Here is a 72,089-nt window from a genome sequence, read left to right as displayed (position 1 = left end):
TTACAGATTTGAGTACATCGTTTTCAGAAGCCCGGAGGCTGAACAGAAGCTCATGAAAGCTAAACAGAAACCCATAAGGGTTGAACAGAAGCTCGTAAGAGCTGAACGAAAACCCATAAAGTTTAAATAGAAGCTCAAATGAGCTAAACGGAAACTCGTATGTGTTAAACAAAAGCTCAAAAAAGTTGAACGGAAACTCATATGAGTTAAACAGAAGCTCGTAAGAGCTAAACAGAAAGTAAAACACGAGAGTTCACAATAAATGTTGAACCTCAATTTACTTGGGTAATTTGCCGTCATTTTCCTCCAATGCCGTCAATTCACCAAATCACAAATGTACTTAAATCTCGCGTTCAATCCAAACTGAGTATTAATTTCGATAATATTTTTCCAACAATAATTCAATTCCAACAACAGAACATATATATATTACCAATCACTAATTAACATTCACTTTAATTAAAATTATACAATATACAGTTCATACGAACTTACCTAGTTAAATTGCAGAAATACCAATATTCAAGGGCATTTTGGAAATTTTTCATTTTCCTCAATTTTCCACTCAACCTTGATATAAATTAATAATTTCATACAATATATTAAATTAGACAATAAAAAAATTCATTTCATGCAATTTGGTCATTTTTACAAAATTACCCCTAAAGTTTTACTTTTATTCAATTTAGTCCCTGAGTCTAAAACATGCAAATTAACCAATTTTAATGCAAACCCATGCTAGATAAATATTCATGGCATTCAGTATAGCCCATTTTTATGCTTTTCTATCACTACTAAACTTAAAAATAACATAAAACCTTAACAACCATACCTTATTCTCTTGAAACCAAACTTTAACTTAACTTTCTCTCTCCTCCAGCTTCTATTTCTTGAATCTAACCTGATATTCTAGCTCCCCACAGTCTTCTTACTATCTTTCTCTCTTGGTAGTTATGAAAATTCTTTTGATTTCTAAGTGAAAATGGCAAATTTTTTGTGAAATGACCAAATTGTAAAGAAAATAAAATTTCTTTCTTTTTTTTCTTCTTCTCACATTAGTAGCATGGAAAGATGAAGATAATTCTTCATCTTTCATTCCTTATATACTAAACAAAAATAAACAAAATATAAATAAATGTCAAATCAACATATTAATAAACTAATATTTATTTATTTAATTATTCTAAAATATCACCAACATTATTATTACTCTTCAAAATTATCTTCCTTGCTAAATAATCATTTTGCCCCTTATGATCCTTCAAAATTCCTCCATTGATTTATCAATCATTTTAGTAAAATTATGATTTAACCCCTCATACTTTTTCCACTTATTCAATTTGGTCCAACTCATCCATTTTTCTTAGTTTCTAGATCCTTCCACCCTTAAAATATTTACACTATTGGTCCTTCAAATTTTTTATATTTACACTTTAACCCTTCAAATTTTAAGTATTTACTTTTGGACCACAAAACTTTTCTCACTTTTTCAATTTAGTCCTTTCTTGAATTAATATATCATAATATACTTCTCAAATAGATTTTTTTGAACTAACTCAAAATTTCCCTTTTTGTCACTTTATTCCTTTATTTTACTATATCAAGGACAATATCTCACTTTCTTACTATAACAACTTTTGGGGTATTACACTTTAAGTTGTTAATTACTTGAACTATCAACTTAGAATGGAAGTGCTTGACTACAGTGGCCACTACAGTTTGGCACTACGAAAACTGTGTAAACAAAATAACGAAAAACACCAAGGTTTATTTACATAGTTCAGTTTCCTTACGTTTGCAGAGCCTAACTCAGTAAGTAATTTCATTATCTTTAATTCATAATACAACAAGTGAATCACACCCTATCAATCCCCAAGTATAAAGATCTCATCTTTTTCCTAAAGAGTAGAACACTCAGCTCTAAATCCTCCCCATGAGAATTTAGACTGCAAACACTAAAAGTTTTCTCTTCAATTACACTTACACAATAAGCTCCATAATGAACTAATAAAGTGCTTTCAATATTCTCTCATACAAAACCTATACAAGCCTCGAAACATATATATTCGATTAAGCTTGCTAACATACTAGAGATTGAATACAAAGCAACTCCTTGAAATTAGCAGCTACAAAATAGCAAAGATAATATACTAATAAAGTCCAATAAAACACAATATGAAAGAGATTTAGTCTTCTAGCAAAACAACAACTCAATCTGAACAAGTCTCCATAATTCAAGGATTGTATAAATTCAATCCACTCTAATCCAATCCTTAAAGGTAACAAATTGGTTTTCATAAGTGGGCTTCCATATCTTCAAAATATCATCACAATTAATAGCCTAAATATTTTATTTCAATAAATTTTCAACACAAAATATGGCAAGTTTTGCTTCACTATCGTAGTGATGGATGATAGTGAACACTATTGAGTGTCACGTAGAATGTAGCTTCATAACTTGCCTCAATAGTTTTAGATCAAAAAAGCATTAATGTATTGATAATATTACTAATTTATTTTATTGTAAAGTTGAATGAATGAATGAAAGTTAAAAAAGGTATTTTTTCTGTACTCTTCATGTTCGTTTTATAATTCATGTTCAGCGTTTGTGGTAATCCCTCCCAATATTGTTGTCCTTGAGGTTTAAACATATATCTTATCACTGCACCCAAAACTTATTGGTAAAAAGATAACTAATTGCATTAGAAGTTAAAGAGATTAATAAACAAAAACCCATATTAATCGAATATAATGTAAGAGTGACAGAACAAGAACATTTAAATATTTTTATAATATTATTAATAATTATTTAAAATATGATTTTACTTTAATTGCTTTTAGGAAATAACATTTGTTTATTTGTCTTAATATAATTTTGTTTTAATTGTTTTTGGGAAGTTGAATTTATTTTTTAATTTTGCATCTTTTTGGAATACAATCCTATATATTCTCAAATTTTAATTAAGTTATAACTCTATGTTTTAAATTTAATTATGAGTTTTTATAAATAATTGTTTAAATTTGATTAAATAGTAATATTTTGGCATTAAAGTTAATGATTAATAATTAATTACAAATTATAATTTATCGACAAAACATTTAGGTAAATCACAAAAGAAATTAATTAATTAGTTTTTATCATATATTATTCCTATTATTTTATTTAAGAAATATTTTATATGTGGTATATAAACATGTTATTATAAGAAAGAAAAGGAATAAATATCGAAATTATACGTAAATTTTAGTCAAATGTGTAATATCATACATGGATTTTGATTTTGTGTAATTTTACACATAAAATTTTGATTTGATATGTTTACAAACCACTAACAACATTATCGACACAACATTATTTTATATTTATATACTACATACATAAACAATTATATTAATTCAATTTGAAAATAAATGGATGCATTTATTTCTTTAAATGAACCACAATCAAAATTTTATGTATATAATTACATGAAATTAAAATGTATATACCAATTTACAAATTAAATCAAAATTTACGTATAAATTTAATATTTTTTCCAAATTAAAACATCCAACATTAATGAATAAATACACATTTGCAACATGTGCATACTTTAAATATTATATGTATTTTAATATTTTACGATTACTTTAATTACAATTTAAATTCTTCTATAATAATAATTACTTATATTAATTACACAAAATAACAATATTTATTAAATAATAAAAAAAATTATACATATATATTCACACGTTACTCATAGTTAGAGGTATCCATGGGTCAGGCCGGGTTTGGTGTAATGACCCAAAATTTGTGAGCACCGGAAAAGTATGTTATCGAGCCTCCGTCTTAATAAACCGAGTTAGTAAATAATTATTAGGAGTAATTAAAATTATGAGTCTAATAGTGTGTTTAATTAGATTTTTTTATTTAGTGAATTTAGTCTAAGTAAGAATAATTAGGAAAAATGATTAAATAGAGTAAAGAGTAAAAGTTGAATTATAGATTAAAAGAAAAAGTAAAAAGGACCAAACTGGCAATTATAATAATTGGATAAATGAGGCGACAATTGATGATAAAAATTTAAGATTTTTATTGTTTTATTATATTAAATTATAATGTATACCATTATTTTATGGTTTCATATTAGATATTTATTATTAATGGATATAATATTAAATAAATTAAATAGATGACAAATGTATGGTAAAGATTAAAGACAAGTATAATAGTAATAATTATATAAGTACATTTGTAATAAAAATAAACATATGCTTAAATAATAAGTAAAAGATTTTTTTATATAATATATTACTATTATTATTAGTTAAAATAAAAAGGAATAAAGTAAAGTAAGTAAATAAAAGAAAAAGAAACAAAAGAAGAGCAGAGAACGAAACGAAAACAGGGGAAGAAAAAGGAAAGAAAGAAGAAATGGAAAATTAGGGTTTTAAAGTTAGAAATTTAATTGGTAAGTTTAATCAAGTCCTTTTCTTATAAATTTGATGTTTTTGGAATCCTAGAGTGAAATACTCTTGGATTTAAGTTGAAAATTTGAAAGTTAATAGATTTTTTGAGTAGGGTTTATGTTAAAAAAAATTATGGAATTGAGGGTTTATTTGATAGAAATTTTGATTGGAATTGAATAAAGGATTGAATTGTAAACTAAGCTATAAGTTTTGAGTTTTAGGGATTAAATTGAAATAAATTCGAAATTATGTAAATATGATAAAAATTAGATAGTTAAATGTGAGTTTGACAAGAAATTGAGTAGCAAAAGGGTATGAATTGAGAAAGAAAAATATATAGGTTTAGTTAGGATTCAAATTGGAATTAAAGTAAAAGTTAGATAAAAATTTCAGCAATTAAATTGTGTTGTGCTAATGATTGTGAAATTATTTTAATTGTTCGTAGCTAATATCGAGCCTGAAGCATCAGCCCAAAAAGAAAAAGAAAAGATTGTCGAGGATTAAATCCGAAGAGAATTTTGGTTTGTATCACTACAATTCAAACTTTATTATTATGTGTTTAATTTACTAATTTTGTATGGTAAGTATTTTAGGGTAAGTGTTTAGTAAAATGAAAATTTATGATTGGGTATTGAAATTGAGACTGATACTGAACTGAATATTGTTTCTGAGTACTGAATTGAATTGTGAAGTTACTAAATATTGTTATGTGTACTGCATTGAACTGTGAAATTACTAAAGTAATGAATTACTGCAATACTATGAAACTGATTGAAATAAGGAATTATAATTGATATTGAACTAAGATGGAAATTGTATTGAAAAGTGAATTAAATACCCTATTAACTGGTCGGGCTAGTCGGATATAGTTGGCATGCCCTAGGATATGGAAGAGTACGGGTTTTTGCCGGCTTATTGATCAGGCATTTATATGCCGACTACTGCTACTGTTACCGATTCGATACTCTGTGTGTTGAATACTATTACTGTTACTGCTACCATTACTGATTACTGTTTAGGTGCTGTGTACCATTAAGGTACAATGTGTAGTATTAGTGTGTTGGTTGGAATCCGTGTATCCGCCAAGTCCGAGTCAAGTTAATAAGGGCAAATGAAATAAATTTACTGATAAAACTAAGTTTAAATGATATGACATGTGAAAGGTGAGAATTAAAATAAAGAAATAAGAATGGTATATATATAATTAAATGATAATATAAAAGATTGAATTGTTCATTAAGTGATGATAATTGTAATGTAAAAGTATGTGTGTGATTTAATGTATTTAAATATAAATTGAATTATAATGATACCACTGAGTATATGCATACTCAGCGTACGGTTGTTTCCATGCGTAGGTTGTAAAAATCAAGTACTGAACCAGCATCCAAAGCCAGACCCGACTTCAGCAAACTTTTGGTGATATATTTTCTTTTGGTAATGTGGCGTGTACATAGGATGTATATAAATGTTATTATGTTTTGAATATAAATGGTTAAAAATGTTAGTAGTGCAAGTCTAAGAATTATAATGAAAGAAATTTATCTGTTTCAATTTAATTAGTACATTGATAAATTTAAATTGATATTATATTGAATTGGTTGAATTGGTTATGTTTGGAAATGGATACGGTTTTAATTGCAGGGGGTTTTATGTAAAAATAAGCAGAAATACTGTCGAAATTTTTAAAAAATAATTTACAAATTTTTTTTCGAAATACTCAAACAAGTTCCATTCTACTTTTAATACATGTTTTGGGCTTTGAGAGTCCATTATAGGAATTTAATTATTAAATTATACTATGAATGCTATTTTAATTATGAATTATTCGTAAGTTGTCTGATAGGTCCGGTAATGCCTTGTAACCTTGTTTCAGCGACGGTTTGGGGTTAGGGGGTGTTACATTTGGTCCCGGCCCAATCAACAATTTTTAGGTCTGTTTGCTAAGCTCAACCCAAAAAATGGGATTAAAATTTTGTCCAAACCCGATCTAGATAAAAATGCTGAATCTCGGGCCCAGTCCGCTCGTAGTAATTTTTATTTTGTTTTTTATATAATTTTTAAAAAAAATATAATAAATAAAAAATACTAAAAACATTAAAATAAATATTTCCAAAAAATTGAAAATAAAAGAAAAAGATAAGTATACGTAAATAACACTAAGATAGGTGCAATTTAACAAGCAAATGCCTCTAAAATAGTAATAAAATTAACAATAAAATAAGAGTTATACAATATCCAAATAATAACAACAAAATAGTAGCAACATAATTGTGAAATAGTAACAAAATAGTGAGAGAAAAGAGAAGAAAATAGCAGCAAAATTTAAAAAAAAACCGCAAGAAAACAAAAAAAAAATATTTTTTTATTTTGAATATTCGAGTCGAATTCAAGAAAAAAAATTTTAATCAAATAGCCCAGCTAAACCAAATAGTCCAACGCATGAACCGGTATAACTTTCAGTATCTAAAGAAAACCAGTCCAAGACTTGTGCCCCAAGTTTGAATGTTCAAAAAAATATATATTGAAAAGAAAATTCCAAACTGATACACAATATCCCATTATTTTCTTTTACTTTTTGGTACACATAATATTCCATTATTATTTGTTTCATACGATGATACCGTGTAAAACTAACTCTCTCTCTCCTATGGTTATTTACATAAAGTTAAATTTCTACTATTAGTCCCTATACTTTATGACATGAATGAATTTAGCCCCTATACTTTAATTTGGTCATTTGTAGTCACTATACTTTTTAAATTTTAAAATTTCATCATCATCAAATGATAACCGTTAAATTTACTAAGTCCAATACTGTTATCTCCAAAATCTAATACAACAAACATATTATTATTTATGTAATGCCATGTCAACTTGTCATTTCCATATATTACTTACTAAAAGTCTAGTTAATGGATTAACTATTGTCATTTGCGTCAAGATTGAAAATTCAAAATTCCAAAAATATAGGGACTTATAGTGATCCAATTGAAAAATCATGAACTAAATCTACCACTATATGTGTAGTACGAGACTAGTAATTGAATTTAATCAAACGAGTTTAGCTGCTACTATTTGGAACAGGACTAAAATTTCAAAATTTGAAAAGTACAAAGACTAAAATTGAATAAATAAAAAATAATAGGAACTAAAATTGATTAAATTAAAATACAGGGACTAAATTCATAACTTTCATAAAGCATAAGGAGTAATAACAAAATTTAACCTTTTACATAATAAAATTCTTCATTTATTTAACATTTGTGTTTCCCAAACTAAAACCTTTTCAAAGGACAAAATTTCTACTTGGCTTTGCTTTCTGCATGTTCCTGGCAACTTCCCTTTATGGCATAAGACAAAGGACCTGTTAAAGTGAAACTCTCAGTGTGAAATGGGTTTGATACCATTTTTATTAGCTTTTTCCAATTGAATTTTGACCCTCATTTTTATTTTTATTTTCTATTATAGTGAGAAAAACAAAAGTTGGAGAAGACATACGAGTATAAATAGCCGAACATCACCACCATCACCAATAATCATATTTGATTGAATTTAGAAGAAACTTATATATTTTTCAACATATTTGAAATGGAAGATGAAGTGGTTCTACTTGATTTTTGGCCAAGCTCTTTTGCAATGCGAGTTAAAATAGCCTTGGGTGAGAAAGGGATCAAATATAAGTGCAAGCAAGAGGATTTGTTTAACAAGAGCCCTCTACTCCTTGAAATGAACCCAATCCACAAAAAAATTCCTGTTCTCATTCATAATGGAAAACCCATCTCTGAATCCCTCATCATCCTCCAATACATCGACCAAGTTTGGAATCACAAATCCCCTTTGCTTCCTTCTGATCCTTACCAACGTTCACAAGCCTTGTTTTGGGCCGACTATATTGATAAAAAGGTGAGTGTTTGTTGTTTGTCAAGTTTTTTATTTTATGTTATTGTCCGTGCATATTATGGGTCTTTTATAAAAATATTACAATAAAATAAAATAAAATAATATCAAAATAATAATATTATTTTTTATTTACCAAAATAATACGAAAAAAGAAACATGACAACCTGGTGGAGGGCCTGCCACGGGCGGCACCGGACTGAAATGTAATGATCTAAAGTATTCAAGGACCTGATATGCAAATTTACCATTTTTAGCAAAGAAAGTGAAATGGTGCCGCTGACAGTGTGGCGGCACTAAACTTTAAACGTGACTAATTGCCTTCTAAGTCCTCCTTATTTATTATTTTCTTTTTATTCCCCTTCAACTCACTACATTATATTTAAACAAGCCCTCAACCTATTTTTGTAGTTAAATAAGCTCTTAATCTATGATTTTTACTCATAAAAGCTCTTTGTTTTATTATTAAAGTAAATATATTTTACATAAAGTAAAGCTATGTAAAAAAGTATAAACTAATTCGCATTTTATGTTTATGTGAATTTGATGAGAATAGTTTATTAAATAAAAAAATTTTAAATTTTCTTGAGAGTGCTTAAATACATTATATTCTTAACTACTCTTTTGAAATTTTTAATTAGTTTTTTAGATTTTATGTTGATGTTAAAGTGTATATAATTTTTATTGCATCAACAAAAAATTAAGATAAGAGCTTGAAATTCAAAATATATTTACTTTAATAATAAAATAAAGGGTTTTTATGAGTAAAAATCATAGATTTAGAGCTTATTTAAGTACAAAAATAGGTTGAGGGCTTGTTTAAATATAATATAGTGAGTTGAAGGGGAATAAAAAAAATAATAAATAAGGAGGGCTTAGAAGGCAATTAGCCACGTTTAAAGTTTAGTGCCACCACACAGGTGGCACCATTTCACTTTCTTTGCTTAAAATGGTAAATTTCATATCAGGTCCTTGAATACTTTAGATCGTTACATTTCAGTCCGGTGCCGCCTTTGGCAGGCCCTCCACCAGTCCGATGCCGCCTGTGGCAGGCCCTCCACCAGGCTGTCATGTTTTTTTTTGGTATTATTTTGGTAAATAAAAAAAATTAATATTATTTTGGTATTTTTTTTTATTTTTTGTAATATTTTTGTAAAAGACCCGCATATTATAGTAATCATTTTATATTTGGCTTTGTTGAGAGCGAGTATCTATTATAGAGTGTCTCATTCCCTCAACGATGAATGTATTGTTCTCCGGGTGCTTATGCTCGGTTTTAGCTTCTGGTTTTTGTCTCCCTACTCCGAAGAGAGCTTAGAGGGGTTCACGAAATTTTGACGGAGTGCCTAGGTTCACCAAGAAAATATTTTATGATTTTGATCTTGATGGTCCTAGGTACTCTTGCCAAAATTCTATAAACCCGTCTGAACTCTCATTAAAGTAGAAAACAAAAACTCAAGGCTAAAACCAAACATAAACATTCCAAAAACAATACACCCATCATTAAACAAGTGACACAACTTAAAGCATATACTTTCTTAATTGACTTCAAATGTTTAAACATAAATGTTGAATTCTTCCATGCATATAAAAATACTATAGATATATGGCATTGGGAGGAGAGTATGGATGGGAAAAGAAGACCAAGAGGAAGCAAAGGAAGAGTTAATGCAATGCTTAAAGACCTTGGAAAGAGAGCTGGGAGACAAGCTCTATTTTGGGGGACAAAACATTGGGGTAGTGGATGTTGCACTTGTACCTTTCACCACTTGGTTTTACAGTTACGAGACATGTGGGAATTTCAGCATAGAGGCAGGGTGCCCCAAGCTTGTTGCATGGGCCAAAAGGTGTAAAGAAAATTATAGAAGTGTGTCGGAGGCACTCCCTCATCCGATCCAGATTTATGAGTATGTGATGGAGCTCAAGAAGAGACTTGGATTGGTATAAATTATTTGGGGTTCAATCTACATGTTTTTCATTTTTAGAGTAAGCTATATGTATTGTTGGTTGTTGGTGCTATTTAGAACATAATATCAAGGCAAACAAAGCCTTATTACACCAAAGAATAAAAGATATATATCCTTAATTAGGTTCTGTAAGCAAGGTTTTAAACTTTGTTGTGTCTCCTTGTCCTATTCCCATGCATTCCTCTCTTACGTTGGTCGAAGAAATAAAACAACTTTTATTGTTATGGTGGTTTTTGTTGCTAATTAGGTAAAAAATTATTTATTATAAGAATGTAGATACCCACTTTTGGTTATTAGCTTTTTTATCTTTTTCTTGAGATAAATATATTATAATTCAGGAAATTGTACTATCTATATTTTCAGAAGCAATAATTTTTGTTTAGAATAGTTGTTTAAAAATACTTATGTTCAGAATAGGACTTTAATTATAATAGGGTTATTTGAGAACAACTCCTGGCAAGAACAACTAAAGTTCGAAACAACTTTTGTTTAGAATAATGACGTTTTGGGAATAACTATTGTCGAAACCATTTTTTTGAAAACAAAAAATTTTAGGTTGTCGACTTTAAAAAATAAAAATTGAGAGTCGCCACCAATCTTTTATTAAGGTGTGATTGGGTCACCTAAAAATGACTTTGGTCTACAAATTTTAGAAAAACGGGTCCAGGAGTCAGTTACGTATGAGGAAGGATTAGCACCCTCATTACGCCCAAAAATTGGTACCTAGTTAATTAATTAATGTCTTAATGTCGAGAATTTGAAAAGCGTAATCCTTAGCCAAAGCTTAAAAACGTTACGTATTAAGACCCTTATCATTTCAGAGAAAGAAAATACCACACTCAATACGTTAGAGCACGACATTCTAATTTTCCCCAAAAATGAATTAGGGCAAAATACTAGTGCAATAAAAAATGTAAAAGAATATCCATTTATTCAAGATTTAAGAAATCGCGGCCCAGTACGTTAGGGCACAATTCCTCTAAAATCCCAAACTCGAAATATTTCCTTTATTATTATTTTTTTAAAATATTCATTTCGAGAAATCAATGCATCACATCCAATACGTTAGGACACAACATGTTGAATTCCCAATAACGAGTTCTTATTTTTTTTAATTAAAGAGAAATGCTCGATTCTTAGATTTAACGAAGAAAATCGGAACCCAATACGTTAGGGCTCAATTTCCTTGAAAATTCTAAATACAAGCACTATCTCAATTTTGAAAAGTTTGAAATCGAGTAAGAAAAAATGATGCGATGCTACATTAAATATACAATGCAATAATAAATATCACAATGGCATAGAAACAATGTAAACATATAAATAAAGGAAACCAACATACATAAAAGAAATAATCATTAGCATGCAAGAATATCAAATAAATGAGCAAAATATAAAAAAAAAACATAAGTCAATAAACAAATAAAAGAATCAATAAAGGACAAATAACACATAATATATGCATTGAAATTAAAAGATATTCACATAACCTACATATGAAATTTTGGATTAAAATCTATAGAAACAAAATATAATGCATTTGTGAAAATAAAGGAGGAAAAAACAAAAAATTATACTTTATAAAGTATGTAAAAAAAATCATGCATTCGCGTTTTTTCAAAAAAAATAAAAAAATAAATATATCTATATATATAAATATAGAAAAATGGTTAAAAATATTAATATGTATACATACATATATATACAAGAATAAATAAATATATATAGATTATAAACATAATTTCATAAAATAGAAAATAATAATTACATTAAAAAAATAAATATGCGTATGTATATATAAATGTGTACAAAAAATACATATGCATAGATTTAAATAAAATAATCAAATATGAAAAGGAGAAAAAATACAAAATGAAAAAAATGAAAATTAATTAATAAAAATAAAAAAGAACTAATTTGAACTATAAATAAAACATTTGGGGCAAATCCGCAAATAATTGAATATAAAAGGACTGTATTGAACGCGCGTACAATTATGGAGGGACTGGAAGGGAAATTTCCTTTTCTCTCTAAACGGCGTCGTTCGATATGGATCAAATTGAGATTTAAAATAAATTAGAAAGGCGAATTTAAAATAAAAAAATTTAATTGTAAAGACACTAAAAGGAGGAGGAGCTAAAAATGCAATTTGCCTCTCCAAATAAAAACACACGGATCCTGGATCCGGATCGGGTCGACGCGCAGATCCCACCCTCATCCAAATGGCGTCGTTTTGATTGGCCTATTTAAGCCAAATTTCAATCAAAAAACTTAATTTTTCATTCTTTATAAAAAAAACTTTTTTAAAAAATCTCTCAAATTCTCCCTTCTCCTCCGGGCACCGGCCCCCTAGTCTGATCATCGGCCGCCCATCGGCCACCGCGCCAGCCGCCAATATCCGACGCCATCACCGCCGTATGCAGTGGCTGGAAAAGGGAAAACTCCCTATTCGGCCCTTCCAACCTATCCAGGTACAGATCGGGGCCCAAAAATCCCAAAATCCGGTAGAATACGCGGAGAAATCACAAAAACCTTTCGATTTCCGGCCACCAATCCTCGAGGGTGGCTCTCTCTACCGCTTCGGCTTCGTTTCAGAACCAAGACGGTCGTTTCTTTTCCATTTTTACCCTTCTTTATCCTATTTATTTATGTATAGAAAAATAACAGAAAAGAAAAAAATGCAAATAACCACCTTTAATCGATTTTTGCTCTTGGTATTGCTATTTTTGATTGTGGAATATGGTTCTTTATTGATTGCCAATTTTCGTCTACAGTGTGTTCAATGGCCTCTTATAGCCGTATGAAATAAATCTAAAAAGGAAAGAAATCTGTTCTTGATTTGATTTTCAAATATTTTTGATTCCCTTTCCATTTTCGTTTTTTCTTGCTATGCAGGTGAATCCATGGAGATTCGGCCAAGATTGGAGTTGCGGCGATGTTGAAGATTAGAAACCCTAGGGTTTCTAGCGATTTTGGGCCATCGCACATTGGGCCTGTGTTTTATTTTGGTTTGGGCCCCATTTTGTTGTAATTGGGCATTTTCATTTGGGCCCGTTTATAATTTGTACCCGAGGTAAAAAAATCGGGTATTACAGCTGCCCCTCTTTGCTCGTTGTCGTGTAACAGGAACGGAGCAAAGACTTTAAAACGCTCGATTTTTGCCCAGTCTTGCCGGATCTTAGTACTCTTCTTCTTCAAGTAGCATCATTCCTTCCTACTGCATCTTCAGAGGTATAGGAAGTAGTGCTTCAATCTACTCCACCATGATATCTAGGGGATAGAATTTGTACCCTGTAACTTTTCAAATGAACAAAATTTTCTATCTTAGTCTACTCCACTGCAACCTCAGAGAGATATGACTAGATGCGATCTGTTCTCTGCAACTTCAGAAGGATAAGATCTAAGGTTTTAATCCACTCCACTGCAACTTCAGGGAGATAGGATTATCGGCTTTAATCTACTCCACTGCAACTTTAGGGAGATAAGATTTGCCATCTTCAGTCTGCCTCACTACAACTTCAGGAGGATAAGGCTTGCTTACGTAGTCTGCTCCACTGCAACCTCAGGGAGATATGACTAGATGCGATCTGCTCTCTGCAACTTCAGAGAGGTACGATTTGAGGTTTTAATTTGCTCCACTGCAACTTCAGGGAGATAGGATTATCGGCTTTAATCTGCTCCACTGTAACTTCAGGGAGATAAGATTTGCCATCTTCAGTCTGCCTCACTGTAACTTCAGGAGGATAAGACTTGCTTACGTAGTCTGCTCCACTGCAACCTCAGGGAGATATGACTAAATGCGATTTACTCTCTGCAACTTCAGAGAGGTAAGATTTGAGGTTTTAATCCGTTCCACTGCAACTTCAGAAAGATAGGATTATCGGCTTTAATCTGCTCCACTGCAACTTCAGGGAGATAAGATTTGCCATCTTCAGTCTACCTCACTGCAACTTCAGGGGGATAAGACTTGCTTACATAGTCTGCTCCACTGCAACCTCAGGGAGATATGACTAGATGCGATCTGCTCTCTGCAACTAGATATGACTAAATTATTTAGAAATTCCCAGAGTAATATACCAAACTTCTTTTCTGAAAGTTTATTAGTCCATCAATCATTATTCTAATGGACATGCTTGCGCAAAGATCAAAAATACTTAGTAAGAGTTGAATTAATTCAGGAATTTATTGATAATAAGTGTCTTGAAAAGAAAAAGTATTCAAGAACAGTAAAGAATGAAGCATTTACAAGAACCAACAAACTTGGTACAAATAATATGAAGACTAGGTGCTTTGGATATCGCCGCTTGAACTTTTCCGTGCAAGCCAAGAACCATTTTGAATTTAACATGTGTTTAAGGGATCCATAGTACTCTGTCGATGCCTCAAGACGTCGTATATCCTTGTTGACTTAAGTGAAGTAAGATCACCATATGCCTCAATCTGACAATGTTTGAGCCGCCCTTTTTGGGTTTTCAACTCAAACCCTCTTTGGTCTCAAGGTGCCCTTTTCGGGTTTTCACCTTAGCCTCTTCTTTTTTTTTTAGAAATCAGAGTGCCCTTTGCGGGTTATCACTTTGATTCCTCTCTTCCTTCAAGTGAAATATTTCTTGACCTAATCTAAATTTATAGGATTCGGAAGATTCTTGCCATCCATTTCACTCAAAAACAAAGCGCCTCAAGAAAAAGCCTTTTTCACAACATAAGGTCCTCCCAGTTTGGCATCCATTTCCCTCTGAAATCCTTTTGTAAAGGGAGGATCTTTTTCAAAACTAAATCCCCTTCATGAAATTCTCTAGGACGAACCTTCTTATTATAAGCTCGCATCATTCGCTTCTGATACATTTGGCCATGACGAATGGCTTTTAATTTTTTCTCCTCAATCAAGTTCAGTTGATCATACCGAGATTGAATCTATTCGGCCTCATCCAATTTTAACTCGGCCAAAACTCGGAGAGAAGGAATTTCGACCTCAATGGGTAAAACCGCCTCTATTACATAAACCAACGAGAAATGTGTTGCCTCAGTAGAAGTCCTGATCGATGTTCGGTAAGCCAAAAGAGTGAATGGTAGCTTCTCATGCCAATCCTTATAAGTTTCAGCCATTTTCGCCACAATCTTCTTGATATTTTTGTTGGCCGCCTCTACTGCCCTATTCATTTTTAGACGATACGGTGACGAATTATGGTGTCTTATATTGAACTGTTCATAGACTTCTTGTAACACCCCTTTCCCGAGACCGTCTCCGGAATCGAGTACGAGATGTCATCCAATTTAACTTACCGATTCGGAGCATAAAAATTTGCTTTTAAAATTAAATTCACTGTTCATAACAACACTGTCCACCTGCGCAACTGTCACTAATTTAATTATAACTTGAGTTACAAAACTCAAAATTTAAATCTGTAAATTTTCCGTGAAACTAGATTCATATTCCTACTTACCATAAAAGTTTCAGAATTTTTGACTTAGCACATTAGTACAGTTTATTCATTAAAGTATCCCCTGTTTCACAGCTCGACAGATCTGACCTCTTGGCGCTAAAAATCAAATATCTAATTGTTCAAAATTCATATAAGGTTACCATTAATTTATTTTGAAAATAGACTCACTAAGGAATCTAAACATATAAATTATGACCTATAATTATTTCTGTACAATTTATAATGATTTTCTAAAGTTAGAACAGGGGACTTCAAAAACCATTCTGACCCTGTCTCACTAAAATTTAAATATCTCAAAATATAAAATTCCTTTGCCTACACCGTTTCTTTCATGTAAAAATAGACTTGATAAGCTTTAATTCTATATATCATTCACCCTCTAATTCCATTTCTACTATTTATGGTGATTTTTTCACATTCACGTCACTGCTGCTATCAAAGAAACTGCTTCTTTGAATTAGTTACCATTTAAACATACATAACTCCAAAACATATTCTTTAATAACTACTTCAATAGCTAACATTAGCCATATCATTTGGACATGCTCAAAATGATTAAGACTCTATACATGCCATAGTTTAAACATTTTGAAAAGCACATAATACCGAGATGGTTATGATAGTGTGATACGAGCTCCGACGGTTCACTATTCGATCAAGTTCAAATCACTATAAAACAAAGGAAAGAAAGAGATGTGTAAGCTATAAATAGCTTAGTAAGTTACATGTAAACAATAATTACTCAATTAATAATTAACACTTTTAACATATAACTAATCAAAACATTTCTTAGCAATTTCAATCACTTACACATACACAATCTTACCAATTCACTTGCATATACATTTTCACACTTAACATTTCATATTCACTTTAATTCATTATTAATCCCGTTGAACACTTGGAATATACACGGATACATAGAGATTTAGCACATAAGTGCCACACTGATATGTAGCCGAAGCTACCACTGATATGTAGCCGAAGTTACCACTGGATGTAGCCAAAGCTACCACTGAAATGTAGCCGAAGCTACCACTGATCAATAACACTGGAAATGTCCACGGGTCTGCTCACACAAGCTGTCAGGTGTCTGCAACACATGCTAGATCACCCAGCACCCGGGACTCATTGTAACACTGTAACACTGGTCTCTAGTGACATGTCACTTGTATCCAATTCTATTCCTAAGTTCAACCGGGAATTTACACTTAACACTTTATTTTCAACACTTTATCACTTGAATAATTCATGAACAACTTTCCTTCCACATTCAATATTAATTCACATATCAAATATAATTCACAATTTATACAAATATAACTATTATTTACATATAACTTACCTCGGATGCAAAACGACTATTTTTGTAATTTAGTCGATAACTTTCTCTTTTCCCCGATCACTTGCACTATTTCTTCTTTCTTGATCTATATTAACACAATTTAATACATTTTATCAATATTCCATTCGAATACAATTCATACACAACATTTTGACACATTTACATTTTTCCCCATAACTTTTCAAAAATTCCACTTTTGTCCCTAAGCTCGTAAAAATAAAATTCTCTAAATTCTTAAATTTCAAACTTCACTAAATCATATTTCATGCTCATAACGGGCCTCAATTTCACAAAATCACAACTTTATGCACACTTTACTATCTTTCACAATTTAGCCCTTTTTCAACATTTTTCATTGAAATTCATCTAGAAAAACTTGTAATTAACACTTCAAACATTCATTATCTAACATCACTAATAAATTTACAATTATATCATGAATGGGTCAATTTTTAAACTTTAATTTCATTTAAATTAAATGGTAGAAACATGAAATTCAAGCTTCAATAAGCATAAAAATACGAAAATAATTAAAAACGGGGCAAGAAATCACTTACAATTGAGCTTAGGAAAATCAAAACCCTTAACTATGGTAACCTGAAACTTTTAGCAGCAAGCTTCTGATTTTTTTGAAGAAGATGGACACTTATTTTCTCTTTATTTTGTCTTTTACCCAATTTGGACAAAAATGCCCTTGACCCATTACTTAGATATTTTTCTAGAAATACCCTTTTGTGTCCATAACACTAATTTATGGTCTAATTGCCACATAAACACTTCCAATTTCATGCAATAATTCAATTAAGTCATTTAATCACTAATTAGACACACTTTGCATTTTTCTCAATTTAGTCCTAAAAATTCAATTAAGCACTAAAGTATTAAAATTTCCTATCCATATTTTCACACAATATTTCAATCAATCAGTAACTAATAAAAATTTATAAAATTAAACTATTTCACTTCGGATTTGTGGTTACGAAACCACTATTCCGATTAGGCCCTATTTCGGGATATCACAATTCTCCCCCTTAGGGATTTTCGTCCCCGAAAATCTTACCAGTGAATAAGTTGGGATACTGTTTCCTCATAGCCTCCTCGGTTTCCCATGTTGCCTCTTCCACCACATGCCGTTGCCATAACACTTTCACTAAAGCAATTTCTTTGTTTCTCAACTGTTTCACTTCTCGTGCCAAGATTCGAATCGGTTCTTCTTCGTATGTCATATCCGATCGAATTTCCACTTCATTCGGTGAAATCACATGTGATGGGTCCGATCGATATCGCCTCAACTTAGAAACATGAAACACATTATGAATTCTTTCCAATTCCGGTGGTAAAGACAATCGATAAGCCACTGGACCAATTCTTTCTATCACTTCATACGGACCAATAAATCTTGGACTTAATTTGCCTTTACGGCTAAATCTATTTTCAAAATAAATTAATGGTAACCTTATATGAATTCTGTACAATTAGATATTTGATTTTTAGCGCCAAGAGGTCAGATCTGTCGAGCTGTGAAACAGGGGATACTTTAATGAATAAACTGTACTAATGTGCTAAGTCAAAAATTCTGAAACTTTTATGGTAAGTAGGAATATGAATCTAGTTTCACGGAAAATTTACGGATTTAAATTTTGAGTTTCGTAACTCAAGTTATAATTAAATTAGTGACAGTTGCGCAGGTGGACAGTGTTGTTATGAACAGTGAATTTAATTTTAAAAGCAAATTTTTAAGCTCCGAATCGGTAAGTTAAATTGGATGACATCTCGTACTCGATTCCGGAGACGGTCTCAGGTAAGGGGTGTTACACTTCTGCTATTGTTCTGTTATTCAAATTTAGCGCATTGTCAGATATGATCCTTTCAGGCATTCCATAACGACATATGATCTCTTTCTTCAAAAACTTACTGACTGCTGACTTCGTGACATTAGCATATGAGGCTGCCTCTACCCACTTAGTGAAGTAGTCAATAACCACAAAACATATTGGTCCAATGACGTCCATACCCCACATGGAGAAAGGCCATGGAGAAGTCATAACATGAAGAGGAGAATGAGGCGCGTGTATTTTATCCCCATAAATTTGGTATTTATGGCTTTTCTTGGCATGATTGATGCAATCTCTTTCCATGGTAGACCAATAATACCCGAATCTCATAATCTATCTAGCCATGGTGAATCCATTAGCGTGCGTTCCATAAACACCCTCATGGACTTCTTCTAAAATTTCCTTAGCCTCTACAGTGTCCATGCATCTCAACAGTACTCGATCATTTCCCCTTTTGTATAGGATCTCCCCATTTAAGACATAGTCAATAGCTAGTCTCCTCAATGTCCTCTTATCATTCTTTGTTGCCTGATCAGGATATTCGCGATTCTTCACAGATAGCAATATATCTTGGTACCAGGGGCTATTATCATTCTCCACCTCTTAAATGCTATAACAGTGGGCTGGGATCTTGTAAATACTAATTTGAATGGGCTTCATGTCCTCTAACTGATTCACTTTAATCATGGAAGCTAAAGTAGCAAGACCATCAGTCATCTGATTTTCTTCCCGTGGGAGATAACAAAAAGTAATGCTGTTAAACTCTTCAATTAATTCCAAAACCAATCTCCGATAACGGATCAACTTTGGATCTCTCGTTTCCCATTCCCCTTTTAATTGATAAATTACCAATGCTGAGTCTCCATATACTTCTAGTATCTTAATCTTCCGCCCTATGGCTGCTCGAATCCCCATAATGCAAGCTTCATACTCGGCCATATTATTAGTGCAATCGAAGTCCAACTTACTGGTGAAAGGATGATAATCTCCATTCGAAGACACCAGGATTGCCCCAATCTTATTGCCTAGTGCATTCGATGCTCCGTCAAAGTTTAATCTCCAAGAATAATTCTCTTGGGGATCCTTTTCAGCATTTGCCACATACCTCAAATGTTCATTCGGGAAATCAAAGTCCAAAGGCTCATAATCTTCCAGAGCTCTGCTAGCCAAGAAATTTGCTATCGCACTCCCCTTGATGGCCTTCTAACTTACATATACGATATCACACTCAGAGAGTAGGATTTGCCATCTAGCCATTCTTCCATTCAATGTTGTTGACTCCATCATATACTTCAAAGGGTTTAATTTTGAAATTGGCCAAGTCGTATGATAGAGTAAGTATTGCCTCAACCTCTTGGTCGTCCAAATTAGGGCGTAACACAATTTTTCGATAGGCGAATATCTGATCTCACAATCAGTGAATTTCTTGCTGAGATAGTAAATTGCCTTTTCCTTTTTTCCAGCCGCATCATGCTAACCCAGCACACATCCCATGGAGTTGTTGAACACCGTTAAATACAAAATCAAGGGTCTATCTGGGCTGGGTGGTGATAGAACCGGAGTATTGGATAAGTATTGCTTTATCTTTTCAAAGGCTTTCTGACATTGTGCATTCCAGACATCAGGATTATATTTCTTCAACAGGCGAAATACGGGATCACATTTCTCGGTCAACTGTGAAATGAACCGAGCAATGTAATTCAATCTTCCTAAAAAACCTTGCACTTCTTTCTGGGTACGTGGTGGCGATAAATCTCGTATTGCCTTGACTTTTTCTGGATCAATCTCGATTCCTTTTTCACTAACTACAAAGCCCAACAATTTTCCTGACCTGGCTCCGAAAGTGCATTTCGTCGGATTAAACTTGAACTGAAACTTCCTTAATCTTAAGAACAATCTTCTCAAGACCTGCACATGTTCCTCCTCTGTTCTGGATTTGGAAATCATATCATCAACATACACTTCGATTTCTTTGTGCATCATGTCATGGAACAAGGCTATCATGGCTCTCTGATATGTTGCTCCAGCGTTCTTTAATCCGAATGGCATCACCTTATAGCAAAACGTTCCTCATAAAGTAATGAACGTAGTCTTTCCCATATCTTCCGGATGCATCTTTATCTGATTATATCCTGAGAACCCATCCATAAAAGAAAACAGCGAAAATTCTGCCGTATTATCCATCAGAGTATCAATATGTGGCAATGAGAAGTTGTTCTTTGGACTTTCTTTGTTTAAATCCATGTAATCTACACACATTCGTACTTTTCCATCTTTTTTAGGGACTGGGATGATATTGGCTGCTCACTCAGAATATTTGACCTCCTGTAAAAACCCAGCGTCAAACTGTTTCTTAACCTCCTCTTTTATTTTGAGTACAATATCAGGCCTCATTCGTCTGAGCTTCTGTTGAACTGGTTTGCAATCCTCTTTTATAGGCAGGCGATGCACTACAATGTCAGCACTCAATGCAGGCATATCCTGGTATGACCATGCGAAGACATCTTTGAATTCTTTGAGTAATTCAATAAGGTCTCGTCTTGTCTTTACGAGAATTTCAGTTCCAATTTTCACCTCCTTCCCTTCTTTCAAGCTCACAATTTCTACTGACTCTTTGTGAGGTAGAATTTGCTTTTCCTTTTATTCTACCATCCTTAGCAAGTCCAACGTAAACCACCATCTTTATCACCTTCAAAGTCGTGCGATCCTTTTAAACACACGTTTCGTTCGAAAGGGCAATCTGAGCTCGTAGCAGATTCACGTCATTGATACACAGAGACCTATTATGGTTACAAAAGAATGTATGAATTTATGTACAATTATATTTGTAATGAAAGAATATATTTAGGCATATAGAAAGAATGCAAGAATATTTACTCGAAACAATTGCAAAGATGTATTTTATTAAAATAATGATGTTTAAATATAAGCCTATTTCACAAAAGAGTTCTTGTTATTTCTAGGCTAAAACAACAAGTTTGTTCTGAATATTACTCTGAGACAGATCTAAAGACTTTAGGTATTTCTTCCGCAGTCCAATTGTCTAAAACACTCCCAGGCTCATAAGGACGAATGTCTAGCCAACTTCTCTCTTCATTCACATGCTCATGAATGGCATTGATGTGCATATTTCCCAACGTCTCTTCGATGCTTTCCTCAACCGATTTCTTTCTCTCCTGATGAATAACTCCTCCAGATACGAAAGTTTTGGATATGTTGGGAACTATCATTAGCTCCCACTTAGCTTCCTCCCCATTTAAACGCGCTCTTCTCCTTTCTTGCATTTTTTGTCTCATTCCTTCTCTCTCCTCTATCTGGCTTGTATCCTAAGCCAAAGTGATCCTGCTTTTCTTTCAGCATTGGAACCTCAGCCATTCCTTGAAGATATCTTCCTAGCCCTCTTCCGGGTAAAGCTCCTTTTCCCACCAACAATTGTAAACCCATCTCTGTAGTTTTTGACAATTTTGGCACCAAAATTTTGCTCCCTTCAGGAGCAAGTGCCGCATTAACAAACTCCAAAGATCGAAATAAGCATTTAATTGACTCGTCATTGGTCTCCACGTATGGCGTCTCATTGGATACAACTGCTATTATATCCTCTTCGGCTTTTATTGTCACTAGCCACCCATCTGACACTAATTTCAACATCTGATGTAATGATGGCGGTACTGCCCCCGCCGAATGTATCCATGGTCTTCCTAATAAACAATTATAGGAAGGTTTGATGTCCATCACAATAAAATCTACCTCATAAACTGCTAGGCCAATCAGTAAAGGCATCTCAATTCTTCCTATGACCTTCCTTTCTGTGCCGTCAAACGCCCTCACTACATTTTGACACGTTTTCATGTGCGAACTATCTATGGGCAGCCTGTTAAGTGTGAATAACGGCAGTACATTCAAAGCTGATCCATTGTCAATCAATACTCCCGGCAAAATATGCCCATTGCATCGTGCAGTGATATGCAAAGCTTTGGTAGATCCCATGCCCCTATGAGGTATTTCATCATCATTGAAAAATATGAAATTATCAGCACTAATATTATTGACCAACCGATCTAACTTACTGACAGAAATATCCTTGGACACATAGGTCTCATTTAGCATCTTCATCAATGCATTTCGATGTACTTCTGAATTCAAGAGTAAGGCCAGTACAGATATGCGGGCCGCTTGTTTATGCAACTGCTCAACAACATTATACTCACTATGCTTTAAAAATTTGAGGAATTTCACAGCTTCTTCCTCCTTCACTGGCTCAACCATTTTTGTTTAGAATAGTTGTTTAAAAATACTTATGTTCAGAATAGGGCTTTCATTATAATAGGGTTATTTGCGAACAACTCCTGGCGAAAACAACTAAAGTTCGAAACAACTTTTGTTTAGAATAATGACGTTTTGGGAATACCTATTGTCGAAACCATTTTTTTGAAAACAAAAAAATTTAGGTTGTCGACTTTAAAAAATAAAAATTGGGAGTCGCCACCGATCTTTTATTAAGGTGTGATTGGGTCACCTAAAAATGACTTTGGTCTACAAATTTTAGAAAACCGGGTCCGGGAGTCAGTTACGTATGAGGAAGGATTAGCACCCTCATTACGCCCAAAAATTAGTACCTAGTTAATTAATTAATGTCTTAATGTCGAGAATTTGAAAAACGTAATCCTTAGCCAAAGCTTAAAAACGTTACGTATTAAGACCCTTATCATTTCAGAGAAAGAAAATACCACACCCAATACGTTAGGGCACGACATTCTAATTTTCCCTAAAAATGATTTAAGGCAAAATACTAGTGCAATAAAAAATGTAAAAGAATATCCATTTATTCAAGATTTAAGAAATCGCGGCCCAGTACGTTAGGGCACAATTCCTCTAAAATTCCAAACTCGAAATATTTCCTTTATTATTTTTTTTTAAATATTCATTTCGAGAAATCAATGCATCACATCCAATACGTTAGGACACAACATGTTGAATTCCCAATAATGAGTTCTTATTTTTTTAATTAAAGAGAAATGCTCGATTCTTAGATTTAACGAAGAAAATCGGAACCCAATACGTTAGGGCTCAATTTCCTTGAAAATTCTAAATACAAGCACTATCTCAATTTTGAAAAGTTTGAAATCGAGTAAGAAAAAATGATGCGATGCTACATTAAATATACAATGCAATAATAAATATCACAATGGCATAGAAACAATGTAAACATATAAATAAAGGAAACCAACATACATAAAAGAAATAATCATTAGCATGCAAGAATATCAAATAAATGAGCAAAATATAAAAAAAAACATAAGTCAATAAACAAATAAAAGAATCAATAAAGGACAAATAACACATAATATATGCATTGAAATTAAAAGATATTCACATAACCTACATATGAAATTTTGGATTAAAATCTATAGAAACAAAATATAATGCATTTGTGAAAATAAAGGAGGAAAAAACAAAAAATTATACTTTATAAAGTATGTAAAAAAAATCATGCATTCGCGTTTTTTCAAAAAAAATAAAAAAATAAATATATCTATATATATATAAATATAGAAAAATGGTTAAAAATATTAATATGTATACGTACATATATATATATACAAGAATAAATAAATATATATATATAGATTATAAACATAATTTCATAAAATAGAAAATAATAATTACATTAAAAAAATAAATATGCGTATGTATATATAAATGTGTACAAAAAATACTTATGCATAGATTTAAATAAAATAATATTTTTGTTGGCCGCCTCTACTGCCCTATTCATTTTTAGACGATACGGTGACGAATTATGGTGTCTTATATTGAACTGTTCATAGACTTCTGCTATTGTGTTGTTATTCAAATTTAGCGCATTGTCAGATATGATCCTTTCAGGCATTCCATATCGACATATGATATCTTTCTTCAAAAACTTACTGACTGCTGACTTCGTGACATTAGCATATGAGGCTGCCTCTACCCACTTAGTGAAGTAGTCAATAACCACAAAACATATTGGTCCAATGACGTCCATACCCCACATGGAGAAAGGCCATGGAGAAGTCATAACATGAAGAGGAGAATGAGGCGCTTGTATTTTATCCCCATAAATTTGGTATTTATGGCTTTTCTTGGCATGATTGATGCAATCTCTTTCCATGGTAGACCAATAATACCCGAATCTCATAATCTGTCTAGCCATGGTGAATCCATTAGCGTGCGTTCCATAAACACCCTCATGGACTTCTTCTAAAATTTCCTTAGCCTCTACAGTGTCCACGCATCTCAACAGTACTCGATCCTTTCCCCTTTTATATAGGATCTCCCCATTTAAGACATAGTCAATAGCTAGTCTCCTCAATGTCCTCTTATCATTCTTTGTTGCCTGATCAGGATATTCGCGATTCTTCACATATAGCAATATATCTTGGTACCAAGGACTATTATCATTCTCCACCTCTTAAATGCTATAACAGTGGGCTGGGATCTTGTAAATACTAATTTGAATGGGCTTCATGTCCTCTAACTGATTTACTTTAATCATGGAAGCTAAAGTGGCAAGACCATCAGTCATCTGATTTTCTTCCCGTGAGAGATAACAAAAAGTAATGCTGTTAAACTCTTCAATTAATTCCAGAACCAATCTCCGATAACGGATCAACTTGGGATCTCTCGTTTCCCATTCCCCTTTTAATTGATAAATTACCAATGCTGAGTCTCCATATACTTCTAGTATCTTAATCTTCCGTTCTATGGCTGCTCGAATCCCCAAAATGCAAGCTTCATACTCGGCCATATTATTAGTGCAATCGAAGTCCAACTTACTGGTGAAAGGATGATAATCTCCATTCGAAGACACCAGGACTGCCCCAATCTCATTGCCTAGTGCATTCGATGCTCCGTCAAAGTTTAATCTCCAAGAATAATTCTCTTGGGGATCCTTTTCAGCATTTGCCACATACATCAAATGTTCATTCGGGAAATCAAAGTCCAGAGGCTCATAATCTTCCAGAGCTCTGCTAGCCAAGAAATTTGCTATCGCACTCTCCTTGATGGCCTTCTGACTTACATATACGATATCAAACTCGGAGAGCAGGATTTGCCATCTAGCCATTCTTCCATTCAATGCTGTTGACTCCATCATATACTTCAAAGGGTTTAATTTTGAAATTGGCCAAGTCGTATGATAGAGTAAGTATTGCCTCAACCTCTTGGTCGTCCAAATTAGAGCGCAACACAATTTTTTGATAGGCGAATATCTCATCTCACAATCAGTGAATTTCTTGCTGAGATAGTAAATTACCTTTTCCTTTTTTCCATTCGCATCATGCTAACCCAACACACATCCCATGGAGTTGTTGAACACCGTTAAATACAAAATCAATGGTTTATTTGGGCTGGGTGGTGATAGAACCGGAGTATTGGATAAGTATTGCTTTATCTTTTCAAAGGCTTTCTGGCATTCGGCATTCCAGACATCAGGATTATGTTTCTTAAACAGGTGAAATATAGGATCACATTTCTCGGTCAACTGTGAAATGAACCGAGCAATGTAATTCAATCGTTCTAAAAAACCTCGCACTTCTTTCTGGGTATGTGGTGGCGGTAAATCTCGTATTGCCTTGACTTTTTCTGGATCAATCTCGATTCCTTTTTCACTAACTACGAAGCCCAACAATTTTCCTGACCTGGTTCCGAAAGTGCATTTCGTCGGATTAAACTTGAACTGAAACTTCCTTAATCTTAAGAACAATCTTCTCAAGACCTGCACATGTTCCTCCTCTATTCTGGATTTGGAAATCATATCATCAACATACACCTCGATTTCTTTGTGCATCATGTCATGGAACAAGGCTATCATGGCTCTCTGATATGTTGCTCCAGCGTTCTTTAATCCGAATGGCATCACCTTATAGCAAAACGTTCCTCATAAAGTAATGAACGTAATCTTTCCCATATCTTCCGGATGCATCTTTATCTGATTATATCCTGAGAACCCATCCATAAAAGAAAACTGCGAAAATTCTGCCGTATTATCCATCAGAGTATCAATATGTGGCAATGAGAAGTTGTTCTTTAGACTTGCTTTGTTCAAATCCATGTAATCTACACATATTCGTACTTTTCCATCTTTTTTAGGGACTGGGACGATATTGACTACCCACCCTGAATATTTGACCTCGTGTAAAAACCCAGCATCAAACTGTTTCTTAACCTTCTCTTTTATTTTGAGTACAATATCAGGCCTCATTCGTCTGAGCTTCTGTTGAACTGGTTTGCAATCCTCTTTTATAGGTAGGCGATGCACTACAATGTCAGCACTCAATGCAGGCATATCCTGGTATGACCATGCGAAGACATCTTTGAATTCTTTGAGTAATTCAATGAGGTCTCGTCTTGTCTTTGCGAGAATTTCAGTTCCAATTTTCACCTCCTTCCCTTCTTTGAAGCTCGCAATTTCTACTGACTCTTTGTGAGGTAGAATTTGCTTTTCCTCTTATTCTACCATCCTTAGCAAGTCCAAAGTAAACCTCCATCTTTATCACCTTCAAAGTCATGCGATCCTTCTAAACACACGTTTCGTTCAAAAGGGCAATCTGAGCTCGTAGCAGTGTCATTCACGTCATTGATACACAGAGACCTATTATGGTTACAAAAGAATGTATGAATTTATGTACAATTATATTTGTAATGAAATAATATATTTAGGCATATAGAAAGAATGCAAGAATATTTACTCGAAACAATTGCAAAGATGTATTTTATTAAAATAATGATGTTTAAACATAAGCCTATTTCACGAAAGAGTTCTTGTTATTTCTAGGCTAAAACAACAAGTTTGTTCTGAATATTACTCTGAGATAGATCTAAAGACTTTAGGTATTTCTTCCGCAGTCCAATTGTCCAAAACACTCTCAGGCTCATAAGGACGAATGTCTAGCCAACTTCTCTCTTCATTCACATGCTCATGAATGGCATTGATGTGCATATTTCCCAACGTCTCTTCGATGCTTTCCTCAACCGATTTCTTTCTCTCCTGATGAATAACTCCTCCAGATACGAAAGTTTTGGATATGTGGGGAACTATCATTAGCTCCCATTTAGCTTCCTCCCCATTTAAACGCGCTCTTCTCCTTTCCTGCATTTTTTGTCTCATTCCTTCTCTGTCCTCTATCTGGCTTGTATCCTAAGCCAAAGTGATCCTGCTTTTCTTTCAGCATTGGAACCTCAGCCATTACTTGAAGATATCTTCCTAGCCCTCTTCCGGGTAAAGCTTCTTTTCCCACCAACAATTGTAAACCCATCTCTGTAGTTTTGGAAAATTTTGGCACCAAAATTTTGCTCCCTTCAGGAGCAAGTGCCGCATTAACAAACTCCAAAGATCGAAATAAGCATTTAATTGACTCGTCATTGGTCTCCACGTATGATGTCTCATTGGATACAACTGCTATTATATCCTCTTCGGCTTTTATTGTCACTAGCCACCCATCCGACACTAATTTCAACATCTGATGTAATGATGGCGATACTGCCCCCGCCGAATGTATCCATGGTCTTCCTAATAAACAATTATAGGAAGGTTTGATGTCCATCACAATAAAATCTACCTCATAAACTGCTAGGCCAATCAGTAAAGGCATCTCAATTCTTCCTATGACCTTCCTTTCTGTGCCGTCAAACGCCCTCACTACATTTTGACACGTTTTCATGTGCGAACTATCTATGGGCAGCCTGTTAAGTGTGAATAACGGCAGTACATTCAAAGCTGATCCATTGTCAATCAATACTCCCGGCAAAATATGCCCATTGCATCGTGCAGTGATATGCAAAGCTTTGGTAGATCCCATGCCCCTATGAGGTATTTCATCATCATTGAAAAATATGAAATTATCAGCACTAATATTATTGACCAACCGATCTAACTTACTGACAGAAATATTCTTGGACACATAGGTCTCATTTAGCATCTTCATCAACGCATTTTGATGTACTTCTGAATTCAAGAGTAAGGCCAGTACAGATATGCGGGCCGCTTGTTTATGCAACTGCTCAACAACATTATACTCACTATGCTTTAAAAATTTGAGAAATTTCACAGCTTCTTCCTCCTTCACTGGCTCAACCATTTTTGTTTAGAATAGTTGTTTAAAAATACTTATGTTCAGAATAGGGCTTTCATTATAATAGGGTTATTTGAGAACAACTCCTGGCGAAAACAACTAAAGTTCGAAACAACTTTTGTTTAGAATAATGACGTTTTGGGAATACCTATTGTCGAAACCATTTTTTTGAAAACAAAAAAATTTAGGTTGTCGACTTTAAAAAATAAAAATTGGGAGTCGCCACCGATCTTTTATTAAGGTGTGATTGGGTCACCTAAAAATGACTTTGGTCTACAAATTTTAGAAAATCGGGTCCGGGAGTCAGTTACATATGAGGAAGGATTAGCACCCTCATTACGCCCAAAAATTAGTACCTAGTTAATTAATTAATGTCTTAATGTCGAGAATTTGAAAAACGTAATCCTTAGCCAAAGCTTAAAAACGTTACGTATTAAGACCCTTATCATTTCAGAGAAAGAAAATACCACACCCAATACGTTAGGGCACGACATTCTAATTTTCCCTAAAAATGATTTAAGGCAAAATACTAGTGCAATAAAAAATGTAAAAGAATATCCATTTATTCAAGATTTAAGAAATCGCGGCCCAGTACGTTAGGGCACAATTCCTCTAAAATCCCAAACTCGAAATATTTCCTTTATTATTATTTTTTTAAAATATTCATTTCGAGAAATCAATGCATCACATCCAATACGTTAGGACACAACATGTTGAATTCCCAATAATGAGTTCTTATTTTTTTTAATTAAAGAGAAATGCTCGATTCTTAGATTTAACGAAGAAAATCGGAACCCAATACGTTAGGGCTCAATTTCCTTGAAAATTCTAAATACAAGCACTATCTCAATTTTGAAAAGTTTGAAATCGAGTAAGAAAAAATGATGGGATGCTACATTAAATATACAATGCAATAATAAATATCACAATGGCATAGAAACAATGTAAACATATAAATAAAGGAAACCAACATACATAAAAGAAATAATCATTAGCATGCAAGAATATCAAATAAATGAGCAAAATATAAAAAAAAAACATAAGTCAATAAACAAATAAAAGAATCAATAAAGGACAAATGACACATAATATATGCATTGAAATTAAAAGATATTCACATAACCTACATATGAAATTTTGGATTAAAATCTATAGAAACAAAATATAATGCATTTGTGAAAATAAAGGAGGAAAAAACAAAAAATTATACTTTATAAAGTATGTAAAAAAAATCATGCATTCGCGTTTTTTCAAAAAAAAATAAATAAATATATCTATATATATAAATATAGAAAAATGGTTAAAAATATTAATATGTATACATACATATATATATACAAGAATAAATAAATATATATATAGATTATAAACATAATTTCATAAAATAGAAAATAATAATTACATTAAAAAAAATAAATATGCGTATGTATATATAAATGTGTACAAAAAATACATATGCATAGATTTAAATAAAATAATCAAATATGAAAAGGAGAAAAAAATAAAAAAAATGAAAATTAATTAATAAAAATAAAAAAAGAGAACTAATTTGAACTATAAATAAAACATTTGAGGCAAATCCGCAAATAATTGAAGATAAAAGGACTGTATTGAACACGCGTACAATCATGGAGGGACTGGAAGGGAAATTTCCCTTTCCCTCTAAACGGCGTCGTTCGATAGGGATCAAATTGAGTTTTAAAATAAATTAGAAAGGCGAATTTAAAATAAAAAAAATTTAATTGTAAAGACACTAAAAGGAGGAGGAGCTAAAAATGCAATTTGCCTCTCCAAATAAAAACGCGCGGATCCTGGATCCGGATCGGGTCGACGCGCGGATCCCACCCTCATTCAAACGGCGTCGTTTTGATTGGCGTATTTAAGCCAAATTTCAATAAAAAAAACTTCATTTTTCATTCTTTATAAAAAAAAACTTTTTAAAAAAATCTCTCAAATTCTCCCTTCTCCTTCGGGCACCGGCCCCCTAGTCTGACCATCGGCCGGTCATCGGCCACCGCGCCGGCCGTCGATCTCCGGCGCCGGCACCGCCGTATGCGGTGGCTGAAAAAGGGAAAACTCCCTATTCGGCATTTCCAACCTGTCCAGGTACAGATCGGGGCTTAAAAATCCCAAAATCTAGCAGAATACGCGGAGAAATCACGAAAACCTTTCGGTTTTCGGCCACCAATCCTTGAGGGTGGCTTTCTCTACCGCTTCGACTTCGTTTTAAAACCAAGACGGTCGTTTCTTTTCCCTTTTTACCCTTCTTTATCCTATTTATTTATGTATAGAAAAATAACAGAAAAGAAAAAAATGCAAATAACCACCTTTAATCGATTTTTGCTCTTGGTATTGCTGTTTTTGATTGTGGAATATGGTTCTTTATTGATTGCCAATTTCCGTCTACAGTGTGTTCAATGGCCTCTTATAGCCATATGAAATAAATCTAAAAAGGAAAGAAATATGTTCTTGATTTGATTTTCAAATTTTGATTCCCTTTCCATTTTCATTTTTTCTTGCTATGCAGGTGAATCCATGGAGATTCGGCCAAGATTGGAGTTGCGGCGCTGTTGAAGATTAGAAACCCTAGGGTTTCTGGTGATTTTGGGCCATCGCACATTGGGCCTGTGTTTTATTTTGGTTTGGGCCCCATTTTGTTGTAATTGGGCAGTTTCATTTGGGCCCGTTTATAATTTGTACTCGGGGCAAAAAATCGGGTATTACAACTATATTTAGAACAACCATTGTTCGAAACAACTTGTATTTAGAACAATTATGTTTTTTCGAAATAATCATTATTCAAAACAAGCTTCAACAAAAAAAGCATCGCCATAGAATTACTCTTATTCGAAACAACATCTACATTGAGACCAACTATGTCGAGAATAACTTACGTTTGGAACAAGTCAAAATAATCATTATTCAGGAACAACTCTCATCCAAGAACAACCATCATCTTGCATTTTAAGAGACGTTCTGCGAAAGATGTTTCACGTGATACCGCTTCGCCAAAGTAGAAGAAGAAGTAACCTCATAAGGATCTTGAGATATCTTCACTTTTGGGATGTTCCGAAGAGTTTAACTTGGCAGATCAGATATGGAGATAGTTAAGACTTAGTATTTTCATGTAACATTGAGTGATTTTTTCTCCTTTTAAGAATGTAGTGAATTCTTCTTCACTATTAACCATCACCAACAAAACTTTTCATTATCCTTTCTTAATCATTAATGCAATTATAAGTAATAATTAATTACATTATTAATATTAATTACTAGCGTTATAATTTCTATTATTAAAACAGTATATATATAATCCTTTCACAACAGGTGAGAGAACTTTTTGGCACTTTTGCCACTTTCGTCATTTTGACATTTTCATCGTTTTCATGATTTTGTAATTCCTTATCTTTCACTCCATTTTCCCCCGTAAAGCATTGACTGCAGGAGTTCATTTTAGAATGAGATCAGACAAAAAATAAACAAATTATTATAATAAATGGACCGCAAGAAGTTGCTGCTTTTGGTCCTAGCAAAATATCCAAATCTTAAAAAGCTGAAGAAAATCCATGCCCAGGCAACAACTTTGGGGCTACTGCAACACCATAACCAAGCCTTGTCCTGCAAAATACTCACCACCTACGCCAATCTCAAATATCCAAATGATGCAACCAAAGTCTTCAACCAAATCCACAACCCAGACATAGTTTCATGGACTTGTCTCATTACCCTTCTCTCACGACACAAAAATCCCTTCAAATCTGTCGTAGCCTTTTCGCAGTTAATACGTGCCGGTTTAAGACCCGACAGTTATTCTGTCGTCGCTGCCTTGTCAGCTTGTGGTAAAAACAGAGATTTGATTAGTGGAATGTTAATTCATGGACTTGTTTTGAAATATAACTTGGGTTTTAAGAATCAAATTGTTTGCAATGCTCTTATTGATGTGTATAGTAGAAATGGTGAAATTATGGTGGCTGAACTAGTGTTTGATTGGATGTTGGTTAGAGATGTTGCTTCTTGGAACAGTTTGTTGAATGGTTTTATTTTATGCAACGATTTGGAGGCTTCTCACCGGGTATTTGATAAAATGCCTGTGAGAAATGCAGTTTCTTGGTCGGCTTTGATATCTGGGTATGTAAAAGGGAAGGAACCGTTGGTTGGAATGAAGCTTTTTAAGGAAATGAGAAGTCAAGGGGAAGTTAATCCTACAATTGTTACCATTGTAGCGGTTCTTGCTGGCTGTGCTGATAATGGGGGTCTTTATTTTGGTGGGAGTGTTTATGGTTATGTTAAGAAAGTGAATCTGGGCGAAAAGAATATTGTTTTGAACAATGCTTTGATGGATATGTATTCAAAATGCGGATACCATGATGTTTCAGTGATGATTTTTAATGAAATGGTGGAAAGAGATGTGTTTTCTTGGACTATAATGATAACTGGATGTGCATTTCATGGGAAAGGAAAACAAGCTTTGCAGCTACTTTCTGACATGTTAGAATCAGGCGTTGCACCAAATGAGGTGACCTTTTTGTCTGCTCTATCAGCTTGTAGCCATGAAGGATTGTTCGTTGAGGGGCAGGAGTTGTTTAGGAATATGGTTCAATGCTATGGTTTAAAGCCCATGATTGAGCATTATGGATGTGTAGTGGACCTTCTTGGCCGAGCTGGGCTATTGGAAGAAGCAAAAATATTAATTAAACAAATGCCAATGTCGCCAGATGTTGCTATTTGGAGGTCATTCCTTTGTGCTTGTTTAATCCATGGGGAATTGGATTTAGCAGAGATGGCTGGAGAGAAGCTTATGAAACTAGAACCAGATGATGATGGGGTGTATGCACTTGTGTCACATATGTATTGTAGTTCAAGTAGGCATGAAGATGGTTTGAAGATTAGGAAGAAGATGAGAAATAAGAAGATAAGGAAAAGACCTGGGTGTAGTTGGATTGAGGTGAATGGTAGTGTTCATGAATTTCTTGCTGTAGATAGATCATATGTTGCTGCTACTAACATTTATCGGATTCTACAATGCGTTAATGAACCCAACAGAGAATTTCTTTGGTTAGAGTTGGAATGATTCAATCACTTCAAGCTGCGCTGCTTTCCTTTATTAACTCTTTAATCTTTTGGGGGGCAAGGACTTCATAAAGAAACCTCTGCACTATATCAGGTATAGTTAGCTTCATAATATCTTTGCTAATGATATTGGGTATATGTTTGAAATACCTTTTTATAATTATTTATTGCCAATGCTTTTGGTATCTCATAGTTACAATGAGTTCCGAGTAAATACAAAATCGAGTGGTATCGAACTCCTAAACAAGAGATAAGGCTTTTCAGTATTGTTTTATATATTCACAAGACTTGAGTCTTAGACCTTAATTAAGGATATCGAACTCTTTACCAAAATTAGATAGATTGAGTAATATTATCATTCTTGTTTTCTCATTTAAATCAATGTTTATTATATTATTTACTTTACATGATATGCTTTAAAATTGATTTTTTTCAATACATATATACTTTTCTTATTTTACAATATTCGTTTTATTGAAAATTAATTTTTTAAATTCGTAATTGTCCCTTTCAATAACATTATGTTCAACGTATCCGCCTTTAATATTTTTAATGTAATGGACCGAAAATGATTAAAAATTATTATTATATTTTTGGACTATATTTAGTAAATATTAATTGAAAAAAAAAGAAGAAGAGGAGTAAAATGAAGTATGAGCCCGGGTAAACTTGTAATTAATATTATTTATTACCTTGGGAACCCTGCAAAGCCCCAAAATTATCATTGAAAAAATAAATAAAGCTGAACTGGAAAACTTAGTCCAACAGAGAAGTGAGAGTCAAGTCTCCTAACCTGAAAAAATTTCAAAGCTCTATCTATATTCATGGTTTGCGTCGCTCCCTTTCGTTGTATCTAATTCTTTAGTTTTCCAATAATTAATTTCTTAATTTGATTTTCTATATTTAAAATAAGTGGAAAATTGGAAGACAATTTTAGTTATATACTTTTGTTTTTTTAGCTAATTGATTCTGATTCTGAACCTCAAAACCTATATTTGGGGAACATCCCTTTATTTTCTTACCCCTTATCATTAGATTGTTTCCTCATAGATTGTCGGGAAAAAAATTGGGGAATCTCCTTTTTATTTTTTAATTTAATTTATTGTTTTTAGAATTCTCACTTCTCACTCCTTTTTTCGAACTTTTATTATTAATTGCAATTTCCTTGTTCTTTTTTTCTTTTCTTTTCTTTCTCAATTTCCCAATTTCGTTCCTTCAGATGATTGCATGATTTCTGGTGAGTTTAATTCAATCTCATTTTTCTTTTTCTTTTTTTATGTTTTGTACTATATAACATGTTTAATTTTTTAAAAATTATATATATTATATTTATATGTGTGTATGGTATTTAATTTTGGATAGATACAATAAAAAATGTCTTGTGGCGTTCGAGGAAACCATCTTCATAATAATAATCAGAAAGTGACAGAAGTGGGGAAGGGTAATAGTTTGCAGCTCAATGGTTATAGAAGATCACCCCAGGTTATTTATCTTCAATTTCCTATTACATTACTTTCCATTAAAATTACTCTTTTACATTATGAAAAATAGCTTTAATTAATTTTTAATATTATTCAGGATTCCAGAATTTCTTCTTTCAATTTTAGGAACATTGATCAGAGGTAATCCAATGTACTTACATTTCCTTCCTTTAAAAACTGATTCACCAAATATAGGGACCAAGCCTTAAAATTATTATTGAACTTTTTGGAGCACAAAAATATAATTTTATCTTCTTCTTTTTTGTGTGTAGAAAATATTTAATCGTTTCACCTTAATTCTTACTCTCAAACATAGAAAATGTTTTCTACTTTAGATAACATTTGTATGGGCGAAGCTATGACTTTTTGTTAAGAAGACTTAGATTGAATAATTAATTATTAGGAGGGGCTAAAATTGAAATGGTCCCATCTAATCAAGAGAGGCCATTTTTTATGTGTGCTTGAGTTGCTTATTTAGCTGGTTTTACATAGTTGGTGTGGGTTATTGACTGGGTTTATTTGTTGTTAATCTTTTTTAGGTGTGCCATATTGACATTCCCAACACTTGAGTCTGATGGGCAGTGGAGAATTGTTGCATTACCCTTGCAATATTTTGATCACACTAACCGTTTCGGAACTGGAACTCAGGTGAACATGAATGGCCTCCATCTCCTCTCCTCTCCCTCCATTAATTCCTTCAAGCTTGATGGTCGCGACACTCAAAAAGGACCTCAACCTGATCACATTCCTTATGCTGCCATGCCTTTTAGAACCAGAAGCTTGCCTGGTTCCAATGTGCAACAACAATTTCGAAACAAGCCCCTTCCCAATAACACTACTCAATTGTCCTACACTTCTTCCCCTCATAGTTCCAATGATTCCTCAGCCGTTACGTCCAAAGGATCCAATGCTACTATGTTCATTGATTGTCCCAAGGAAGACAAGTCTGCCAAGAGAAATTCGCAAAAGAAGGGAAGAAAGAAAGGGAAGCATAAAAAGAAACATTTGTGCGATGTTGACTCCATGGAATCAGAGGTTTGTGCGGAGTACACCTCTGGAAGTTCAACATCTGAGATCTGTGGTAACTAACAATGACATTATTAATTCAACTTCGCTACAAGTTTCACCATCTAACGGTTTGCTTACTATGATTGATCATTATGCAGAGAGTAGCAGTGGTGTTGTTACAAGTTCTCAGTCACAAAATATATGCAGAGGTGACATTGATGAAGTCGAAACACCAGAGTCTATTGCACCTTCTCAAGCTCACAAGTTTTCAGGGGAGCATCATACGGATAGCTCCGAAATCGGTAGCGAGGATCAGCAGCTTTCTAGGTGTCAAGGAGATATAAAGAGGAGACATCCTTCACATCACAAGGTTTTCTCAGACATGCATGATTCTCTAGTGTTGGACTCAATTTCTGTTGGTTCAAACAGCGAAGAAGGGATAAGTGGTGGTCATATTGTCAATCCATTTAATGACTACAATCATGAAATCAGTCAATTAGAGGTATCAGGTTCAAATACCAACAAGGGGTCTTTGTATCGAGAAAACTCATCGTGTAGCATTTCAAGAACTTGTGATTATACTGAGGAAACCAAGCATGGTATGGCTCGGAAAAGCTTTGATGGCCGAAAGGTTGCACCAAGCAAGAGGGATAAGCAGTTTAAATCTGTTCCTGGGAAACTTGGAAGCAAATGGAACTTGCACACTCGAACAGGAATCGAGAACGGTTATTCTGTTTGGCAAAGGGTTCAAAAGAACAGTGTAGAGAAATGCAACACCGAGTTGAAGAAAACAAGCCCCGTCTGCTCACAGCTTGACGTCGCTCTAAAGGATGCTCCATTGCAGAAAAGAAATTGTAATAATGCTTCCAGTCTAACAACCTTACCTATTACCAATGACAAAAGGAAGCTAAAGAACAAGGTTCCTAAGAAGCTGAAGAGAAAAGTTAGTCCTTCTCCGAAACAAGAAAGCGGCATTTATTCCAGGAAAGAGTCTCTTCCCAACAAGGTAAACTTAAATGCTTATGCAAAGACTAGCATCCCAAAAGGTGGAATATTTGATGACTTGTCTTTGATGGATGACAATGGAGTAATTAAAAATCATTCAAGGTCTAGTTCTCAGCCTGGTTATGCAAGGGTTGATTCCCTGAAATCCGAATCAGTTAGTGACTTTGAAGTTGGTCTAAGCAGCATGGAACCATGTGAAAATGTCTGTGATGCTGCTTCTGGTTTCAATATTCAAGACAGCATAGAGAAAAACTCGCATGTCCCTTCAGACCAGTCGACTTTAGTTGAGGCGGAAACTCCGGTTTACCTCCCTCATCTGATGGTGAATGGTGTTGCTCGAACAGAAAAAAGTTCTGTTGCTGAAAATGGCAAGCAGAGTCATAACTTGGGGTCTGTTCTCTGGAAATGGATACCTATTGGGATAAAGGATTGTGGATTTACATCTTCTCGATCTGCCAATTCATCATTCGAACATGGTAATGGACTGGGACCAGATGTAGAAGACAGAACTAGTAAGAATAATAGCTTTGAAGAGAAATTTGCTTCATGTTCTAAGAATCTTTCTCCTTCAATGAATGTTGGAAGAATGAATAGCAGCATTAGGAATAAAACTAAAGAAGAAAATTTATCAGCAGGTGCAAATGATTTAAACAAGATAGCAAAGGCATTGAATGATGGCTATAAGGCACAAATGGCATCTGAAGCTGTTCAGATGACTAGTGGTGGCCCCATTGCTGAGTTTGAAAGGCTTCTTCACTTTTGTTCTCCAGTCATTTGCCATTCATACAGTTCACTAAGGTGTCAACATTGCTTACTAGACAAGGTTCCTACTGCTCTATTATGCAGACATGAGACACCAAACATCCCATTGGGATGTTTATGGCCATGGTATGAGAAACATGGAAGTTATGGATTAGAAATAAAGGCAGAAGATTACGAAAACCCAAAGCGTTTGGGCATCGATCAGGTCGAATTCCGTGCCTACTTTGTGCCTTTCTTGTCAGCAGTTCAACTCTTTAGGAACACTAAAACTTATTCCACCCCTAGAGGTTCAGAGGCTTGTGATATGGATCCAAACGATCAGTCGCAAGTAAATGATACGAAATCTGTTGGCATGGAACTAGTTTTTGAATATTTTGAATCTGAACAGCCTCATCAAAGACGAGCATTATACGAAACGTAAGTACCAAATCTCTTATATGTCTTCGATACTCATCAAAGTTGACATATAAACATAACCCTGGTTCCGTTTGTTACAGGATACAACAACTGGTTAATGATGATGTATCTCCTCGATGCAAAATGTATGGGGATCCAGTTCATCTCAACTCCATAAACATGCTTGATTTGCATCCTCGATCTTGGTTAGTGAAGAAAAAATGTTTCGGTTTTATATGAAATAGACCAAGACTCGTTTTAATGTTGGGTTGCTTCTTTATTACAGGTATTCTGTTGCATGGTATCCTATTTATAGAATTCCAGACGGAAATTTTCGTGCCGCATTTCTGACTTACCATTCACTCAGCCATTTCGTTCGTAGAAGTTCCAAGTTTGATTATGCTAGTACCGTGGATGCATGTATTGTCTCTCCTGTTGTGGGTCTAAAGAGCTACAATGCTCAGGTACCCATAATTAAATTACTCAATGCTATTATGTACTGTTATTTACTTTGCTAATATCTGAGGATGCTATGATGTAAATGCACATCACTTGGAACAGGGGGAATGCTGGTTCCGACCGAGACACGCTACAACGAACATTACGTATGAAAACCTGGGCCTTAGCCCTTCTAGAATACTGAAGGAGCGATCAAGGACACTGGAGGAGACTGCATCACTTATGGCAAGGGCGGTTGTCATCAAGGGAAATCGGACATCAGTAAACAGACACCCCGATTATGAGTTCTTCGTGTCTAGGCAACGATAGGTAACATATGTGGAACCACTGACCAAGTAAGCTATTTCAGCTTGACAAATAGTTCAGGTAGAAGCTAGCCTTAATAGAGAGTTCATTTGTACTCCTTAAGGAATATTTACTTCTTTTTTTTCTTTTTCTTTTTTAATTTTGGGAGTCAATTTAGTGTGTGTGTATATATATATATGTAATTTGACTAAATTTGGTGTTAACATGTTTGGAAGGAGATCATTTGGCTTTTGCCCACCAAATATGATTTTTGCCTCACAAAATGCTTCTTGTCACGTTCACAAGTTTTTTTTTTTTAGAGAAGTGAATTAATTAATGATGCCGAAATTTTTTATTTTATTCAAAGAGATTTATGAACTACATCTAAAAGAGACCTTTCCTCTGTTGACATGTGTTATCTCATGTTATGGTGCTTTTTTTTTGTTAAATTTTAATTTTGGCCCTCTATTATATTTAAATTTACAATTTAATCTTTATACTTTAATTTTTAATGTAATTTGATTTCTATATTTTTATAATGTTATTGATTAGAGAAAAAAGTGAATACCATCAACTTTTTTATTAAAATATTAAGTGGTCGTATATAATTTGAATGTCTTAAAAACATTTCTTTTGAGTATCAATTTTTTTTATATTATAAAAGAATGGTCAAATTTTAGTTTTGGCTCATATACTTTATATAATCCAATTTATGTAGTTAGTCTAAATAATTAATATTGTTAATTATTTCAATCACAATGTTGACGTCAAATTTTATTAAAAAAAATACTACAAAAAATTTATTTTATCATGACAAATTTGAACGTGTTTTTTTTAAATATTGCTATGTTAATTTTTAATTTCAAAAAATAGAGAGGCTAAATTCATAAAAATAAAAATAGGAGACTAAATTCTAAATGTGCTAAGTGTATAGAGGCTTTGAGCATATTTTAACCTTCAAAATTTACTCTATAGTTTGACACATAAAAAATCAACTCAACGCGCAACCATACCAGTAAGAAATGAAAAGGAAAGAACTTAAAGTTGTGACCAATTGGTCGGATGTTCACTTTTACCAAAGATAGTTTGAGTTCAAATCACAGTTAGGGTGTCCTTATTGTAAATCTACGTGTTTCAAATATATTATTTTGAAATATTTTTATCTTTTTATATAAAATTTTAAAAACAGATGCGTATAAAGGGATTCAAAACCAAAATATATGACTTTTGCTCCATCTCTTACCATCTCAACCAAAACAATATTTAATCTTTTTTTAATCAAAATACATTTATTGTATAATTGTTTTCAGCGTGTCAAAATCTAATATACAATATATCTTTTTTTGTGTGAACTTTAAAGCTATAAAATAAATAATTTTAATTTTTTAAAGTTAATAAATTATCTTATTTAAATATATAATTTTATTAACTTATTTAAATATAAAATTAATTAAACTTTATCTAATTTATTAATTTATTTAAAATTTAATAAATTACATGTATTCATTATTTTCAAATAAAAAACTATTTAAAAATTTCTGGATCTTCAAAATTTATGTATAAATTGATAGTAACTAAACACAATAATTATATATATACAATTTAAGTAAATTATAAAATTATATTTTAATCATTCCACTTTAAAAATTTACACAAATTTAATTACCCAATAATTATTTATCCGAAAAAAGAATTTTCAAAAATAAAATGGATGATCATGCGACCAAAGAGATGACTCTAATCATAATCTTTAATATGGGGAATGAATGGTCAGAATTGAAAACGTGATTGGACTTTAAACATTAAAAAAGTAATAATGTCACATCAAAATGTAACAACTTTTGAATAAAAAGATGATTAAGCACGTTTAAAGTGGAGCAAAATACATGCCTTGAATAAGACGCAATGAAATGATATATTTTAGGTTTATGTTGCCTATGATTATGACCTTGCATATGGCTACCAATTTTCTTAGCATAATAATCCATCATTTATCATAAAATTTTAACATCATCCACTCGCAAAGTCAAACTTTTTTATTCATATATGCAGACTAAATTTTAATTCAATTGATATTAATATAATTGTCGGTACAAAATAATGTAAGTTTAAGCATGTTAAAGTACGTTTATTATCTTATTTAAAAGTTGATAAGAGATTATGAATAGTTCTAAATATTTATATAAAAAATATATTAATAAATATGTTGACGAGTTAAATCGTCTCGTACATGTATGATATTAAAACTTTTTTAAATATATCTATTTTTTTTCAAACTTTTTTTAGCATAATATTTTTTTAAAAATAATCTTAATTTTAGAGGTGCCTTCATATTTAGGCAAAATAGTACAACCCTTGATCAAACATATTTGAGGGAAAAAAAGAAGGAATGGAGAACAAGATAGGAGCAAGAGAGCAAGAAAGAAAAGGGGAAGAGAGTTGGGGGAACAGCCTAACTTGCTAGGAAAGAGATGACTAAGGGTGAGTTTGGATGGGCGGTGCGTTTACCTGTGGTTAGTGTAAAAACAGCGGTGGCGGTGAGATTAGATACTGTAGCGGTACTGTAGCGTGAGACAAAAAGTAAGCTAAACGCACCGCACCGCACCCAATCGCCCATCCAAACCCACCCTAAGTTTAGAGGCTAGAAAATATGGGGAGATGAGGTTTGGAAAAGGGAACTTATCACAAAACACATCTATGTATTTATTAGGATTAATATTTTAAAACTTTTTTTAAATTGGTGTCATGGATAAGTCGAGTATAAACTTAATTATGAAATCATTATAAAATATCCTCTTTTTATGAGAGTGTTTGTATTTTTATATAATAAATCAATAAAAATTTGATCATAACAAGATTTAAACCCAAAACATCATACATGTTAAACAATTAATTTTATCATTATAACTAAAGCATCAATTAATTTTTATGTGAATTTTTAATAAACATATTTGTTATGTAATTTATTATTGGCACCATAAATCTAGTATATTATTTAAACTTTTAATTAAATATGTAAATGTTTTGTTTATTAGATATTCATCTACATTTTAATTGGTAAGATTTAATTTGAACTCTGATTTGATTTTATTGAATGGAAGGTGCTAGACAATTAAATATATTAATGAAATAATTACTTTTAATAGAAAAGAAGCCTTAATGATTAACTACTCTATAAATAGATTTGTTCATGAGTTAAGTTATTCGTTAAAATTTGATGATATACTTGAAATTCGAAAAAGTCTAGGTAAAAATATTAGGCTCAAAAATGGAATTGGACAAAAAAAAAAGTCCATTTAAACTATGAGTTAGGCTTGGGCTCAATCATTCAAGGCTCAAGCCTAGCCCAACTTGTTTTCTATGTTTATAATATAATATATTATGTTATGTTATTTTATATATATTATGTAATTTATAGCACATAAAAATTAAATATATAATAATATAATATTATAATGTAAATATTAAAAAAATTAAAATTCAATCTAGTGTCACGGGCCAAAGTGTAAAGCTCGTGACCATGGCACATGATGTGCCCCATGGAGGTCTACCGATTAGATGGAGATCATTTAGCCCACGAGAACTGGCTCGATTCTAAGAACTGTTAGAGAAGCTTGTCAGAGTGAAACCTGGTTGGCCCAAAAATGAAGATATGGCAACATAGGCTATTTTTAGTAAATATGGAAATCATATCTTGTAGATTTGATTTGATATGATATAATCTTGTAAATCCCTAAAATCAAGGAATAGACTAATCTCGTCCGTCGATGTAATTTGATCTTGACCGTCGGTTTTGGGGGAGCTCAACTATAAATAGAGAGCCTCCCCTCATTTGTGCGCGTTCTTTCTGTGGCTTTCTGTTGTTCTTTTGTAGCTTCTTTGGGCACAATTGCTTCCACTATACAAATTGGTGCCTTAGAGGAATTCTAAAGTAACCCTCACTTTTTGGAGTAAAAGTTGACTTAGGCGAGTTTGGAGCGAATGGATCACCTAAGGCCGTACGGATCATGAGATGAAAGATTTAGCCTCGTGACAAATGGTATCAAAGCTATTGGTTGCGAAGGCACCGTTGGGATGTCGAAAGAAGTTGCTGATTAGAATGAGCCAATGGAGACCTGTAGGAGGGCCAGAAAAGTAAGTTGCTCGAGGGACATATTGACAACTTTAGAAAATCGAGTGGGTAATCTCAAGGAGTCCGTGGGGAAATGAATGAGACGCTTGAGTTGGTCGAGGGACACATAGATGGGTTTGACTCAATGGAAGAGCAACTCAGTGAATTTGTGTTGGATTCTCTCAGAGCCAATACGGAAAAGATGAATGGATTAGTCAATTCCACTTTAAAAAAGCTGGCAGAGTGGGGTGATACTCTCGAGGATATGGTGTTGGCCATGAAGAAGGAAATCGAAGAGCTTAAGGGGGAGCTCACGATTTACAAAGCTGCTTTGAGTAATGGGATATTGACTTCGAGGCCCAAGCAACAAGTAATGGATGTTCCCAAACCGGAGGAGTTCAAGGGTGCAAGGTCCGCAAGGGATGTGGACAACTTCTTGTGGGAAATAGAATAATACTTCTGAGCGATGGGCATCGAGGATAGGGGTGCTCATTCGGTTAACCGACCCGAAATTACTATAACCGAATTAACCGACCTTCCAAAAATTTTAACCGTTAACCGAACTGATTTTTTTAAAAAAAATTAACCGAACCGAAATTTTTTCAGTTAATAAGGTCGGTTAACCGAATTAACCAAAAATTATGTATTTTTTATTTTTGGTTAAAAATTACCCGAATTAACCGAATTAACCGAATTAACCGAATTACCGAAAAATACCTGAATTACCCGAATTTTTTTTATTTTTTATTTTTAAAATTTAAAAAATTTATAAATTATTAAAGTAAATTGGGTTTTAGACTTTAGTAAATTGGGTTGTCTTTTAGTTTTAGTTTTATTGGATTGGGTAATTGGGTAAACTTTAGTTTTAGTTTTATTGGGTTGGATAATTGGGTTGGGTAATTGAGTTTGGGCTGGGTTGAATAATTTTATTTATTAATTTTTTCAGTTAACCGAAAATTTTCGGTTAACCGACCGGTTTCAAACCGAATTAACCGTTAACCGAAAATCATAAAAAAATTAACCGACCCCCGACCGAAAAAATTCGGTTAACCGACCGATTAACCGAATTCGGTCGGTTAACCAAATTTTTTCGATTTTACCCGAATTATGCACACCCCTAATCGAGGATGATGTCATTAAGGTAAACACTACTTCAATCTATTTTACTGATGTTGCTGTCTTGTGGTGGCGTTGTAGGTCCACGAATGAGAAACGTGGTGGGAACACAATTGGGACTTAGAAGGAGTTCCAAAGAGAGTTGAAGAAGTAATTTTACCCACAATATGCCGAGAAGGAGGCTCGGGTTAAGTTGCATCATCTTACGCAACAAGGCACTGTTCAAGAGTATGTTAGGGCATTTAGCGAGTTGATGCTTCAAATCTTCGACTTGACGAGAAAGAAACATTTTATTGGTTCGAGGATGGGTTAAAGACGTGGGAAAAGCATGAGTTGCGTAGGCAAGGAATCATTGAACTTACTGTAGCCATGGCCGAAACAGATTCATTTGTTGAGATTGGTCCAACAAAAGACAAGTTCGAGTCATCTAAGCCCAATGGAAAGGGCAATGGTGAGAAAAACCATGAGAAAGATGAAGAGGGACATAGCGATGATGGCAACAGTACCGATAGCACTAGTGGCAATAGGAAATCATGATATGCGAAGTAGGGATTCAACAACCCAAGGAAGTAGGGGAAGAGGATAGAATGCTTCCTTTGTCAAGGACCACACATAGCGCGAAAATGTCTGAAGAAATTGATTATTTCGACTATCGAAAAGAAAAATGAGCTGGAAGAAGCGAAGCCTGTTGAGAAAAAGACATCGAGGGTCAATTCAATGGTGCTCTTTCCTAGGAACAGGGATGGTGGAAAAGGGTTAATGTTTGTGGACATCAACATTGCAGGTCAAAAGCGGAATACTCTTGTTGATACGAGAGCATCAGACTTGTTCATATGGGAAAAGGCTACGAAGAAACTTGGTCTCTCGATTAGGAAAACGAATAAGAAGATCAATACGGTAAATTTTGAGGAGGCCCCAATGTGGAAGTAGCTCAAAATATGGAACTACAAATCGGCGAATGGAAAGGAAATGAAGAATTTGAGGTAATCCACTTAGATGATTACAATTATGTGCTTGGCTTAAATTTCCTTGACAGGATTTAGGCAGTTCTGTATCCATAGACCGATCAAATTCATATTGTCACCGGTCTGTTATAAAAAATTATTGTGTCGATGCATTGGGATATGAAGGTTGGGACCAAGGTGTTGTCGTTAATCCAACTAGCCGAAGATGTTTTATATGGGAGAAATATTAACTCGATAGAACGGAATGCTATGAAAGTCGTTCGAAAAAGTTAGTGGAGCATGAGACTAATATGAAGCCTGTGAAGTCGACTGTGGAGTCGCCACCTTTGGGAAAGATGGGTTGTGTATCGGACTTCGAAGGGAAAGAAGCAATGCAAAAACAGTCGAAACAAGTAAATGTTGCGATTAAGGTATATTGTGAACACTCTGATAGTGTTTTGAATTTTGACTTGTTAGCTTGGCAAGGTCGTAGGGGCCCTTTCAAAGTTCTTAAGCAATAAGGCCGAGGGACTATGGGCAGTACGAAGCCAAGATGTGAGAATCAAGGGAATTCTAATGAGAACAAGTCAAAATTGGGGCAAATTAGAGCAGAGACTTCTTGCCAACGAGATGTACCAACTAGTGCAACGGTTCAAGTTAAGAGGCGACAGAAGCCGAAGCAAAGGTTTCGAAGGAAGGGACAACTGAATCGCAAGACAAGTCGGGAAGAAGCCAAGGCAACAAGAGAGTTCCAAGGCGAATCAAGTCAGTTTCATTTAGAAGTCGCAACTAGGGCATTGCGAGAATGGGTAGGGGAAAATGTCACGGGCCAAAGTGTAAAGCCTATGACCATGGTACAAGATGCGCCCCATGGAGGTCTATTGATTAGATGGGGATTATTTAGCCCACGAAAACTGGCTCGATTCCAAGAACTGTTAGAGAAGCCTGTCAGATTGAAGCCTGGTTAGTCCGATAATGAAGATATGGCAACATAGGCTATTTTTAGTAAATATGGGAATCATATCTTGTAGATTTGATTTGATATGATGTAATCTTGTAAATCCCTAAAATCAAGGGATAGACTAATCTCATTCGTCGATGTAATTTGATCTTGACTGTCAGTTTTGGGGGAGCTCAACTATAAATAGAAAGCCTCCCCCTCATTTGTATCTCATCCATTGTAAGTTGAATTCTTAAGAGTAATAAAATTCTTTGAGCATTTACTCAAACACTTTGTGTGTGTTCTTTCTATTGTTATTTTGTAGATTCTTTTGGCACAATTGCTTCCGCTATACAAATTGGTGCCTTAGAGGAATTCTAAAGGAATCTTCACTTTTGGGAGTAAAGGCTGACTTAGGTGAGTTTGGAGGGAACGAATCACCTAAGGCCGCACGGATCGCGAGACGGAAGATCTAGCCCCGTGACACTAGTTTAAGGTTGTGTGTTTTGTTCTAGTATCTTAGGTGTATGAAGAAGATTTTTTTATTGGATTTTTTCGGGTCTACTAGTATGAAATATTGCTAAGTACGAGTGTTCTTAAGTTATAATTTTCTTTTCTTTTTTTAAAATGTTAACATCCTTACATATAATATTAACAAATAAAAAATATAAATAAAATTTAAAAATTAAACAATAATATGGGTAGACCTAAAATGGTTTGGGTTAACAATTTACAAATATGAACGAACTTGGATAAAATTTTAGGCCTATATTTTTTGTTAGATCAGGCTTAGATAAGTATAAAATGTATTAAAATCATATTTAAGCCGGCCTAAAACTGACTCGATACACGAACACCCCTATTTATAAGCAAAAAATAAGGTTTAGCACTTATAAAATTAAGAAGCAGAGGAGAGTTGTAATAGCTACATGATGTTTTCGTAAGGCCTTGTAATTCTATCAAAATATTTGAGGGGTTTGTAGCTTTATTGGTAAAGTTATAAGTCATAATGTTTTTTCTAAAATTAAGGAGTCAAACCAAGTTTAATATCGTCTCTTTTGTGTATTATAATCTTATGTTGATCTCATATTGATTATGTTTTCATTCATAAATTTTCAACAATTGGGATTCAAGATTCATCAGTAATTGTTCAATTTCGACCAACTTACTTTTATAAATTACATTTGTAAAATATTTATAAAAAAAATATATTGTAATACCCTATTTCCATTTTTTTTTATTAAAATTATCATGTTTCTATGTCAATATCTTCTTTTATACCTATCTGTATTCTTACCTCATACGAAAACAGCTGTAACCTTTGTTTTCCCCTTTAAATATCTCCAACAATAGGCTGTATGTTGTAGATTGAAGAGGCTGACTCCTTCCTTAACACTATGGGGTCATCATCATCATACACGGAAGATGATTTTAGCACCTCTGCCTTCGATCCTTCAACATTTAGCGTCCAGGAACTTGTTAAATTAGCAGCACCGGATTTCTCAATCCCACAACCATTTGTTCGTATAAACCAACAACCTCCTTCCTTGTCTGTCACCACTCCTTTGCCACCAACCATCGACATGTCTCGTTTGCTTTTGGAAGATGACCACCAGAACCTTGAGCTCCACAAGTTGCACTCTACTTGCCAAGACTGGGGCATCTTTCAGGTTTTTCTGCTTCACTCTCCAAAACTAAATTTTATATATGTATGCATGTATGATTGAGTGTAGTTAATGAATGGATATGGTGATACCGGTGCAGTTGGTGAACCATGGGCTTAGCTCATCACTGCTGGAGAAACTGAAGCACGAGGTGGAGGAATTTTATAGGCTGCCATTGGAAGAGAAACTGAAATACAAAATAAGGGAAGGAGAGTTGGAAGGGTATGGAAGGAGGATGAGAGCAGATGGCAAATATGATTGGGTTGACACTTTGAATATTATCACTAACCCACTCCATAGGCGCAGCCCTCATCTCTTCCCACAACTACCTCCTTCTTTAAGGTTCTTTCCCTCTTTGCTTTAAGCTTCTCATAAAGTGATGTTTACTTAATATTTAATGGATGTCATCATCATCATGATGCAGAAGTACGATGGAGTGTTACTTATCGGAACTCCAAAAGCTTGCCACAAAACTTATTGGTTTCATGGGAAAAGCATTGAAAATTAAAGAAAAGGAGATGATGAAGTTGATTGATGATGGGATGCAAGCGGTGAGGATGGCATATTATCCTCCATGTCCACAACCAGAGTCGGTGATGGGTCTTATTCCACACTCTGATATGACTGTCCTCACTATCCTACACCAACTTAATGGAGTGGATGGCCTTGAGGTTAAAAAAAATGGCCTTTGGTTCCCTTTCAACGTCAACCCAGATGCTTTTGTGGTCAATGTTGGAGACATTTTCCAGGTCCAAAGTTTTTTTTTTTTGGTAAATTCTACCATTATTCACTAAATTATAAATAAGTTTTTTTTATCACTTAACTAGAAAAAGTTACAATTTGATCGCTGAATTATTTGAAAGTTTTATTTAGGTTATTAGGTGATTGTTTTTTTTTAAATTCTTCTAACGAACTCCAAGTAATGATTTGACGATTGATATGATGGATCAATACTCATCGATGAGTAGAACAAATATGACTGCCAATGTCAAGTTGTTTCATGAAAGAAAAAGAAAATAATAGTTTTTTATTAGTGCAAACAAAAAAAGTCATATAACATTAATTTTAATAGTCCAGTAACTTAAGTGAAAATTTTGAATAATTTAGTGATTAAATTATAACTTTTTTTTAATTAAATGAGTAAAACAAAAACTTACCATAATTTAATGAATAATAGAACACCCTACCCAGTTTTTCACATTACTATTACAAAACACATATTCCTATGTATGCATGTATATAAGAAATGTGTAAATGTTAAATGCAGATATTTAGCAACGGGGTTTATCACAGCGTTGAGCACAAGGTTACTTGCAATAAAGAGAGAGAAAGAATAACAGTTACCTTCAACTTGAGTCCTAACTTTGAGGCGGAGGTAGGGCCTTCATTGAGTCTTATAAATGCAGAAAACCCTCCATTGTTTAGGAGGGTGGGAATGGAGGAATACTTCAAACAGTTCTTCACCCTCAAGATCTATGGAAAAAAATATTTGGATTATATGAGGATTCAACCTTCTGAAAATGGCGACTGAGTTTATGCTTTTTATTGATAGGAAGAATAAAGATAATAAGGAAAATAATGGTGTAAGGTGAAGCTTTTTAAGGGTTTTTGGATTTACTTTTACGCTTTTTTATACATGGAGTCTGTAGTCAAGTTGGTGTCATTCCCCTAGATATGGCTAGTGGTCCTAGGTTATTGGGATTGTTAAGCCTTACCCTTATATGGTGTGTATAACTATTGTATCAAATAATGTAAATAAAAGGTCAAATTCTACAATTAGTCCATGTGCTTTGCAAAAGTTGTGAATTTAGTCTTTATAATTTATTTTATCAATTTTAGTCCATGTACTTTTTTGAATTTTTAAATTGTAGTCCTCATCCAAGCAATAGCAGTTGAATTCGTTGGGTTAAACTCAATTACCTACTATGTACTATGCGTATAGTTGTAGATTTAGTCTATATTCTCCAATTGAATCATTCGAAGTCCTTATACTTTTCAAAATTTGAAATTTTATTCTTAACACAAATGGCAGTAATATGTTTGTGGCATTAGATTTTGAAGATAGTAGAACTTAACGAATCTAATTGTTATAATTTGGTGAGGATTGAAATTTTAAAATTTAACAAAGTATAAAAATAAAAAATTACTAAATTAAAGTATAAGGATTAAATCCACAATTTTCATAAAGTGCAGGAACTAATAGAAAAAATTAACCTAAATAAATAGCAGAAAAAGAACGAAATTGACAAGTGACAAAAGAATAAAAAACCAGATTGGTGCAAATTTTATTTGGGTGACAACCATACCTTTGGAGACATCATAACCACAAGATTATCATTCTAATTGTGAACGCAAGAACGATGAGCACTTTGAAACCATCAAAGATGACGACCGGTGAAAGCACTGGTCTCTGATGGTGATCCACGTAAGCATTTGGAAAAATCGAAACCCATAATTAATCCAATAAAACTTTCAACCCAATAAACATTTTGCTCGCCAACAACACTATCCTTACTACCTCCTTTAAACGGTATCGCCAAACAACACTATAACTGTTAGTAAATTGGTGCTAAAAGATGGTGAAAAGAAGAAACAGTCTCATCATCATCACCATCGCTGCATAATAACACAGCTTTAAATCCCAACTCAGTCATAAACATTCTTCAATGTTTGGCTGCTCAAACTATAACTTGATTAACGAGTTGAGATCCCACCTTGAAAATCCGTAAAAGAATAAAAAAGTAGTCAATGATCGGTTCATTTTGTCTTATCCTTAGTTGTATCTCTCTTTAGCTGGAAAGCAAAATTCTTTGCAAAATGCCTTAACTCATGTATTCAGGTTGAAGATCTTCGCCATTGCCTTTTACTTTTCTTCTGAGGCATTTTAAACGGACTCCAACTCTTTCTACGTTTAGAGTTTCGCAGAAGAGGCCAAAGACTAAGACCTGACCATTTGAAATCAGTATTAGGGGTGGGCATTCGATCGAATCGAATAAAAAATTTTCGAGTTAATCGAGTTTCCGAATCTCATTTTATCATCCTAACTTTATTTGAAGTTTTCTCGAATCGAGTCGAGTGAGATAGAATTCGAATCGAATCGAATATATTTGTTCGAGTTAAATTTTAAAAAATAATTTTGTGTCCTTATAACCACTGTCACCCATCGTAATAAAATTTGTCCACTTTAATCCAATTTTTTATTAACTTTCATCACCTCATAATTTATTTATTAATTTTTTATATATTGGTTAGCTTCTTTGCTTGCTTAGTTGTTTCAATTATCTTTAGATTCTTGTCACTATGTATTTTGGAATTAAAAAATATTTTAAATGTAAAAATATGATTTTTTTAATATAAATTATTTTAAAAATAAAATGTGAAATTGATACTAATATAAAATTTTAACACGAATATTTTATGGCATAATTAATAATTCAATTTTAATATAAATATTCAATATGACTAAACAATTCAATAATATAAATAATATAAAATGTGAAATTTAATTTAATAATATAAATAGTAGATATAAATAAAATTATTACTATTTATGTTTAGTGATTTTTTTTTGGGATAATTTTGATTTTTTATTTGAGAGTAAAGGGTGAGAAGTAAAAGTTTAGGGAGAAAATAAAAATTTTTGGGGAATAAAAGTTTAAGGGAAAGTAAATAGGGGGAGTAAAATTTTGGAGGGAAAATATTAAAAAAAATTGGAGGGGGAGGGTTTGGGGTAGATGAGGGGTAGGATGGGAAGGGAATAAAAGTTTTAGGGAAAAAGTGGGAGGGAGTACAAATTTTGGGGAAAAATAAAAGGTTTTGAGGGTTTTTGGAAGTAAAATTTTGAGAAAAAGTAAATGGGAGAGTAAAATTTTGGTGGGAAATGAATTTTGAGTAAATTGGGGGGTTGGGAGTGGAGGGGAGTAAAAGTTTTGGGGGAAAGTGGGAAGGAGTAAAAGTTTTGAGGGAAAAGTAAAAAGGTTTGGGAGTTTGGGGTAAAAATGTAAAATATTATAGTTTGATATTTGAATTATTCGAATTATTCGAATTCGAAAACCCAACTCGATTCGAACTCGAAATTTGAAAAAAAAATTCGAGTTGATTCGAATAACTCGATTAACTCAAATAACTCGATTCGTTTAACTCGAAATTTGAATTTCTTTTCAATTTTTTCGAGTCGAATCGAATTTTTCTCACCCCTAATCAGTATGTCATGACATTTAACATTTGTTTTCGCGATGAGAACAACTTGCCATGCCACAATGTGATGTGCGGTATTGATTGTTGCGGTGAGGCCCACTCAGTAGATTGCATCATGACGAGGAACCCCTTGACGTCGTGACGTCAATCCGATGTTTTAAGATTTTTTAAATTTGGTACTAATTTTACCTTGAGTTAGCTTCAGAGTATTCGTAAGCTCGTTTAAAATGTAGAAACGACTGTATATCTTATTGTATGCATGTATTAGTTGAAATTAGTCATTTAATAGTATAAATGAAATGTAGTTGATTGTAGTTTCTCTGGCAACAAATGTGACACCTAGTAACTCAGACTCGGCGATTGGGTCGTTAACAGGGTGTTACGCAATCAGAAAGAGGATCCAAAAAAAGCATTAATTCAAGTGAGGAAATTCAAGCCAAGCACGAATTCATAATCATCTAAATGAATTATCAAAGTCTTAATTGCCTTTCCACTCGCCGATTTGTAGCTCAACCCATTATGTTACTCCCATGATTGGAACCTTTTTGGAATTAACTATTTTGATCTTCTTGATCGATTTGCTAACTGTGAGACTAAGTTTACCCACGGCTTTCTCCGGTATAAACAAGTTAAATGCCTCATTATCAACAAGAGCACTCATTCTTCGGCTTACGATGTTGATGTCTACAAACATCAACCCTTTTTGTTTGTGATCTCTCTTCGCTTTACCAGAATTGAGTATCATTGACCCAAGCTTTAAAGCCTCATTCTCTAGCTCCATTTCATCTTTTTTAGTGATTGCAAACAAATTGGATCGCTCTAGATAGTCTTGTATCCTATACGTATCACAACATAAGAACCACTTCATTGGCTTCTTCTTATTCTCTTTTCCCCGCTTGGCATCGACAGGACTCAAAATTGAACCAAACTTCATCGATGCTTTGTTTGACTAATCGTCCCCTTTGATAGAAAAAAGCACGGATCGTTTCGGACAGTTCTTTACCATATGTGGATCGTCATAAATGAAGCATTTCATTGGCCTCTTTGGTTTGTTGTTAGGCTTCCACTTCCCGTTATCTGGTTTCCCATTACCACTATTATCGTTACTGTTCCCAACTTATCCTTCATCTCCCCTACCATTTCCCTTCTCTTTAGCCTTGGAAGACTCAAATTTGTCTTTCTTCGGAACAAGCTTGATTAAGGACTCTGCTATGGTCATAGCTTTGGGAAGTTTTGTAACCCCTTAGCATTGAAAATTTTGCTTTTCCCACGGTTTTAGCCTATCCATAAAGGAGAAAAATACCTTCTTCTCACCCAAATCAAAAATTTGGAGCATCAGCTCACTGAACTTCTTTACATATGTCCTATTGTATGTTGTTGCATAAGCCGGCGGAACTTAGCCCGAGCCTCATCCTCGACATACTCTAGGTAAAATTGCCCATTGAAATTACTCTGGAATTCCTTTCAAGTCCCAGTGGTAGCTCCACCTCATTTCTCATTTCTAGACCTACGACGCCACTATAACAAAGCGACATCATCCATGGTGCCTTTGGTACGGAAGTATTTGTAACACCCCTCACCTGACCTAATCGTCAAATCTGAGTTACGAGATGTCAAATCCGTTACCAGAGCAACTTCTGATAGAATACAGTAAATATAACAACCAAACAAATATTTATGACTTAAAACACATTCATAATATGATTCTCAACTAAATCTGAGCCTTAATGGAGCTCACAAAAGCTCTTTTGTTGACTCGAGCAAGATTTAGGACCAAATTGTAAAATTTTAAAAACGATGTCGGCCTCCTCCATGTTGTGATGTTGCCAAATAGTTTGCCACATTGCGATGTTTGACCACTCGATGTCGGGAAGTCACAAACTGCCAGCCAGCGTTGTGACAAGGCAAGTTTATTGTCTCGATGTGGACTCTATTTTTTTATACATTTTAAACCATTTGATACATATTTCATGCCAAACCAAACCATTAACACAATTAATGCATAATACACACTTATATCCTGCATAAACTATTTCAAAACATACCTAAACATTTCATTTTAACTAATTTACATCTTTCAAATCAATTAGCCATAAATTTACACTAAGGCAAATCAAATTCACTTATACAAACTCAAATTATGCTAACATTCCTTTAAGCCAATTAAAATATAATATATACGTATTTTATTAAACTTTAAAGCTATAAAATAAATATTTTAAATTTTTTTAAAGCTGATCAATTATCTTATTTAAATATATAATTTTATTAATTAAATTAAATTTAATAAATTACATATATAAAAAATATTCATTATTTTCAATTAAAACATAACAGGTTAACTAACAATTAGTCACTACCATAGAAAAAAAAGCAAGTCACTAAATTTTCAGTTTTAGATTGATTTTTTAAATAAAAATTATTAAAAAATTTATGGATCTTCAATAATTTGAATAAATGATAGTAACTAAATACATGATAAAAATAATTATATATAACAATCCTTAAATTTTGTATAAAATTACGTTTCAATCATTCAACTATCAAATTTTACATAATTTATGCTAAAAAAATTTCATTTGAAAATGAATTGATTTTAGAAGAAAAAGTAATTTTCCGATATAAAATTTAAATACACTAATTCAAAATGAAAGACAAGACATAATTAAATAATCCTGTTTTCACTTCATAGATAAAAAATTGTTTTCTTATAAAATTAAAATTTTATTAAAGAAATACAGTTTTAAGTAACTATGATACTTGAATAAAATGAGTGTTTCTCCTCCCACAACTTTGATTTATTTACAACATTATTTTATTACAAAATTAAAAAAAAGTAATAATGTCAAATCAAATGTAACGACTTTTGAATAAAAATACAATTAAGCACGTTTAAATTGGAGCAAAAATAAATAAATCATATATTTTAGGTTTATGTTGCTTTATGATTATCATCAATCCAACTGCATATGGCTACCAATTTTCTTGGCATAATAAACAATAATTAATCATGTAGTCACATCATTACAACTCAATTTTTTCTATTAATAGATTTAGTTGAGAATTAATTAGATTAGTATTGTAACTTTCTCAATTCGGTTTAAATATTAGACCTAAATTCGGCGGATTACATCAGCCACTGAAATGGTCCGACAAAATTATCAAAGAAACGTTTGTTTATTTTAGAAGTTTTGGTCTCTTTTCAGAAAAACTCAGAGTTTCAAAAAAATGATTAAGTTTAATATCTTCATTATAACGGTGTTAATGTTGAGTTGAAAATCCGAGTTACTTTCTTAACATAACACATTTGCAATTTAGCAGGGGAAAAGAGATATTAACGTAATTTTAATAAAAATCATGTTTCATGTATAATTAGATAAAATTCATATTCTAAAAACTTGAATGATTTAAATGTCATGCATGCATTAAGTAAAAATTGTAAACTAAGTCTCATGCCACAATAATGTTAATATAGTTTCAAACAACCAGAATTATAAAATAATCAGTCTAAAATACTTTTATATAGAAATCAATATTCCGAGTCGAGCCCTCCGAATGCCGAGTCCGTATCCTGACCTTATGGGTTATCTGAAAAGTAAGAAAATAAAGGGGTGAGCTATGAAAGCTCTGTGTGAGTTCCATCACAAGACAACCAAAGTAATCGATAAACATATTTATTCAAATTACATAGCTTAAATCACATTTAGCAAATTCAATATATTAGAATACTATAAGAGTTTTCACAATGTATAAGCAAAACCTCTTACTAAGTTATTTTTGGCTAATGTATGCAATATGCTCATGCTAGCATGTCCTAATTTCTTATGCTACAAAAAAGAATTATTTTCATTTTTAGCATTAAGGAATATGTTTAATTCATGCATTTCATCTAAATGCACCATGTATATATTTCCTATTTTATGTCCTACAAGCACAATCTTATTAGATACAATGTCAATTACTTTACAACCATTAGATTCAAAGATGACATTGAGACCTTTATCACACAATTGACTAATACTTAAGAGATTATGCTTAAGACCGTTAACATATAAGATATTTTCAATAAATATTGAAGAGTTTTTACCAATAGAGTCAATTCTTTCAATAATTCCTTTGGAGTTGTCACCAAACGTAACTTCTCCTCCACTTTTTGGCTTCAATTTGATAAAATGACTCATGCCACAGGTTGTGTCCTGAGCATCCACTATCAAGGTACCACGAGTTTATCTTGAATTTTCCACTTTGAAGCAATGCTCATTTTCTTACAAACATAAAATTAAACTTTGATTTTTGGTACCCAAATTCTTTTGGGTCTATAAGCATTAGTTCCTAAAATCTTACTCCCTTTAGGTATCCATTTTGAAAGAGCTTCCTTGTCTTGAGTAGCACTAACTTTAGGGACCCATACACTTTTAACAAGTTTTGTTTTGTATAATCTTAAGGGAACTCTATGTTTATAGAAATTAAAACTAGTTTAACAAAGTTTTGTTTTAAACTTTCTCCTTTCTCAAATCTTTTTGGTAAATCTTTGTTAGAGTGAGTTTTTTCAATCTTTAGCAACTCAAGTTGCTTTTCATGATCATCACGAACTTTAGAAAACAAATTATACAAGTCAATTCTTTTTCACAAAATCATTTATAATAGCTTGCATGTCATTTATTTTATTTTCAAGTTCATGATTAGTCTTGGAGAATCTTGGAGAGTGAACTCTTTTCATCTTTTAATTTTGAAATGTTTTCCTTATATTTTGAAATCATAATTTTAAACTTTAATCCTAGTTCATCATAGGCATCTTGTAACTCATCAAATGAATAAAAAATTGAAATAGATGAGTTAGAAGTTACCTTTGGTCCATTTATGGCCATAAGGCAAAGATTGGCTACTTCATGCTCATCTTCATTGGAAGAATCTTCGTCACTCCAAGTAGCAATGTTAACCTTGAGCTTTTGTTTGCTTGATCCCTTCTTATTCCATTGTGGACAATCGAATTTGACGTGTCCCGACTTTTTGCACTCATAGCAAATGATAGGATCTTTGTCTTTAGTGGACTCAAGTTTCAATCCCTCCTTCTTTTGGAATCTTGTTCTTTTATTAGACTTCATGAACCTCTTGAATCTCCTAGCAAACATGACTATCTCTTTATCCTTATCCACGTCGTCACTTGAATCACTCTCTTCAATTGTTGTGGATTTGAGGGATAAATCGACCTTCTTATTTTCAACATTTTCTTTGACCCCTTCTTTGAGCCCCATCTCATATGTAAGAAAATAACTGATAAGCTCATTTAGAGTAAGTGTTTCTAAATTCTTTTCCTCTTCAATAGCAGTTACTTTAGTTTCTTATGATTTAGGAAAGCTTCAAAGTATTTTTCTCACTACCTCTTCATTGAGATAAGTCTTCCTATATGACTTTAATCCATTGATGATTATAGTAAATTGATTGGACATTACCTTGATGTCCTCCTCGGGCTTTATTTTGAAGGTTTCGTAGTTGGGAGTAAAAATTCCAACTTTGGACTTCTTCACTTGATTTGTACCTTCATAAGTGACTTCAAGATTGTTTCATATCTCCTTGAGATTGGCACATGATGACACCCTACTATACTCTTCGGGACCAAATATACAAAATAGAGTGTGCATAACCTTGGCATTAAGTTGAATGCTCCTGCTATCTTTCTCATTTCATTCTTTCTTACTCTTTGGAACTAGAAGCTCTCCTTCTTGTTTGAGTGGAATAGGGGGACCATCTATGATGATATCTCATGCCAAAAGGTATTGGCTTGAATGAATAACATCATCCTCGTCTTCAAATAAGAATAATTTGCACCATTGAAATAATGAGGCTTGGAGATAGATTGAGATTCTCCATAGAAAACTGGACTAGAAGTAAACGTCATTCTTTGTGAATTGAGTTAACGATTGGAAGAATTTTCCTGAAGATCTTCTTTTAGTTTCCAATCTATCTTTTAGAGACTAGCTTTAATATCAATTGTTAGATCAATAAATCAATCTGAAAATACTAAAAGGAGGTGAATTGGATTTTAAAAATTTTGTGGAATCTTGAGAGAAAGGATGGAAAAATTGAACACAATGATTTAGAGTTGTTCGGCCCCAAACTCCTACTCCGTTACCTTAGCTTTTCACAACTAAGGATTTTCTCAAATTCATTAATATGATCAACTTTTGAGGATAAGTTTTAACCTTACAACTCTCTTAAGATTTCTACACAAATCTTAAGACTCAAACCTTCTCAAAGAGAAACAAACAAGCAAACTAATAAATAACTCTGATAAGATCAAAGTGTTTGTCAATTAAGCACAATTACAAAGAAAAAACTTGAGCTAATAGATAAACAATGAAACTCACAAGTGTATGTAAGAAAAGTATGAAAATATTAAGCACAAAGGTTGTTTGATTGATTTTTATGCTTCAATAATCTCTCTTGTTGTTGTAAGACATTTAAAAGCTGATAGTTATACCCTTCAATTGATTTCCAACCGTTGTGGTTGTTGGGATATTGAATAGAGTTGTTGGGGATGAAAATACCAGTGCATAAATGTCACCTACAACAACAGGTATCGATGTTTTTTCTACAAGTATCGATACCAATAGCATTTAATGCCTAATTTAGTAACAGTTGGAACCAATACTATCGATACCTAGGAAATTCTATCGATACCAAATATGAGGTATTGATACCGTATTGATACTTGATAAAAGATTTAGAAGTCAGAATGTCAATTTCGTATCGATATCGATAAATGTACCGATAAAAGTATATCATTATCAATACTTGAAGAAATTTATCGATACCCAACAAAAGGTATTGATACCAGACCGATACTTGGTAAACATTTTTAAAAACAAAATGTCATTTTTGTATCGGTACTGAAAAATGTATCGATAAATTTGTGAATCTATTGATACTCATTTAAATTTATCGATACTTGTCGATACTTTTTGGCCATGAGCAATTTTAATATGTTTGAAGAATGTTAAAGTTTGTTTGACTAATTTGGCTTCAAAAATATTTTTAAAGTATGAGTTCAACCATTTTTCTTTTAGATATCATTTAAAATGAAATTCTTGTTAAGTTATGTTTAAAATGAATTTTATTCAAAATATAATATTTGTTATATCAAAATTAATAAGTAAAACTTTACAAATGAACTAAAAAATTTGTGAGGAGGATTTCTAATTTTATCCATGCAAAACTTATACCTTGTTGAGTCACAATATTTGTGAGAAAGCCTTGTAATTTTATCCGGACAAAAATTATAACTTGTAATGTAAAATTGATCTTTATCTCTTTTAGATCATGAATGTAAGTTAGTGCGTTAAATATTTCTCTTTTCAGTACGGCTAATATTACATTGATCTCGTTTTGATTATATGTCCACCCACAAATTTTACTCATAAATTAGGCTATTTTTCTCATCTAACCCAAAAAATTTAATATTTACAAAAATAACCCTGGTTCAAAAACATTCACCAAAATGACCTGAAATGAACAGTAAATTTGGGTTTTGGGAACCCAATGGTCGGCATCACCTTGTATGTTGGCCTCATCATTACCTGATGATTGTGTCAAGCTTTAAAAAATGAATTTTTTGAGTTTAGGACATGAATGGTCGACACCAGGGTTTTTTTTTAAAAAAATCGTATCATACTAGTATACAAAAATACCAGTATTTGAAAAAAAAATTGGTTTTGGCCATGTAATGGTCGGCACCATGGGCATTTAAAAAAAATAATTTTGGGTGCTGGTCAATAGATGGCCAGCACCAAGTACATTTTTCGGCTCCCAATGAACTTTTATTTTACTTTGGGACACTGATGGCCGGCACCAGTGTCATTTAAAAAAAATTTGGGTGCTGGCCAGTAGATGGTCAGCACCAAGTACATGTTTCGGCTCCCAAGGCACTTTTTTTTACTTTGGTACACTGATGGCCGACACCAGTGTCATTTAAAGAAATATTTTGGGTGTCGGCCAGCAGATGGCCGGCACCAAGTACATTTTTCGGCTCCTAAGGACTTTTTTTTTACTTTGGGACACTGATGTCCGGCACTACCTTTTTTGGGTCCCGAAAATTTTTTTTGTTTTGGGATACCGATGGTCGGCACCAACTTTATCAGATTATAAAAATTATTTTTTCTTATTTTGGAACACTGATGGCCGGTACCAAGTATTAAAATATTAATTTTATTAATTTTGGGAATCAAATGGCCGAAACCTCCCCTCACTCTATATATAGGGGGTGGTTTGGGTTCTGATAGTGTAAATGGATGAGAAATTTTTTTTTGAGAGAGCCATCAAAATGATAATGTTTTATAGTGTATCATCAAATGAGTTTTTTGTAATGGATTGTAGATGGAAGTTTTTTGTAGTGTACAACCGAATTTCGGGGTTTAATTATATACTATCATGTTTTAACAGAGTTGAATTATATATTGTCATGTCAACCTTAAAGGTTATGCCATTAAGGGTAGGATGACTTATTGCGTCATAAATGGCTAACCGAAATGTCCAATGCAGATGGACATTATCTATGGTGCAAGAGCGTTTATTCCGCAACTTATAAGTGGGGTACTGATGCAACGTAAACCCGATTCAAGTATAAGACGACTAATTGTGAAGAAACTACTATTCAAAATAATTATATTGTTTCTTTAGAATATTTATATTTTTTATATCTATAAATTCAATGTAGTTGTTTAGGATTTAATGTTTCATTTTTATATTTTTGTGTATTAATTTCTTAGAATGTTTGTATTTTTTTGTATCTGTAAATTTAATTTAGCCCGTATTATATGTAGTTTGAATTTAAAATTTTCGTGTATTAATTTTACCTATCTGTTTTTAGTTTGTTGGGTGTTTAAATTTAATTTAGTTTGTGTTATATGTAGTTTGAATTTAAAATTTTTGTGTATTAAATTTACCCATCTGTTTATAGTTTTTTGGGTGTTTAAATTTAATTTAATGCGTATTATTTTTGTTTAAATTTTATATTTTTGTATATTAATATTCAAGAATATTTGTATTTTATTGTATTTGTAAATTTAATTTGTTGTGTACTATTACTTATTCAAATTATATTTTTTATTAAATATTTTGAAGTCATTTATTCAAACAAATACTTATTTTAGAGAAATTAAATTAATATTAAAAATAGAATAATTACAAAATAAAGTAAATATTTACAGATAAAAATCAAATTGTCGTGATCTCGACGACGTCCCCAGCGTTGGTGTGTAACGGTTCGGCTGCCTTCATTGGAGATGTCGTGCACCTTGCTGAGGCATTTGATAGTTGCTCGGTCTAACCTCCGGTATCCCATCCGGTGTACTTAGAAAAGTAGTATAACCATATATACCATAATCGAGAGTTAAGAGGTATTGCGTGACTTAAGGTGCCGATGGAAGAATATCCTTAGTAATAGGTGTATGTGCTTCTCGATTGAGCTCCGGGTGGTATGAAGACAATTCGGACCGTGTCGAATGTTAAGGCTCGGGGTCATCACCAAAAATATCCTCGAACGATAGAGGAAATTGGGGCTCGGGCTCCAGCTCCAAGTGGTATGATGACGAGCCGGATGCTTTATATTGAGGCTCGGGATCGGGGTTCTAGGTAGAATCAGTTTCGATGCTCCTGAATGGCGAAACTCGATTACGGCACAATCGTGCGTTCCTCTGTTGCCATCGAGAAGATTTTGGTCTCGCGTCTTTCGGGATCAACATATAATGACCTTGGAATATAAAAGGCTTTCCGTATGCCATATATCATTCTGCATACTCGCGCGTAGGAGAGAACCCTCCCTCTAAGACATACAAGTGAGGGTGCCTTGAATGTCGATCATGCCACAGAAAGATATATGTTTCATCTTTTTCTGCCCAATTTAAAATGTCCCGACCCGAACCCTTTTTGTCCATTCCGATGACTTCTTTGATGTCGACGGAAGGGTTCGGGATAGGTTGTGCGCAACCGAACTACCTCAATACCCGACCTCTATCGTGCCACTCTACCATATGGAAATGAATCAATGGAACATTTGACACAAATAGTTGTTGCTACTCGGTAACCCATGATGGTATGAGCGCCGCGATCCGTTCCTCAACATATAGCATCCATAAAAACTGCATAATATAGACAACATGTTATTAGTTAATTTTTTTGTACAATTATTGTATTTAAAAAAGAAAGATTCAGAAGCGTATTTCACGCCATCCCCGAAATGAGTCTCGATCATCATACGGTACGCAGGTATGGTGAACGATCGTCTGATTCTCGGTACAGTTGCCCATCTAAAAAAAAGAATAAATTATTAGATATTTTTTCCTTGCAAAAATGAGTATACTATACTATACAATTAAAAAATAGATGTCAAAATTGAACTATATATTTACCAGTTCACGAGTGGCCACACATACGATTGGTGGCTCACTGATGCTAGAAATGGCATTTGGTATAACGCCCAAAACTGTAGTGGAACGCAGCAACCGCCCATTGTTTTTGTAGACGACTTTGTCGCTCGACAAAGCTCACGGTATAAGCATGCCAATACTGTAGAGCCCCAACTAAATCTTCTGGCAAGCTTGAGATCCTCTAATAAAGGGAGATACATGATGTTGACTTTATTTTGATGGACGTCCGACAAAAGCATCTCACTTATAAGTTGCAGAATGAACGCTCTTGCAACGTAGATAATGCCCATCTGCATTGGACTACTCGAAAGATGTTGGAAGTTTTCTCTCAACCAAGTAAATTTAATATTGGTTAATCGTTCTTCCACATCGTTGGGGGCACTCTTCCAAGTAACTGCTAGCAAGTACCCCACGGATTGAGCACTTTTCCAAACTTAGTCACTGCTTCGTCGTTTATAGACAGCCCTAATTGGACTGCTACATCTTGCAGTGTAATAGTTACCCCCACACAGGAGGTGGAACGTATGTGTCTCTGGGCACCATCTTTATACTAAGGTCGATATTAAATTGGCCCGCAGCTCAGATATCTTAATGTACACGGCTACCTCAAAACCTGCAACGTTCAAATACGGTAAAACTCTTTTATTGGAAAAATAACCAGGATTATGCAACCAGGGCCTCACAATTCGATACTGACCCTACGTTTATAGTAAATATAAAATGTTATATTTCTCATTTAAAAAAGAATTTAAATGAATATTTAAAATTAAACGGGACATTTTTCTTCTCGTTTACCTTATTCACATTTTTAGCAACGTGGTTGTTGTCATTTAAAAAAATATTAGGATTAGGATTAGGATCCATCGAGTGATTGACGGTGGTCGACGGTGAACGAAGGTTGTCAAAGGTGTTTGGAGGTAATCGACAGTTGTCAGTAGGCAGAGGACGGCGACGGTCAGCAGTTAACAGTGGCGGTCAACGGTGAACGGCAGGTATCAACGGTGGTGATCTGGTTTTAGGTTGAAGTACCTCATTTATAGTGGGGGACCATAGTGGCTGAGCAGAGGTAAAATTGGAAAAAAAAACCAAAAAAACTTGTTTCACTTTCTGACCCGTTGGGTCACGTCACACCAAGCTTGCTAGTGTCAGCCAATGGAAGGCCGAATGGGCTTGGTGCCGGCCAATTCCTGGCCATTGTTGACTGGCCTGAAGTTGGCGCAGACCTGACACAGGCCTTGACACGTCCTTTCAACTTTTTTTTTTCATTTCATTTCCATTTCCATTTCATTTAAATTATCTTTTTTTTCTATTTAAATTTAATTTTTTCTCATTTCAATTTTTTTCATATTAATAACAAGTAGCTCAGATATTAATTTTTTTTTCATTTCAGTTTTTGTTTTCATTTCAATTTATAATTTATTTTCTTTTAAACTTTCATTCCATTTCATAATCATTACAAATTCATTTCATTTCATTTCATATTCATTACAAATTACATTTCATTTCATATTCATTTAATATTTCATTTCATTAATTTTTTTTCCATTTAAATTTATTTTTTCTAATATACAATTTTTTTTCATATGAATCACAAGTAGTCTAATTTCAATTTATCTTTTTTCAATTCAAATTATTTTTTCAATTCATTTCATATTTTTTCATATTAATTAGAAGTAATCTCAATTACATATTATTTAAATTTTTTCATATTTTAGTTAAGTTTTTTCTCAATTTAAATATCATTTCATTTCAAAATTTTAAATTTAAATAAAATTTTCTCTTCTTCCTTTTTTTGGTTTTTTTTAAGCCTGACCTATTGGGTCACATCGTAGCAGGCCTAGTGCCTGCAGGCCGTTTGCTGGTGCCGGCCACTAAAAGCCCACTTGTCAGGCCTGCCGCAAGCCTGACACTGGCCTGACCTGTCCTTTCAACTTTTTTTTTCATTTTATTTCCATTTCATCTAAATTATCTTTTTTTCTATTTAAATTTAATTTTTTTTCTCATTTAATTTTTTTCTCATTTCATTTAAGTTGTCTTTTTTTCCATTTTAATTTATGTTTTTCCATATTAATTTATATATTTCATCTTTTTAGCAGTTCACCTCAAATCAATCTCTTTTTTTTCTTTAATTTCTATTAAATTTGAATTTCATTTCATTTCATTCCCTTATTTTAATTTCATTTTCATTTCACTTTTTACTTTATTTGATTTTCAGTTCAATTAATATAATTTAATGTGTTTTAAAATAAATATGTATGTATATTGTATTATAATTTAATGTGTTTTAAATTAGGAATAAGAAAAAATATGTATTATTAATTATAATTAATCAATTGTATAATTTGAATAAAGTATATCATTTGTATAATTTTTCATATTTTTACAATGTTTTTACAAGAACATGCGTTCAATAATATATCATTCGTCATCTTCGAGTCCGGCATTACGAGACGATTAACTGAAAACATAAACACAATGTGGACAAGTTGATCGGTTGTGTCCAGATGTTCAACACACAGTGCACAGTTTGGGTCCGCCCGTCTCCCTGACGTCCATGTCATTTCGAATTATCGTCGATTGTGGTCGACCTTTAGGATGTCTACGAAAACTACGGTCAGGCAACATCTCGAAAGCAGGTGGTGGAACTTCCCAGTTTGAGACATCGGGGATTACAGGAAATTTGTTCCCCCATATACGCAATGTGCATTGCAATGTGTAGATCTCGTCTATGAATTGTTCAACATTTAAGTTTGCTCTCGAACACGCTGCATGAACATGCGCACATGGATATCGAAGAGTCTGAAATATCTCGCACTCGCAACGCCTGTTTCACAAATCAACTGCGTACGATCTAGGTGAAAGACCCGAGTCACGCGAATACAATTTTGCGTTCATTGTTTGTGCCTTTTGACTATTTACCGCCATAGCCTTTCAGACGGCCTCAACGTACGCGTGCCCGGTCTCGATCTGCTTAGCTTGTCTCAACCCCATCCTAGGCATTAATGTGTCCAACCTATATAATGTTACCGAGAAAACAGTAAAAATCGGCAAATGACGTGTGCGCCTTAATATAGAGTTAACTGCCTCTACCAGGTTGGTCGTTATCTGCCCATACCGAAACCCTTTATCGTAATTTTAAGTCCATTGCTAGTTTTCCATGCTACCCAACCATGTCCCAGGATCTATTAGTAAAGATGACATCTGAGATTCAAGCCTCATGAACCTCTGGTTGAATCTTTGCAGCTCTAACTCATAAGCGGCATATGCAATTTGGAATTAGTATTTTAAAAACTTACAGGCTGAAAAAATTTGAAAAGGAATTTTTGAAATAAATACAAACAATATTTTTTACCCATATTCAAGAATTATTTTTTCCAATCTTTATTCTTATAATCTCTGTGAAAGTTTACCGTAATGTGCCGGATGCAATAAACAGACCTCCACAGAACCCCCGATTGCCTTAGCACAGCAAGTAATCCTTTCGATCTATCTGATATAAGGCAAATATTGTCTTCTCTAACAACGTGCCTCCGTAGATTTCTGAGGAAAAATTCCCAAGACTTGAAGCACTCACGCTCCACGATGGCCAAAGCAATCAGAAATACCGTTGACGTCTTGTGCAACAACAATCAGGAGCATTTGCGTGTATTTATCGTAGAACCAAACCTCGTCCACCTGCACCATCGGCTTGTAGTGAGGGAAGGCCCTAACACACGCACGTCTAAAATAATCAGTGAAAAACTCGTTTCCCCAATTGTATCTATCTGTTTGAGCCTTTATACGACAGTGTTTGCAAATCAATCACTATCCCGGGCACATACTCTCGCATCCCGATTATCCATCCTTGAAGCTCGTTGTATGACGCATCCCAGTCACCATACAACTCTCGCATCGCTATTTACTTTGCCCACAATGCCTTTCGATACGACACTTTATACTTGAATCAAGCTTGCATGTCAGCAATAAGGACCGACACCTGAATGGTGGGTGACTCTTTCACCAAATAGATTATGTAGTTGCATATAGTTTTTGCATCTAACTTTCAATGGTCTTATGACATACGAGCAGACGTGTATGTGTGTGGACCTTCTAGTTTCCTTATCATCCACATTTGTGTCCGTTGCATTAGCGCGGCTCGAACATGCCAATTACACCCATTTGAGGCTTTCCAACATTCTCCTACGTACAAAGACTGCGTCGACTTCGTTACTTTATAATCCACACCTAACTTCAAGCTAAGTTGTTTTATAGCATGTAAACAGTCTTTCTTGTTATTGAATTGTTGTCCTACGAACAACTCTTCATCGTTGAATTCATCATCAAGTAGGTGAGCCAGCCAATTTTTGTATATTCCGAGAACTCGCGTGCAGAAGCCACATCAGAATCTACGTCGGTTATGAAGGACCCTAGATTATTTCTTATAACTATATCAGGTTCCGTGTTCCCGACCGAATGGGGGTTATCACCCTCCACCTGGCTTTCCTCGTCTATGTGTTCAGGGATGTCATCCAAACTTGGGTCACTGAAATCATCGTTGGGATCACAGTGGGACTGGTCATCATTATCAGACCCTTCGTCACCATCTTCTGTGGTGGCCAACACCTCTGGATGGATCTCTAGACAAGTACATGAGTTTGGGATGCTATATGAACATCCACCGGTTTTTGGATTTTCGAGAGTTGACATTGACCGTCCACAACCCGACTAATCTTTCTAGGAGATGTTAAGATCAAAATCAATTCCAAAACATTGGCTTGCTAAAATTACAACTTAAATGGGATCCAGTTTAGCTATCTTCGCGAACAACTCAACCGGGCTGGGATTTTCCATTTCAGGAGGGGCAATAAATTGCTATCATTGTCCCTAGATCATCATCATCTTCAAGCTCCATTTCTGATAACTTAGGCGGATCTGTTGCAACCGAAAATTTCGTAAAACAGTCTCAACGTTTGCTTTCTGCAACGGGTAGCTATCTTTGTACTGATTTTTTGTTTTAAATCCGCCAACGAAACACGCTTGTTAAATCTTATTCATTTTTTTCCGACTTTGAAATACACAACCTTCTTTAGTTGTATTTATCATTTCTCCATCGAAATGAACATAAACAAACAAAATTTGGGAACTCATCTTAAAAAATTTTTGCTTCCTTCTCAACAGAAAAAACTGATGTTTTTAATCTCAATTTTCAACTAATAAAGTAAACAAAAACTCAAATGGAAGACAAAACACCTATATATATCTGATAAATTTGGTGTCGGCCATCTGATTCTCAAAATTAAGAAAACTAATTTTCTAATACTTGGTGTCGCCTATCAGTGTTCCAAAATAAGAAAAAATATTTTTTAATCTGATAAAGTTGGTGCCGGCCATCGATGTCCCAAAACCAAAAAAAATATTTTTGGGACCCGAAAAAGGTGGTGCGGGCCATCAATGTCCCAAAGTAAAAAAAATGCCTTAAGAGCTGAAAGATGGACTTGGTGTCGACCATTTACTGGCCAGCACCAAGAAAAAAAAATTTAAAATGACACTAGTGCTGGCCATCAGTGTCCCAAAGTAAAAAAAATGCATTGGGAACCGAAAAATGTACTTGGTGCCGACCATCTACTCGCTAGCACCCAAAAAACTTTTTAAATGACACTAGTGCAGGCCGTCAGTGTCCCAAAGTAAAAAAAAGTTTCTTGGGAGCCGAAAAATGTACTTGGTACCGGCCATCTATTGGCCAGCATCAAAAAAAAAATTTAAATGCCTCTGGTGCCGGCCATTACATGGCCAAAACCGAAAAAAAAAATTCAAATACTAGTATTTTTTATATACCAGTATGATACAATTTAAAATATATATACCCTAGTGCCAGCCATTCATGTCCCAAACTCAAAAATTTTATTTTTTTAAAGTCTGACACAATCATCAAGTAATGGTGAGGCCAAAACACAAGGTGTTGTCGACCATTGGGTTCCCAAAACCTAAATTTATTGTTCATTTCAGGTCATTTCGTAAATATTTTTGAACCAGAGTCATTTTTATAAATATTAATTTTTTTGGGGTTAGATGGGTAAAATATCCCATAAATTAAATTTGTTTATTCGATAAATAAAAATAAGCATTTAATGAAAAAAAAGTATCAATAATTTTTTGTGAAATATTTATAAAAAAAAATCCAATGTCATATTCTGTCATACCCTATTTCCATTTTTTTATTAAAATTATCATGTTGCCAAGTCAATATCTTCTTTTGTACCTGTTGTATTCTTACCTCATACAAAAACAGCTGTAACCTTTGTTTTCCCCTTTAAATATCTCCAACAATGGGGTGTATGTTGTAGATTGAAGAGGCTGACTCCTTCCTCAACAATATGGGATCATCATCATCATACACTGAAGATGATTTCAGCACCTCTGCCTTCGATCCTTCAACATTTAGCGTCCAGGAACTTGTTAAATTAGCAGCACCGGATTTCTCAATCCCACAACCATTTGTTCGTATAAACCAACAACCTCCTTCCTTGTCTGTCACCACTCCTTTGCCACCAACCATCGACATGTCTCGTTTGCTTTTGGAAGATGACCACCAGAACCTTGAGCTCCACAAGTTGCACTCTACTTGCCAAGACTGGGGCATCTTTCAGGTTTGTCTGTTTCACTCTCCAGAACTAAATTATATATATGTATGCATGTATGATTGAGTGTAGTTAATGAATGGATATGGTGGTACTGGGGCAGTTGGTGAACCATGGGGTTAGCTCATCACTGCTGGAGAAACTGAAGCACGAAGTGGAGGAATTTTATAGGCTGCCATTGGAAGAGAAACTGAAATACAAAATAGGGGAAAGAGGGTGGGAAGGGTATGGAAGGAAGATGAGAGCAGATGGCAAATATGATTGGGTTGACACTTTGAATATTATCACTAACCCACTCCATAGGCGCAGCCCTCATGTCTTCCCACAACTCCCTCCTCCTTTAAGGTTCTTTCCCTCTTTGCTTTAAGCTTCTCAGAAAGTGATGTTTACTTAATATTTAACGGATGTCATCATCATGATGCAGAAGTACGATGGAGTGTTACTTATCGGAAATCCAAAAGCTTGCCACAAAACTTATTGGTTTCATGGGAAAAGCATTGAAAATTAAAGAAAAGGAGATTATGGAGTTGTTTGATGATGGGTTGCAAGCGGTGAAGATGGCATATTATCCTCCATGCCCACATCCAGAGTCGGTGATGGGTCTTATTCCACACTCTGATATGACTCTCCTCACTATCGTACGCCAACTTAATGGAGTGGATGGCCTTGAGATTAAAAAAAATGGCCTTTGGTTCCCTTTCAACGTCAACCCAGATGCTTTTGTGGTAAATGTTGGAGACATTTTCCAGGTACAAACTTTTTTTTTTGGGTAAATTATATCATTTGTTACTAAATTATAAATTTTTATTTTGTTATCTAAATTATTCGAAAATTTTTATTTAAATAACTTAACTATTTAAAAGTTTTTATTTAAGTCACTAGGTCAATTTTTTTAAAAAAAATTCCTTTAACAAACTTCAAGTAATGATTCAACGATTGGTATAATGAATCAATACTCATCGATGACATGCCTTAGATGAAAGTTGATCTGACAGTCAATGTTGAAGATAAAAAAAATCTATTTCAATTTTGATTCGCAAATTCGTGACATCTAAAGTTATTTCATAAAAAAATACATGAATTGTAAAAAAAAAGGGAAAGAAAGCTTTCGATTGATGTAGCCAATGCAAATAAAGAAAGTCATAACATCAATTTTAATGACTTCAATGAAAACTTTTGAACAGTTTAGTAAAGAAATTGTAACTTTTTTTAGTTAAGTGGCCAAAACAAAAATTTATCCAAAAGTTTTGTGAATAATAGTGTACTCCACCTAATTTTTTTTTGGTAAAATTTGAATATAATATAAAAGGTAATTATTTAATACACTGTTAGTAGAGATTTTTAAACTGCACAAGTGAATTGAGAGTGTAACTAACGACACATTTATTTATTATTTATTATTACATCCTATAATACACTTGGCAAACCCTCAACTAGCATTATATAATTTTTCCATATTACAAAACACATATTCCTATGTATGCATGTATATAAGAAATGTGTAAATGTTAAATGCAGATATTTAGCAACGGGGTTTATCACAGCGTTGAACACAAGGTTACTTGCAATAAAGAGAGAGAAAGAATAACAGTTACCTTCAACTTGAGTCCTAACTTTGAGGCGGAGGTAGGGCCTTCATTGAGTCTTATAAATGCAGAAAACCCTCCATTGTTCAGAAGGGTGGGAATGGAGGACTACTTCAAACAGTTCTTCACCATCAAGATCTATGGAAAAAAATATTTGGATTATATGAGGATTCAACCTTCTGAGAATGGCGACTGAGTTTGTGCTTTTTATTGATGGAAAGAATAAAGATAATAAGGAAAATGATGGTTTATGGTGAAGCTTTTTATGAGTTTTTGGCTTTACTTATACATGGAGTTCCTAAATAAATAAATAGCAAAAAGAAAAAATAAATTGACACCCGTACCTTTTGAGACATCATAATCTGAAGATTATCATCCCAATTGTGAACGCAAGAATGATGAGCACTTTGAAGCCTTCAAAGATCACGACCGGTGAAAGCACTAGTCTCTTATGGTGATCCACGTAAGCATTTGGAAAAATCAAAACCCATAATTAATCAAATAAATCTATTTAAACCCAATAAACATTTTGCTCACCAAGATTACTATCCTCCTTTAAACGGTATCGCCAGTCGACACCATAACTGTTACTAAATTGGTGCTTTATGAAGATGGTGAAAAGCAGAAACAGTATGCATGATCATTCTCATCATCATCACCATCGCTGCATAATAACACAGCTTTAAATCCCAGCTCACCCATAAACATTCTTTAATGTTCGGCTGCTCAAACTATAACTTGATTAACGAGTTGTGATCCCAACCGGAAAATCCGCAAAAGAATTTTAGTACTCATTGATCGGTTCATTTTGTGACATGATTCTCTAAATATATGAAAATATTTTAAAACAAATTGAATAAAACCACATCATGTCCGACACTTCCAAATCCAAACTACTTTGCTGCTAGAATATTATTGAAAATCCGAATAACCACGGTGCTAGAATCCGTTGAGAGAAGTCTTCAAAGTATC

General features: G+C 33.5%; 6 protein-coding genes across 13 annotated transcripts; 5 read left to right on the top strand and 1 right to left on the bottom strand.

Moving 5' to 3' along the window:
• Positions 1-7,887: 7,887 nt before the first annotated feature.
• On the top strand, positions 7,888-10,543 carry LOC107919009 (probable glutathione S-transferase parA). Its single transcript, XM_016848552.2, has 2 exons — positions 7,888-8,358; positions 9,955-10,543. Exons 1-2 carry the CDS (start codon positions 8,044-8,046, stop codon positions 10,297-10,299), a joined length of 660 nt encoding a protein of 219 aa, XP_016704041.2. The 5' UTR covers positions 7,888-8,043; the 3' UTR covers positions 10,300-10,543.
• A 14,848-nt stretch (positions 10,544-25,391) lies between these two features.
• On the bottom strand, positions 25,392-26,045 carry LOC121224985 (uncharacterized). Its single transcript, XM_041108647.1, has 2 exons — positions 25,757-26,045; positions 25,392-25,687 (listed from the first exon to the last, which is right to left on the bottom strand). Exons 1-2 carry the CDS (start codon positions 26,043-26,045, stop codon positions 25,392-25,394), a joined length of 585 nt encoding a protein of 194 aa, XP_040964581.1.
• A 6,342-nt stretch (positions 26,046-32,387) lies between these two features.
• On the top strand, positions 32,388-39,781 carry LOC107920571 (uncharacterized). Of its 7 annotated transcripts, XM_016850338.2 has the most exons (9): positions 34,817-34,949; positions 35,342-35,359; positions 35,485-35,604; positions 35,701-35,744; positions 36,143-36,684; positions 36,770-38,795; positions 38,876-38,980; positions 39,061-39,238; positions 39,336-39,781. In XM_016850338.2, exons 3-9 carry the CDS (start codon positions 35,497-35,499, stop codon positions 39,540-39,542), a joined length of 3,210 nt encoding a protein of 1,069 aa, XP_016705827.2. In that variant the 5' UTR covers positions 34,817-34,949; positions 35,342-35,359; positions 35,485-35,496; the 3' UTR covers positions 39,543-39,781. The 7 variants fall into 7 exon arrangements, with proteins under 7 accessions (XP_016705828.2, XP_040965066.1, XP_016705827.2 ...); XM_016850339.2 differs by lacking the exons at positions 34,817-34,949; positions 35,342-35,359 and adding an exon at positions 32,388-34,216; XM_041109131.1 differs by lacking the exon at positions 35,701-35,744.
• On the top strand, positions 32,549-34,123 carry LOC107920573 (pentatricopeptide repeat-containing protein At2g13600). Its single transcript, XM_016850344.2, has one exon. It carries the CDS (start codon positions 32,549-32,551, stop codon positions 34,121-34,123), a length of 1,575 nt encoding a protein of 524 aa, XP_016705833.1.
• A 7,776-nt stretch (positions 39,782-47,557) lies between the features above and the next one.
• On the top strand, positions 47,558-50,069 carry LOC107918617 (codeine O-demethylase). 2 transcript variants are annotated; one of them, XM_016848208.2, is made up of 4 exons: positions 47,558-48,299; positions 48,394-48,635; positions 48,718-49,042; positions 49,561-50,069. In XM_016848208.2, exons 1-4 carry the CDS (start codon positions 48,027-48,029, stop codon positions 49,822-49,824), a joined length of 1,104 nt encoding a protein of 367 aa, XP_016703697.1. In that variant the 5' UTR covers positions 47,558-48,026; the 3' UTR covers positions 49,825-50,069. The 2 variants fall into 2 exon arrangements, with proteins under 2 accessions (XP_016703697.1, XP_016703696.1); XM_016848207.2 differs by having other exon boundaries at positions 47,899-48,299; positions 48,718-49,063.
• Positions 50,070-69,085: 19,016 nt separating this feature from the next.
• On the top strand, positions 69,086-71,454 carry LOC107919093 (codeine O-demethylase). The gene is made up of 4 exons (XM_016848622.2): positions 69,086-69,540; positions 69,635-69,876; positions 69,956-70,280; positions 71,050-71,454. Exons 1-4 carry the CDS (start codon positions 69,268-69,270, stop codon positions 71,311-71,313), a joined length of 1,104 nt encoding a protein of 367 aa, XP_016704111.1. The 5' UTR covers positions 69,086-69,267; the 3' UTR covers positions 71,314-71,454.
• Positions 71,455-72,089: the final 635 nt, after the last annotated feature.

Source organism: Gossypium hirsutum, chromosome D13 (genome assembly GCF_007990345.1).
Source record: "Gossypium hirsutum isolate 1008001.06 chromosome D13, Gossypium_hirsutum_v2.1, whole genome shotgun sequence".
Classification (NCBI taxonomy): domain Eukaryota; kingdom Viridiplantae; phylum Streptophyta; class Magnoliopsida; order Malvales; family Malvaceae; genus Gossypium; species Gossypium hirsutum.
This window is presented reverse-complemented; position numbering and strand designations above follow the sequence as displayed.

Bases quoted from the DNA above. Each gene is read 5' to 3' on its own strand.
- LOC107919009 (XM_016848552.2), top strand. From the start codon at position 8,044: ATGGAAGATGAAGTGGTTCTACTTGATTTTTGGCCAAGCTCTTTTGCA. The intron at 8,359-9,954 runs GTGAGTGTTTGT...AAAATACTATAG, and splicing joins CCGACTATATTGATAAAAAG to ATATATGGCATTGGGAGGAG.
- LOC121224985 (XM_041108647.1), bottom strand. From the start codon at position 26,045: ATGGCTAGATGGCAAATCCTGCTCTCCGAGTTTGATATCGTATATGTA. The intron at 25,688-25,756 runs GTAAGTTGGACT...GGATTCGAGCAG, and splicing joins AGATTATCATCCTTTCACCA to CCATAGAACGGAAGATTAAG.
- LOC107920573 (XM_016850344.2), top strand. From the start codon at position 32,549: ATGGACCGCAAGAAGTTGCTGCTTTTGGTCCTAGCAAAATATCCAAAT.
- LOC107920571 (XM_016850339.2), top strand. From the start codon at position 35,497: ATGTCTTGTGGCGTTCGAGGAAACCATCTTCATAATAATAATCAGAAA. The intron at 36,685-36,769 runs GTAACTAACAAT...ATCATTATGCAG, and splicing joins TTCAACATCTGAGATCTGTG to AGAGTAGCAGTGGTGTTGTT. The intron at 39,239-39,335 runs GTACCCATAATT...CACTTGGAACAG, and splicing joins TAAAGAGCTACAATGCTCAG to GGGGAATGCTGGTTCCGACC.
- LOC107918617 (XM_016848207.2), top strand. From the start codon at position 48,027: ATGGGGTCATCATCATCATACACGGAAGATGATTTTAGCACCTCTGCC. The intron at 48,300-48,393 runs GTTTTTCTGCTT...ATACCGGTGCAG, and splicing joins AAGACTGGGGCATCTTTCAG to TTGGTGAACCATGGGCTTAG. The intron at 48,636-48,717 runs GTTCTTTCCCTC...ATCATGATGCAG, and splicing joins CAACTACCTCCTTCTTTAAG to AAGTACGATGGAGTGTTACT.
- LOC107919093 (XM_016848622.2), top strand. From the start codon at position 69,268: ATGGGATCATCATCATCATACACTGAAGATGATTTCAGCACCTCTGCC. The intron at 69,877-69,955 runs GTTCTTTCCCTC...ATCATGATGCAG, and splicing joins CAACTCCCTCCTCCTTTAAG to AAGTACGATGGAGTGTTACT. The intron at 70,281-71,049 runs GTACAAACTTTT...TGTTAAATGCAG, and splicing joins ATGTTGGAGACATTTTCCAG to ATATTTAGCAACGGGGTTTA.